The 72,089-nt window shown below is 43.8% G+C and overlaps 1 protein-coding gene across 1 annotated transcript; it reads left to right on the top strand.

Annotated features, from left to right (window-relative positions):
- Window positions 1-30,328: 30,328 nt before the first annotated feature.
- On the top strand, window positions 30,329-57,799 carry LOC146173869 (dehydrogenase/reductase SDR family member 9-like). The gene is made up of 5 exons (XM_084584115.1): window positions 30,329-30,533; window positions 48,229-48,435; window positions 51,856-52,038; window positions 55,056-55,188; window positions 57,301-57,799. Exons 1-5 carry the CDS (start codon window positions 30,329-30,331, stop codon window positions 57,629-57,631), a joined length of 1,059 nt encoding a protein of 352 aa, XP_084440241.1. The 3' UTR covers window positions 57,632-57,799.
- Window positions 57,800-72,089: the final 14,290 nt, after the last annotated feature.

The following is a 72,089-nucleotide window of genomic DNA, read 5'->3' on the forward strand; positions in this document are numbered from 1 at the left end:
TGGTCTAATGTTAAAGCCATTTGACCATTAATTACCCCTTATAGTCCACCAAAAGTCTGACATATGCCTCTTAAGAGAAGCTATTCCGTTTTCTCACAAATTTTGCATTTAAAAAAGAAGTCCTTATCCGAGACTGAATTTTCTTACAACCACTCTGTTTCGGAGAAAGATGTGGAGCTACCATCTAACACTACATGAATACGCTTGGGTGGACGATAGGAGTATTTACTCTCATAATATGCCAGTCTTGCTAGTGTTTTCTTATACTGAGCACTCTGCGTTATTTTTTAAGTTGTATGCCAATGTACTTCTTTATCTATACGGACACAAACGAGTCAAACTGGATAAAATAATATTGTCGCAACTTGTACAGACGGTGCTGGAAGTGCCCGCAAAGCACTATTTGTTCAAAAGATTCGCGAGAATATCTCTCCTGCGAAAGTAACCGCAAAACAGCTTTTGATCTATTTCATATATGAAGTCCTTCGGACCTAAACTAGCTACATAATGGCGTGGAATTGACCTAGACAGTCAATTTCTTTAGTAGTAGAGAACGAGAATGATAAAAAAAAGGAAACTAGCATTGAATTTATAGCGACTTTCTCCTTTTCGGTGCCACTAAGGCGCCCCAGTGCTCAAGGTTTCCCTCGGAATTCTCGGCCTTAGAAACGAGGACGCATTCAACAAAATATGACACTCGTTTTCATGACCTGGATCGTAAGTGCGCCATCGGAAGAAGAATCAGACACTCACCTAACTAATAGCCTTCAAGGCAGCAAGGTAGTTAATAGGTCGCACGCGTGAGTGACCTTGCACGATAAAGTGAACCAAGCCCAGGCGAGCTCTTGGTTCGATTCGAGCTACTTTTCAGAACGCACGCGCCTGGCATAATTAAGAAAGCGATGTTCAGGATACCTGCCAATGACTTCCTTAAGATATGCATCTGTATGCCTGTAGGCGTGCCTCTGAAGGACAAGGCCGGCTTATCCAGACAGACGATATAGACTTCAGTACAAGAAGCCCGTCTTCTGAACGGAAAGGTCTCCCCTTTTTGCTGCGCATAAGTTACTGTTATTAGCACTGTTGTAAGTACAAACATATAGAGGACGCTAAATGTGAATAGGCAAAGGTAGTCAATAATATGTTAAAGGAAACATGAGAAGGTGAAGAAAGAGAAAGCATCAGTTGAAGTTTTATTGTGCTAAAGGTCAGTAATACCGGCTGTAGGACGGAATGACCTTAGGCCATCTGCGAGCCGCAGCTACAGGGGCCTGTGCACAAGTACCCCAATTTTTAGAAATTTAAACAATCGAAATTTCAGTCTTCCGGAAAGCGCGACATCATGGACCGGGAAAGCTGATTATGGCTCTTAGAAGATAATACCGACGACAAGTTGGCATTTTGTCACCTGTTCCTGCTCCTAACAACACAGAACTGCAGGCCAGAGCTAACCATATACGCGGGTGACAAAACTATTTTTTAACAAACAGACATGCATTCTTGATACTAATGTTAACATATGGCTGCAAGATTGTTCTGGACAGCTTTACTTGATCTGAATGCGAAGTACACTAAGATATTGTTTTTCGGCTAGCAAAAGAATGCCTAAATAGAGGTCGTAACACAATTTCAGGGGACATACTAGAACTTGTCGCATGTCATAAGCTTTCTGGGAGATTCTTTTTAAGAGAGAAATGAATTGGTATCCCCGCAGTTACGAAGCCGGATCAAAGATGTATCGAGCTACATACTGAATTTCAAAGTACTGAAGCTTATGCCTTCCTGGATGAAAGAGCTTGTTCAAATATATCCTTGTCTATTTTCGGACCCACTATTTAAATTTGGAGCAGGAAACGTCGAAAAGTAGAAAATTCTTCAAAACAAGCAAAATAGTCCTACACCTCATTGAGAATGCATTTTATGCAACGCTGTTGCTATATTTAATAACAATAGAATGCTAACATTTTCAAATGCTATCAGAATGATTAACAGCTATTAAAAACAGTCTGCTTTCCACTTCTGCAAATACCAATATCCAGACCATCACTATTATATGCGGTAATAAACCTGCCAGAAGATGCGCACAAACTACGCCCTCAGAAACTGATGCATCAAATCTCTAACTATTTCAGCATTTTGCATTCCCTAAGAGGAAGGTTTTAAATTCAAAAGTTTAAAAGAAATATATATATATATATATATATATATATATACTTATTATCGCTCTAAGCCATGCAGTTGGAGTTCAGCTATAAATGCTTTCTCGTTGCATCTTTATATTCACTGCTTTTATTCCGCTTCTTTTCTAGCTGTATGTTTTGAAATGCTGTCGGAGCTTTCTTGTCTGGATTATATGTGACTTCTAAATATAGTTGTGTACTTGTTTATGTACTTAGGTTTGTGGTCTCTTTGAGCGAATATATATATATGTATATATATATATATATATATATATATATATATATATATATATATATATATATATATATATATATATATATATATATATATATATATGAAGGGGAAATGAAGGTGCTCGTCATGAATGAAAGAAGCCAACAGTCGGCGAGGATAAGGAAAGCATTGGGGATTGTACTTTAGGGCTTTGTTTTAATTTACTTCGGTAATCACATAAATTAGCAATGTTCCCTGTTTAGGGGAAAGATAATTAAACACAAAGCTGAAAAAAAAAAACACCGGGCCAATGGTGGGAACCCAACCCACGACCTTCGACTATCGCGTCCGATGCCCTTCCAACTGAGCTATATCGGCCGCTGTCCCACCTGCTACTTACTTGGGTATTAATGTTGCCTGTATACGAACCTTGAGAGTGTTCACCAGCGCCACCCTCAACCATAGCGGTGGACGGGGAACACCCTGTGTTACCGCCAGCGTGACGTAGAACAACGTGATCAATAGCGAGGGCGAAAGCTGTGCTAGGACCCTCTTACGCTACCTATGGCTTCAAGACTGCCAGAACCGAGACCCCCGTAAGCTACAAGCAGATAAATGAAGGGGAAATGAGGGTGCTCGTTATAATATATGAACGAAAGAAGCCCACAGTCGGCGAGACCAAGGAAAGCTTTGGGGGATTGTACTTTTTTTTTATATTTACTTCGGTAATCACATAAATTAGTAATGTAATCTGTTTAGGGGAAAAATAATTAAACAAAAAGCAGAAGGGAAAACAACGTGGCGATGATGGGAACCGAACCCACGACCTCCGAATATCGCGTTTTTGCTTTTTTGCGTTTTTGCGTTTTTTGCTCCTCAGTCTCGTCGGAGATGGTTCTGGTTTCACATCATGCGCGGGCAAAACAAGTAAGCACTATGGTCAAACCTACCTCGTAAAGAAGGGGACAAGAATGCGCAAGCTTTCTACGCAGTTTTATCGCAAATAAACCTCCAGTTGAGGCGGGAGAATTTTTCGAACGGGGGTTCGATAAAGTTGTAGAATACTGTATATATTGTTGATATGTCTCTGGTTGCGCCATATACTGACGACTGGCCTGACAAGAAGAGGGGGGGGGGGGTGATGTTTGTGTGTGATGTGTGTTCAGTAGCGCACATAAAACATTGTAGTGTTCTCAGAAATAAATTTTTCTTTTAGGTAGAATTCATCTCGGTGTTCTTTCCCTTAATCAGTTTCTTCGAAAAAGGCTTAACGCATGGTCTCACTGTGGCTGCATTAGCGGCTTGGGGAGAATCTGCTTTCAGGAGGCCCACATTATAGCCAGATCTCTCAGCTTCCATCGCTGCTTTGGGTGTTTCGCCTCGCAGCCTGGAGGTTCTTTTTGTTATTTCAGGGAAAGCTATTTTGACAACCTACGTGGATAACCAAGTAGCGAATGTGACGACCCGTACATTACGACTGTGTAAGCCACGTAACGTAGTGACATTCGCATCACAAACAAAAAAAGTTAACGTGTGACGTCACTATGATGTTATTTTTTATTGTTTCTTTATTCCACACTAAAGACAAGGCCACCGTATACAGAGGCGGAATGGAGGTTGGGGAAATCAGCTAAGGGTTGATACAGCTCAGTGCCTCATTTTCAAGCTCACTTGACGTGACAGCCCAAAATCAAGTGAAAGCAGTTATTTGTTGTCTTTTTCGTGCACCATCATCCTCCACGTAGGCGCATTCTGCGACTTATTTTTGCGGGTTTCTCTCTACATTAAAGGACCGTTAAAGTGAATGCTGCAGGAATACGGAAGGAAATCACATGGCGTGATTACATTGAAGGCATAAGTGAGTAATACCAATGAAATTTGTATTACATCGGAAGCCCCTAAAGATATGTTTTATTTATTCAGGATTGCGCACTTCGATTTATCTGTACAAAGAAATGTTGAATTTTAGAAAGGTGACAACATTTCATTGATCAGTTGTATTTTTCAAGCCATTTCGGTGGTGGTGGTAAAACTTTAATATCCAAAACCATTTTTGTGGTGGTGGTAAAACTCTAATCTCCTTCAGGTACAGGATAGGCGTCAACTTATCCGTCAACACGACGGCCTGGAGCGCTTTTAATCTCCTTCAGGTACAGGATAGGCGTCAACTTATCCGTCAACACGACGGCCTGGAGCGCTTTGACCCGGGCAGCGTGTTCGGTCAGTCGGATTGCACCTAGCTGACTCTCAGGGTGTGAGCTCCACAGTAGAGGCTCCCAAATTTCTCACGTCCATATCATATGTACCAGATCCGGCTTATCCTGACGTAATAAAATGAAGCGAACCTCGTGCATACAAATCAGATCCAGTTAGATTAGGAACAAATAATCTGCCATCAGTGTCAGGAAAACTTGAATATAACTAAAATGTGAGTGGTAAAATGCAAATTGTAAGATGCTATATAGGGAATTTAAGCGGGTTTTATTAGTACTTGCAAACAGATGATATTTATATTGCCAAATGAAACTCAACTAGATACAGTTCAGTTACCTTTAACTGGAGTATCGACTTGCTGTGCATGAGAAATGTTTTCCATTGGTTTGTCATGGGAGCAGCCCTGTTGCTCCCATTACAAACCTCAAGATCATGCGGCTCCAAAAACTTGGCTTTGAAGTTCCGCGCTGTTCAGCAAATATCGTTGTTTTTATTCGCAAAGGCGCTGTCGTGCTGTGTAATTAACGTCATCGTATTCAGGAAGCGTTATCTACACTGCTTCTTCATATAGCCTACGTAAATACTCTATACGCATACGCCATATGGGCGAGTGCGGCGGAGGCCCGCGAGCGTAGTGTCTGGTGATTCCACCTGGCGGTGTGGCAAAAAGGTGGCATAGCGGTTACAAAGTCACAAAAAACTAAGAAATAGAAGGCGGGCCTGACGGGCTGCCTATGCGATTGATCAAAAAGAAACCAGACTCGCCCATTGCCGAAAAGCTTACCAAGCACAGGGGTAAGCCAAGAAAGAAGGGGCAGCAGGGACGGTGGGTTGGGTCTATGGCTTACTCTAATGGGACTTGGTTGAAGAATAGTTAATCCTCTACACTTTTTTGTGTCATGTTGACGCTGAAAATGCTGATTTGAGCGACATCTTGGGTTTGTGCAAGAGGGAATGCGTATAGGCGTGCAAAATTCGTTATATATAAGCGCCTAATCGCCACTAACTGCGTAGTCGGCGACGTCCAGAAGGAAGCCTCACGGACAAACCGCTAAATATAGCTTTTTCTGCGTGGTCTCCAGTCTGGTCTCTTGAGATAACCACAATAAATGTCAAAATTGACAGTCAAATGTACATAAAATATGGTTTACATAAGAAACCGCCCATGATAACAACTTAAACACAATCAGCTCAAGTCGGGCCGTTAATTCAACCGTAGCCATTACGGATGCACTGTTACGGCTTTGCTGGATGCAGCACGTTTCTTGGGGAATGAAAATTAGTATTACCTCCAAGTTCAATGCAAAGTAACTATGAGAGAGGTCGTTTGAAAGAGCACTGAACAAGGGCTTAAAGGGAGCCTCAGTTCGGAAGCCGAGCCAACATTTTCACAAGAGGACTTGTCTTCATCTGTGCAGCGCGATCATGGTTAGCGCGGGTTTAAAGATGCTTTAGCTTTCTAAAAGTAAAAACAAGGCAGGAGGAGGGAGCGGGGGAGGAGAAAGAAGCTTGACAAGGAGTAAATATTTTCTCTCGTGAGAATCTTCCAGCCTGGATACGGTGATCCCGTGGCTTGAAAAAGAAAATCAAAATTGCCAGCAACAGGAAAGTTTGAATGGATGTGAATGATTAGTGAGCAACCGAAGCAGGTTCGAGTCTCACATGCCTTCCTTGAAAGGAGAGAGGCGTTCTAAAGAGCACGGACATAGAACGTATCTGCAGGGGAATAGTTATCAAGATCTTTCCGCAAGGAGAGGAGAAGGACAAAGATACAGGATAATAACTTATCAAGTGGACCATGTCTCCCAAGCCCGAGATTATATGAAGAAAAGTGTTCAAGGGGCATCCAAAGAAAGAAATGATAAGAAGAAAACATGTCTGGAAGAACGCGTTCAGTCTGTTATTGCAAGGGGGGGGGGGGGGGGGGGGTTAGAGATAGACGTGCTTTGACTGAATAAACTGGTTTGTTTAGTTTTCAGAGTTGAACGTCCCAAAGCTACTCAGGCTATATGAGACGCCGTAGTGGAGGACTCCGGAAAGTTTGCCCACCTGGGGTTCTTTAATGTGCACTGAATACGCACAACACATGGACGGCATTCCGTTTTGTCTGCGTCGAAACACAGCAGCTGGCAGTCGGGTTCTAACCCGGGTACTCCGGCACAGTAGTCAGGCGTCTTCACCACTGCAGCACCACGGCGGGGCGCTCTGTACAAATTGTTATAATTAACGCTATATGGGATTATTTTGCTGACTACTTGTGGCACAGAGGGAATATATTTAAGGATTGTAATGTTCCTTTCGATATATTTATTCTTGTTGGTTCTGATGTTGAAATTTATACATTAGGCATTCCTGCCTATTTTTTCTGTCCCGTGAAGATTTAAAGCATGACTGGGGAATAAATAATCAAATTTAATCAGATTTATCGTCTTTCTGATTGAAATCCGGGCAAACTAATTTCAGGAGGTTTTTGCCTGTGTCTGCCCGATGATAATTTAGTCAAATGATCATTGATGACCCTGTGCTCTCCTATGTATCGTTTACGACAAAGGGAGCATTCTAGAAGGTAGATAACGTTGCACGATGTGCAATTAAACTCTTATTTTACGCCACTGCATATGTCGCACACCGAAAATTCACTCCGTGTTCGGTATGGTGTTTTAATGGGGAAACCGTTATATAGCTTTTTTTTTTGTCCGCAAAAATGGGCTGTAAAGTGTGACGGCACAATTCGCCTCATATATGGACGAAATTGACGACGTTTAATGCTGTTGGGTAGTACATTAATCAGTGCGTAAAATATAGGACGGAAATTCACCAATTTTAGTTCATAATTAAATCAAATATATTAAATTGAATTTTTTATTCGCAGCGCTGCCTTGTGTGAATGTTTCGGGAAAAAATATAGTGTAGTAGAGTAAAACGGGTTCTTGGAGTGCAAAATGTACTGTAGTGGGAATGAAAACAAAGTCTGTAATAAAAGCAGCGGGGAAGGTCATGAAAAGATATCTACAGCGTACGAGAAATAGTAGTATGTAGTTTAATTATTTCAATTATTTATTCATTATTAACTAATTGAATTCTCAACAGTGTGATATTCCCGCTGCGTGACCACGCAGCAAAGTTGGACGAGTGCGTAACAGGACTATGACAGTATCACGTGACAATTGATGTGAATATGAGTATTACGTGACATTATCAGGTGACAGTCCAGTTACGTGAGAATGTCGCGTGGTTATGAGAATAACACTTGGCAGGAGCGATGGTGTACTGCTCAATCTCACTTGCAGGAGCACTGCAACGAACGCGTGCTAAGGAACGAAAATTTTTACTGTACGGCCTCAGCTTTAGTCCCCGTGATGTACCGCGTACAGCACGTACAGCAGCAATTTTCTGGATTTAGCGTTTCTCTAGTGCAATCCTGCAGTGCTCGTGGCGCTCTCAAAAGAGTGCTTTCCACTGTTTTAAACATATATTCTTGGTCATAATCTTTTGCGCACACCGTTCACTGCAGGAGGTTCTAAGGAATACCTACAAGTCCTTTGACTGGAAAAGTTTGATAGGGCGTCGAAGCTGCTCTTTGAACAGAAAAGCCGAACTGAATTCATTTATACGCATGAAAGTATGTGCGCATGTTATAGTTTCCTTAACATGCCTTCGCCAAGTAGTTCAATGTCCCAAATAAAGAGGTTTTTTTAGCCTCGCATAAGTAGATCTAGATGCCATAAGGCTTCGGCATGAATTTGTCTCCGGTAACAGAACCACACTAATCCCTCGTCTTGTCTCTCACAATTGTAGCTCCTTTTGCTCCTTGACGCACTAAAGCCATCGCTATCTCTTTTGCGACTTAAGTTAGCATACGTGTTGCAGGATGAACAGACTAACGAATTGACAATGACGGTGATTGTGGTCTTGGACGAATAGCATGGCAGGTTACAGGTTAGCGGTGTATATTTTGTAATGCATTTTCGATGGACCCGTCAGAGAATGCGCCCGTCTGTAGCTGCCGCCACGTTTCATTCCACTAATTTTAGCAAGGGGAGGACTTAAACAGAACGTTTGGTGCAAATACTGATTCATACTAGTTCGAAAAACCATTGCCGTAAACACACTCCTAGGTGGGATGTTTCTCAATGCATGGATAACATCTATGAGCTGTTTCTACGAACGCTTGTGTTGTGCACACGGGAATCTTTTAGTATAAAAAACTAAGCTTAACTGCCGTAAAACTTAACTAACGTAAAAGCTTAATGTTGAACATTTCCGGCCCATTTGCGTTCTGGTTTGGTAAGAATGGTTCCTTGGGTTCTAAGGAATGAAATATATGAACGTCAAAGATTAAATTTTTTTCTCAAAACAAACCTTTTGTGTCTCACCTTCCTCCTGTCTTTTGCGGCGCGATACAGGTGTCCGCAGAGGAAGTGCGACAGGTAATGCGCCTTTTTTTCCTGTGAACAAAATTATTATGAATATTATAGGCACCTACAAATTGGTCGAAAATTTGCTGATGAAGTATTTTTGATATTTCTAAGCTAAAAATATCTTGTCATTATTGAGCAATTTCCGTCGTTATTCAAGCATAGATAAGCACACGAAGAGTCTGATACCTTGAACCGCGCAAAGAAGCGGATGAACCGAAAAGTTTGCCACAAGATCAAGCGCTGAATTTTTCGCATCGCATTCTGTGCTTTAAGGATGCGTGCATCCGTTGCGGGCATAAAGTTCAGGACTGCGAATTTCCCACGGCATTGGAGCTGCTTTGCGTCATCTTGCTCGTTCGTGAAAAGTTTCGTTGTAACTCGAGCCAGCGAATCGGCTACGTTTAGCAGCATCGGCAGTTCTATGATTGACAACTGAGGTTTTCATTTCAGCATCAAATACCGATGGAAGGCCGATTATTAGTCCACCTTCCAACCGCAAATAAGCAAGTTGAGTTGGCAGGTGCCCCTGAATTTATGATTTCATGTGATCTTGTTAAAGTCGCAGAAATAGAATCAACGCCCGGTCCGTGCCAGCTGCCAGCTACCATTTGCCAGCTTACAACCCTGACGCCGAGTTTTCTAAGAAGCTGGAAGTTTAACGCAATTTGTTAAAACACATCAGATTTGTAAGGATTAAAACCAGCGGAAAGACGTAGACAAAGAGAGAAGCACACAACACAACGCTGGTTGTGTGCTTCTCTCTTTGTCTACGTCTTTCCGCTGGTTTTAATCCTTAGCAATATGTACCAACTGGTCCAGCTCTCCACTCTACTGTCACATCAGATTCGCCCGTTATTGCATCATGATATCATGGACCAGTGTGGATTTGTCCCAACTCAGGCAAGAGCTCCGCAAGAGTTCAAAACAACGAAGCGCTTTGGGGCCACTTTAATTACATTAGTTCCTATGTTTGCTTACAACCCACTAGAAGTAATTCATCCGTAGAAATTGCGAACCTCCTAACTGACCGAATCGCAAGCCTCTCTCATGATTATTGTGCAGTTAGTAAACGAACGCGCCGTAGTCGACAACAAGGCATGAAACTGGATCACCAAAGCGCTTGTAATTTTTCAATCAGTTATGATAACAAAGCAAGTTAGATCACGACTCTTTGCCGCATGTCTTTGATGATCCTTGGAAGCTTACTTGTACACGCGCAGAATGAAGTGTCAGTGTGCCGCCGCTGATTCAAATGCGTTGCTATGGCAGAAGCATCAGCTACAGTCCGACAATGATAGTCCGCTTCACGCTGGTGCTCCTCCAGTAGCTTATGCTGGGCCTCCCAGTCACCCACACGATGACTCCCGGCGTATGCCACCACTCTGAGAATGCTTCGGAAACATGCATATTATCGCGAATTTTAGCAGCACCCTGGTGCTGCAGTTTGCGGTTGTCCCGGACGATGTATACCCTATGTAGGCAGTTTTCGTAGCAGCCCGCAGGCTAGGAGGTTTGTTCTGCATCGAGGAGGCCTACGTCTGCCGTCCGCGTATACGTTGCACTGCGACAAAGACGGAGGCGATGCAGCAAATAGCATCGGTCTTTGGAGTGTGAAATACAGTGAAAAGGCAGAGGCGGCCTGAAATTTTGCCTTGCTGCCGTCACCTAACTCAACTGTCAGTCTATAATCTGTTTAATACATAGCAGTCAATGTAGCCAAGGCTACAGCGACTGTTCGTGCTGCGCTCCCGCATCAAAATGTAGTGCAATAAAAATTGTAATTATGCTGGAATTAAAATAGATGTCAATTAGTATCCATACTGGCGTAGGATAAAACAAGGGTTTTGCTTTGCAAAAAAAGTTTGCTTTTTCTTGCATATTCTCCGAAACAGAGCGCATAAGCCTCCTGCTTCTCTACGTGTATTTCTGTATCATGTTTTTTGAAATAAAAGCGAAACGAAGAGGAATCCGTGTGCTGTGCGATGTCAGTGCACATGCCGTTGCTATCACCAACTTTTCTTGGTACATTACGATTTAAAAAGCATTTTTTGCTCTTTGCTAAGTACTAGTGTGCCAAGATTTCAAAAGACTGCAAGCTAATGACTGTCAACGTCTACGCTAGCATAAGGGAGTGCTTCCCTTTAGAGGCTCCATGTGAACGTTCCGCAATTGCCGGCTAGATGACAGGGGTGAGTTCTCGGTCTGTTAGAGGTCCAAGAAATAAGCTTGTTTTAGGGAATAAAGTCCCACAAAAAAGACCCCGAAATGTGATAATACCCAGATCTCGCAATATGGAGCATGACAACTCGACGTTCAACGCCATTCGACTCAAGGTGCGTTGTTATATGGCGAACACCATATCCCTGCTTTGAACAGTAAACAATACTGTGCTTTTAAAAAAGAAGCCATTCCAGCTTGATGAAGAACGGGCAGCTATATATAGCTCATTTTTCGCCTTTCCAAACTTAGATTCTAAAAAAAAAAGAAATCTCTAAGATAAAATAACCAGGCTGAGAATCGAACATCGGCTGAGAATTAAACCATAAAAAAACAAACAAAAAGGCCAGCGCTTTTTGCCACTAAGCCACGACGCTATTTTCTTTTATTGTTTTTTTTTTTGACACAGTACACGCAACGTAAAGTAATATTTACTATGAACCTCTTGCATGTGGGGATTTTCTAATCAACCAGCCACGAACCGAGGCGGAGTGATAAATTTTGATGTTTTTTTTTTTTGTTTTGTTGCGGACTGCTTTTGTACTTTCGGCACTATTGAAAGCCATGTGCTAAACGGAGTGTAGCTTCAATTGGTGGTAATTTTTACAGATTTCAGGATTGGCTACTCATGTTGCTCAGACCTCCATTCCAAATAGACATAGATGGCGTCACAGTGCCGCGTTATTATAGAAATGCTGATTGCGAAAGGGTTTCAAAACTCTTATGAATGAAAAATAAGTCTGTTGTACATTCATGGAATGCCCTATTCCTTTTCCTATATTTCTATGCCCTTTTTGGTGTCCCATTATTATCCACAGATTGGAAGTTCTCCTTGCGTGCTATTATGTATTGTTTTAGGGTAGTGGTGATACGTTATTATGCTTTACCACAATAAATGCATTATTCTCCTATGAATCCGGGTGTGTTGTAAAAGGGTTTCTCTGGAAGGTACATTTTTCTTTTTTTACTTTTGAAGCACAGATCGTGCATAGGGAACTGTTGAGCTGTTGATAGAAGAAGCAGAGCTTCTAAAGTCACACGTCGGAAGCATTTTATTGTTTATATGAAGGCAAGCAATGAATCGCTTCGAACTGAAGCACCCTATAAGAAGCAATCGGGAATATTTCCAAGTGATGTTTCGCACCTAATAAACTTTGCTTATTATTGATCACATTACGTAGATTTCATTGTCTCCAAGATATGTCTACAACTAACTTTTTTTTACACAAAAGCTTAAATGCTAAATCTGCAATGCCCGTTTTTTAAATTTGTCTATTACATAAATTTTATATGCCCACTCTTTCCCTTTACATTTGTTCCACACTGGGAAGCACTTGTGTAAGTAACATTGTTATTGGTGCGATTTAGCTTTTCGTAGTTTAAGTAACTAGCTTGGTGGATTAACGTATTTCCAATGCAACGTAAGATGAGTGAACGATGTGAACGTATTTCCAGGGAAACCAAGGGCAGCGGCGCACTCGACCAATCAGGTTGAGCGGCAACTAGCACGCCGTAACAAACACACATACGTTTCGTTCCGGTTGGTGCTCTGCGGCGCACGGGCGCCACTCTTCGTTCTTGCCGTTGTCCATATCGCATTTTATTTCATTCATAAGCAACGTATTGATCGAGATAATTGCTAAAAAAAATAGGATTTCGCTTCGGGCCCAGGTGTCTAGAAAAATTAATTTGTATGTTGACGTGATTTGACTTCGTGAATCTACACACTGAAACTGCGCTGATGTTTGAAGGCACGTGTGGCACAGGAGTACTTTAATTTCTTTCGCAAATAATTTAAAATTACAGCGCTTTACTAAAATAAACCTGCGCCGACTTGCAGCGTTAATATCAGGCTTATGATTCACATTGTCTTCCAACGTTTGGGCGATTACCGGGAAACAGTTCCTTACTACTAAAATGAAAGTAATAATATTTGCGGGACCGAGGTTTAAAGCATTGGGTGGTGTTAGCCTTTGGTACCTTGATTAGTCCACCTTTCCTTGGGAAATATTTATTCACGTTTGATGGTTTTCAATTTTGGAGGCATTGGTGGTTCTCATATCAGCCAATGTTTTCTTGATCCTTTTGATGTCCTCTAATGCTAGTGACTATAAGTATTAACGATAGTTTGTGCACAAAGTGTATTTGTATTTTTCTTTTTACCGATTCATCTTCTGCTGCGTCGTTGTTTTTCCCTCTAGCTAAAAGACCTGCACAAAAACGTCATTTCTTTGCTAGACTCAGTGTTCTTTTAGCGCTCTGTATAGTTTGGCTTTAAGGACCAGACAGTTTTAGCAGTTTGTACAATGCTTCTATTGTAGTAAACGAAGAATTTCTACAACTTCACACTGAGTCGTTGCAAGGAAAAATAAGGCAGATCAAAAACATTATTTTGCCATCAGTAAATACCTGTTTTTCTGAGGTGCAGAACAAAATTTACCACTTAAAACTCAAAGTTTAAGACCCAATATTATCTGCAGTATTTCGATTTAAATATTTTAGACATGGATTATGCTTTTCGCTTAGTGAGCGTTACTTTACTGGCCTGTAGTATGTTGCTGAAGCCGTTTTCAGGTACTTTTTTTCTTACTATCTGTATAGCGTGTGAAAAACGGGTATAATGCGCAGCCTTTCGAAATTACTTGTTTGAACGAAATTAAAATAAGCGAAATAGTAGTTTAGCTTCCGGAAATGTATACACAAAGAGTCTTCAAAAATTAATGGCTCCTATTCAGAGCGACGTGCCCACCCTCGCCTCTCATCAAGTACTTCGCTGCTAGTGCATGATTTTAGATGATTCTAGTACACATTTTCGGACTATTATGTTTTTTTTTTTGCGCAAAAAACACGACACAAAAGAAGCGAGGTAGACAGGACAAGCGCTTCTTTTGTGTCGTGTTTTTTGCGCAAAAAAAAAAAAAAAAAACAATGCTTAGGCACCAACTAGCCTGCAAAAGCATACTCGCATTTTTGGAGTAGTCAGAGGTAGCTCTTTGATATAAAATACTTGCCTAATTACTGGCATGTTTGAAACATTATTGCAACAGCCCATTGTTGCGTCTATGCCACCAAAAAATGAGCTGTTCTGTTGGTGCCTTTCTCTTTCGGATGCCTCTAGCCATTCCGGAGCAAACAACAGCGGTGGCGTTCTTAAACTTTGACTGGCGGCTACGTGACCAACACAAGACCTGTCGCACCTTTGCCAAAGTTTTGTAGCAAAAGCTACACTGCGCTAGGTTTTCAAGCCGTTAGCGTGGCACCCTGGCACCGTGTGCCGTATGCCGGCCGTAGAGGAGGAAGAAGAAGACAGATAACTCCACTATAAGTTAAACCTTAGCGTAGTCAGGGGGCCGTAGCTTTCGCTACGTCATTAGGCATAACCATTGTTAAACCACAGCAAATTTTTTTCAATGCATGGAAATCAAGCACTCTAGCCTGCTAAATGCTTGCATACACGAGAATTGTTCGGTGATGTAGACAGATATCTTATGCTTTTATGTACCACCCTCCAGCTGCATTCCAAAACTACGAGAGAAAAGTATATTCGTCAGGAACCATACGTAGACCAGAAAGATGGTACTGCTCAGCATATACCTTCACGTCAATTCATTCTATTCTCTAAAAAGAGTCGTATTTGAACGAGATAATTATGCAGTGAGAGTCAACACGTGGTTCCTTTACAGCTTAAAAAATCAAATCCAAATCAGCTGATCGCATGCAATATTGACGGCTATAAGGATATTTAGCATTTTGAACAGCGCTACAAAACGATGATTGAGCACGGAACCACTGTACAGTCAAAGCGCTGACTATGAACTGTTGACAGTCATCAGCTGATAGTCACCACTGTCAGTCCTCGTTTTTCGTCCTGTTCGATATGGTGAAAGGCTACTAACTCGTACAGTTTTCGGTTCTTTCAGAAGAGGCAGAAAGCAACAAGCAGGCAGAGGCAGGCAACATTGAACGAAACAGATCAATTTTATTTTTAATGGTCCCTGGAGTAGATCCTAGAAACAAGACTTGATGACGCTGTGCAAAACAATGATCAGTCACATTTAGCCAGTCACACAAGACAACGTTCGACGTACATAGCACAAAACTCAACTTCAAGATTAGATGGCTTGAGGTTTAGAGTTAGCCTTAATAAAGAGGAGGTTTTTATTCGCACTTTAAACATACATCCATTGATATTTCTTAAATACACTGCAGTCGCCAAACCTACGGCAAGGCTGCCAATTCTCACGCGCAGGGAACAGATTATTTTAGTCCATATCTTATCGGCCTCACTGACAGGGAGAACAAATATTGCTAACGAAAAGCGAACAGAAAGAAAATGAAAAGTATCAACAACCTTCTTGAGGAAACATCGCAAGGATCTCGCGCGGCCATGACCAGTCGGCGCGCAGAGATAAGGCAGACAACTCAGTCGCCTGTTAAGCATAGCTTGCAGACAGGGATGTGTTGCAGTTTTTAATAAGCAAAGCCGAGAGATAAGCTGGTGAAAAAAAAACAACAACTGAACAAGGTCAGCACCCTGAGGTAGACGCAAATTGTCTCAACGCGTAGGCTTTTCTTTAAGTTTCCCTCAAAGGTCGCGAAACCTCTGTACGGTGCTTGCACATACTCATCCTTCATCTTCGTGGCTAAAATTTGATTCTGCACTAATCAATACAAAATATATATTTACGATTTCTTTGCTGTCAGTTGCAGTGTGATTGGTTCGTATGTACCTCATTACAAAAACCTAGCATTTTTCTCCACGTTGGTTTGCTGATATGTTTCATACGTGCCTTTTATATGTAGCCCGACATACCTCAAGAAAAAAATAAATATTTTTTTACCTGATTTATAGTTTTTGTACCACAAAAGAAATGAGATGGCCACAATCGAAGAGTATCAATCCCCTCTTTTATACTCTTCGAGATAACTAGGATATGTCTGGCACCAGAAGTTAGCGAAAAAGTCGGCATCTTAAGTAAGCCTGAAGACTTGTAACGTAACTGGGGCCAAACATTTCTAGTAGTTCCGGCTTTTGCTAGCAGAACTTATGTCAGTGCTGTCACCAGTGCCGCCGCACCTCCGTGATGCCATGGGCTGATGCTTGTGTATATATGACCATTTCCTTCTTCTCTGCAAGGCGTATTTTACCAACAAAGGGTATTATTCTGAACAACGCTCTCGTCTTCTTTGACAAAACAAATTGATGAAAAATCGCTACTCCAAGAAGTGGAAATAATGGAACGGTTGAATACCTTCCCGCTATAAATAAGGTATCGTCTGGATGCGAAACGTTTTGGTTAAATAAGAAGTCTTGCAAAGAAGCCGCCTTGTCAGATTTCCGCAAGCGGCCAATTGTTTTATTCTTGTTTCAGTGCGATGCACTCAACACGCAGAAAACATTATGCAGTAACTGATAAAGAGCTGCATTTACACAGAAATTCACATGCGATAATTGTTGCACGCTTATCGCTTGCTTTATGCACAATGCCCATAGCTACTCGGCGTAATCGATGCAACGAAAGATGACATGTGGCAATTATATTGTCACGTCTCGGTAGAACACCAAGGAGGACCTAGCGATAGATGGTTTGAATGGTAGACCAGAACAAGTCTTGCGTTCAAGCTTCTTTCACTTCCAGGCTCGCGCTTGTCGTCCCAGATGCCATCTTTTGCGTCGTCTTCTACATGCGTCATTTGCCCCCCTCCTCAGGAAGCATCGTCTCGATGAGGTCAGTCCGAGTTGTACGGCTTCATACGCACAACGTGGACGACGTCTGCTTGTTGCTGGCGTCGCTTTGATGTCGACACCTTGTCTGGCACCACCTCATAAGTGACGTCGGTTAAACGTCGCTGGACAACATAGGGCCCGAAGTATCGCCGCAATAATTTTTCGGAGAGTCCACGGCGGCGAATAGGAGTCCAGACCCACACTTTGTCGCCAGGTTTGTACATGACATGTCGGTGTCTCTGATTGTAGCGTCGTGCATCATGCTCTTGCTGATTTTTGATTCGCACACGCGCTAGTTGTCGAGCTTCCTCTGCACGTTGAGCGAATTCCTCGGCGTCCTGATCGAGATCATCGGTGTCAGCATTTGGGAGCAACATTGCATCCAGCATAGTTGTTACTGGTCGCCCGTGAAGGAGGCTGAATGGTGTCATACGAGTGGTGTCTTGGCGCGCCGTATTGTAGGCGAACGTGACGTAGGGAAGAATTTCGTCCCAATTCTTGTGGTTCACGTCGACGTACATGCAAAGCATGTCTGCGATGGTCTTATTGAGACGTTCCGTCAACCCATTGGTTTGGGGGTGATAGGCTGTAGTTTTACGATGACTGGTGCCACTGAGGCGGAGAACGGTCTCCAAAAGTTCGGCCGTAAATGCAGTTCCTCGGTCTGTTATAATGAGTGCCGGGGCGCCATGCCTCAGGACAATGTTCTCAACGAAGAACCGAGCTGCTTCAGCGGCGGTACCCCTTGGCAGAGCCTTGGTCTCCGCGTAGCGGGTTAGATAATCGGTGGCGACAATTATCCATTTATTCCCGGCTGTGGACGTCGGAAATGGTCCCAGGAGGTCCATGCCGATTTGTTTAAAAGGTGTCGTTGGCACTTGAAGAGGGTGGAGTAGGCCAGCTGGTTTTACAGGAGGTGATTTACGGCGCTGGCAGTCTATGCACGTACGTACATAGTGTTTCACTGTCGCCGGCAGTTTCGGCCAGTAGTATCCATGCTGTACTCTAGCCAAAGTGCGGGTGTAGCCTAGGTGACCGGCGGTTGGCTCGTCGTGACACGCTTGCAAAACTTCACTGCGGAGAACTGATGGGACGACGAGTAAATGACTGTTTCCCCCAGGGCGGAAGTTCTTCTTGTAAAGTACGTTGTTGCGAATAAAGAACGAAGGCATTACTCGGGCGAAAGTCTTAGGCACAACCGTAGTTCGCTTTTCCAAGAAATCAATAAGAGGGAGCAATTGCTGGTCCTCCCGTTGCTGTTGGGAAAGCGTTGCGTCATCTATGACACCTAAAAACGCAGTGCCTTCATCGGTCATAGTGGAAGGCTCGACCGGCGCTCGTGAAAGGCAATCCGCATCCGTGTGCTTCCTTCCAGATTTGTAAATAATGGCCATGTCAAATTCTTGTAATCGAAGGCTCCAACGCGCGAGTCTCCCTGAAGGGTCCTTTAGGTTCGTCAGCCAACAGAGAGAGTGATGGTCGCTAACGACTTCAAAGGGGCGAGCGTACAAATAAGGGCGGAACTTCATAACCGCCCATACCACTGCAAGGCATTCTTTTTCGGTTGTCGAGTAGTTCCCTTCCGCTTTAGATAGGGTCCTGCTGGCGTAAGCAATTACTTTTTCCACACCATCCTGGCGCTGCACCAGCACAGCACCTAAGCCCACGTTGCTGGCATCCGTATGAAGCAGTGTAGGGGCGTCGTCATCAAAGTGTGCCAGAACAGGTGGTGTCTGTAAACGCCTCCGCAGCTCATTAAAAGCTTGTTGCTGTTCTTCACCCCAGCTAAAGACAGCGTTGTCACGCGTCAACGAAGTTAATGGCCAGGCAATTCGTGAGAAGCCAGCAATAAACCGACGATAATAGGCGCAAAGACCCAGGAAGCGCCGTAATGTCTTTTTGTCCGTAGGTGTTGGGAACTTGGCGACTGCGGATAGCTTTTCAGGATCAGGCCGCACACCTTCTTGGCTAACGACGTGGCCTAAGAACTGCAGCTCCTCGTAACCGAAGTGGCACTTCTCGGGCTTTAGGGTGAGGCCTGCAGATCGTATGGCCTGAAACACAGCTAGCAAACGGCGTAGATGCTCTTCAAATGTGGCCGAAAACACAATCACGTCGTCAAGATACACCAGGCATGTTTGCCACTTAAGTCCCGAGAGCACAGTGTCCATCAGCCTCTGAAATGTTGCTGGTGCAGAGCACAAACCGAACGGAAGCACCTTGAACTCATACAATCCGTCGGGAGTGACGAATGCTGTCTTCTCCCGATCCCTCTCATCTACTTCTATCTGCCAATATCCACTTTTCAAGTCCATTGATGAGAAGTAACGTGCATTTCGTAGGCGATCAAGGGAATCGTCGATGCGAGGAAGAGGGTACACGTCTTTTTTAGTCACTTGGTTGAGCTTGCGGTAGTCTATGCAAAATCGTAAGCTGCCGTCCTTCTTTTTAACAAGCACCACGGGGGAAGCCCAGGGGCTCTGTGACGGCTGGATAACGTCGTCTCTAAGCATTTCGGCCACCTGGCGCTGAATGGCTTCGCGTTCTTTCGGAGCCACACGGTAAGGATTTTGTCGAATTGGGCGAATCGAGTCATCCGTAATGATTCGATGTTTTGTCAAGGGCGTTTGGCCGACCCGTGATTCGGAAGCAAAGCAGTCTCGAAATTGATCTATGAGATCCAAAAGGCGGTCCCGTTCTGAAGAAGACAAATTTGGACTCACATCGACGATGGTTACGGGCGTCTTGCACATTGGCTCTTCCTGTTGCAGTGAGAAGCAGTGCTGCGCATTTAGGATGCTGTCGAAAAAGGCCACAGTTGTGCCTTTCGGAATTTGCTGACGCTCGTCGCTGAAGTTTGTCAGCAGCACTTCGGTCTGTCCATCGGTCAAGTTGACTAGCCCCCGAGCTATAGAAACACCTCGGCTTAGTACCAGGGTGACTGCCCTTTCGGCGATTCCATCGCCGGTGTGCGCCACGTCGCACTTCACTTGAACAAGAGAGCATGATCGCGGAGGTAATGTCACCGTCTCCTTGGCGACGCGTAAGGGCATCAGTGGTACTTCCGCATAACCAAGGTCTCCATGATTCTTGGTGAAGGCAACGACGCTATCTCGAATGCTGATTACAGCCCCATGAAGGTGCAGAAAGTCCATGCCCAAGATGAGGTCTTTGCAACAGTCAGGGAGAATAACGAAACTGCCGACAAACACCGCGTTTCCTATTGCTATCCGGGCAGTGCACTTCCCTGTCGGTGCCAGTAGCTGACCCCCAGCACTTCTAATTACTGGCCCAGTCCATTCAGTTCTTACTTTACGCAGCGTATCAGCCAGTTTCTGGCTAATAATTGAAAAATCCGCTCCGGTATCCACTAGAGCATGTACCTCCAGCCCGTCAATAGAAACGGCGAGGTCAGCACTAACAATTTCATCCAGGTTGTTCGTCTTTTTCGGCATTTGCGGCGGAAGTGCAGCAAGGTCGGCGCTGTCAGCTTCGTCGTCGGGGCTGCTCATCTGGTGCGGCATTTTCGGCGGTAATGTAGGCGGCATTTTCGGCGGTAGTGCGGCGATGTCAATGTTAATGTTAACAGCGGCGTCAGAAGCACAGGTTGTCGGCGGTTGCGGCGGTGGTGAGGGGTTTGGCATTTTTCGACTGGTTGCAACCTCCCCTCGCGAGGTTGCGGCTGTTAGTTTCCCCGGTGAGGGCTCGGGGACCGCTGTCCGCTAGCGTCAGCAATGCTACGGCGCATTGGCGAAGGATAACGCTGTGGTGATGGGGAGGAGCGGCGGCGGAAGCCCCGGGACTTGTTTTCCCTGCTGACCGGAGGGTTGTCCTCGATTTGGGCAGTGTCGGCATTGAAGTGTTGGCGAGCAGAAGCAGGCGGAAAGGCTTGCCCCTCTTCGCGGTAGCGGCAGTACCGATACACGTGGCCAGGTTGTCCGCAGTAGAAACAGAGTGGCCGGTTATCATAACTGCGCCACCTGTCAGTTCGGCGTGGTTGAAAGCGCCTGGAAGGCGCCCACTGAGGTCCATGGAAGAGTCGCGTCTCCTGACGGCTCGATGAGCTCGATGGGGCGTAGTCTGGAGGCGGGCGACGAAGGACTGCGGCATAGCTCTCATGTTGCTGCTCCTGGTAAGGTGCAGGAACGTCGGCCGTGAAGCTGACCGGTTGTGGAGCGTGGTATGGCTCCGAAATAGCTGCCGCGTTGTCGACGGGGTGAGACTGGTTACATGGTGCAGACGGTGATAAGGCATACCGAATTTCATTCCTGACGGTTTCCACGAGGGCCTGTGATGACTGAGCCTTCGTAGCCGTAATTCGCTGGAGCTCCTCAAGGACAATTTCTCTAATGAGGTCTCGAAGAGCGGTCCTATCGGTTGCATTCAGCGCCGCCGCAGTCGTCGAAGCACAGTTAACGGGTCGGTTGTACTGGCGGCACCGGTCTTGTAGGGCTCGCTCTATAGCAGTAGCGTCCTTAACGAACTCTCTCACCGTTTTAGGTGGGTTGCGTACCAAGCCGGCAAACACCTGTTCTTTTACACCATGCATGAGATGCCGTAGCTTCCTTGGCTCACTCATATCAGGGTCGGCACGGCGAAAAAGGCGAGCCATGTCTTCCGCAAACATAGCCACGCTCTCATTTGGCTTCTGGATGCGCACTTCAAGCAGGCGCAGCGCATTGTCCCGTCGGTCAGTTCTCGCGAAAGTGTCGACCAGCTGGCAGCGGAAGTCATCCCATGTGGATAAGCTGGCCTCGTGGTTTTCAAACCACGTTCTAGCATTATCCTGAAGGGCAAAATAAACATTACAAAGCTTCTGGTCTGCGCTCCACTGGTTTATCTTGGCCACTCGCTCAAACTGGTCGAGCCAGTCCTCCACATCTTCAAACGCTTCCCCGCGAAAGCACTCTGGCACCTTGGTGTTCTGTAGAGTCACCGGCGTAGGGTTGGTATGTGCCATGGCTTGGGAGGTCTGAGGAACTTGGGCGTTTGAGGAGTCGTTCGGTAGGTGACTGTACTCCGGCGCTAGGCCTAGAAGGCGGCGGCTAGCACGATGGACAGGCGTGTCGACGTTTGGGATCCGCTGTGGACTGCCGGAAGGAGTCCTATGCATACCCAGCACCTCCACCAGTGTCACGTCTCGGTAGAACACCAAGGAGGACCTAGCGATAGATGGTTTGAATGGTAGACCAGAACAAGTCTTGCGTTCAAGCTTCTTTCACTTCCAGGCTCGCGCTTGTCGTCCCAGATGCCATCTTTTGCGTCGTCTTCTACATGCGTCAATATTTTCTGCTCTAATCAAATCAGCATGCTTGCCTAGATTAACATTCATTTTAGGCACTGAAAAAACAAGGTAATGTTAGCTGATGCGAGACCATCAGGAAAATAATTTATATCTGGCGCTTAGTTCGTACGAAATATTGAAAAAAATTAACTTATTGTAGGTCAATTTTCATGTTACACACAACTCCACAGCAACGATGAAAATTGCCTAGTGGGCTTTGCATTGCTTCTCGCGCTCAACGAGACATTGTTGAACGGCAGCCTTATCTATCTCTTTAGGAAAGTGCCACGGGCACGGCTTTGGCATTACCCTGAACGCTTGCATTTAATTGCTATGTGCGAACGTTTTGTGAGCGGTACTATTTTGAATCAACGGTCAATGTTGTTAGGAAGCATGTCACTTCACATACGTTTCGCAATATACAAACACAACCCGCTAATGAATCTAGAGCACGCTTTATTATTGCTGCTAGGCATGGTAGTGTATCCCTCCTGCCGCCTTCTGCCTCCATATTTTGTATACCCCCCCCCCCCCCCCCCCAAAGAATATTCAATCCGTTTGACGTTGCCGAACATTGATATCGAGAGTTAGCTCACGAAAGATGACTGTTGAGGGCACAGCTCAATGGAAACATTGCAGTGTAAGTTTAGCATCTTGAAATGTTTGGTTCGATCTCTTATTTCCTTTCATTTTTAGGCGGCTTTGTGATCGCGTGGTATGCATTAGGTCGCGTGGTAAGCCCACTGACTCGACTCTGGGCCAACTCCTGTTGTAACGGTAATGTCAAGTGTCGGTTGCGTGCGGCATCTCCCCAAACTCCCCGAATGTGCGTAACAGAGATAACACCTGATAAAGAATTGTGCTTACCTACAGCAATAAGTCATGCACTGCCTACTTCTGTACAGAGTGGAACTGTCTTTTCCCCGCTTCAGTGACATTTTTATAGAGTTAAATAAGAATGAAATTGGGCCGGGTATTTTGAATGGCCCGTCCGAACTCCCGATAACCAAGTAAAAGTGACTCCCGACAAGAACCACCCCTGTTGGTAGTGCGCAGCCCCGGATGCAGAGTCTGCTTAAAATAAAAACAAACAAAAACCAATGACACAACTCTCTCTCACCTGAGCGCATTACTATACCAACCGGATTTCTATAATAAATGACAAGTACCGATGGGAAGCAAAATGATTCGCGCAGCAGTTTCCACTGCAAACAAAAGGTAGTAATTTGAAAGGACAAAAGGATTGCATACGTTCCGGTAAGTTCCGGTAGAGTAAGTTGTTCTTCTATTGTCAGACGGACACCATTGTTACGCGTCTTGTTAGAGCCAACATAATATGGATGGCTTGGGCGTAAAACTACTTGCTGTAACGTTTCAACAAGCCATGGATATCTAATCTGATATGGTGGTCTTTATACAGCAGCAGCGGTAGCCCCGCGCTTTGTTGTGAAAGATCTTTAAGGACGCAAAGAGGATGAGGGCTGAAGAAGATTGCGAATGCCCGCCTCAGTTCGTCTGCATCCCTATAGTGCTGGCCGCCGCATATGCTTGCCACGTTACCAGCATTGCAGGCCTCGGCCGCTTGGGGCCTGACCACCGAACACATGAGGAGGAAGCACTCTCAAGCATCTTTAGTGTGTGTGTGTTTGTGGGGGGGGGGGGGGGGTGGGGTATGGGGAAGAAACTTGTGACTAGATTGATTTGCCCACGCCATGTGGGATAGAGAGGAACCGACCCCTTTGTTGCAGGTTAGGGCAGGAATCTGCAAGCAGAATGAGGTGAGGTGGGGGAAGACTAGGTTTGGGATTGGAGGCGCGCGAGAGTCTGAGCGCACTGTTGCTGTATTGTCAGCTGGGGAAACAGCCGAGGATTAAATGCAGTCAGAGGCGACCTGACGTCTGCCTTCCTTCGTCTATATCCTTCACAGCTCGGACACTTGGGATTCGCAATTGGATTGTAGCCATTAGCCTGGCCAGGACACCAGCAAAAGTATCCCAGTGAATTTAACAAGTTTTGTTAAACTGACGAAAATTAAGTTTTTTTCTCGCTCTCTCTATCATGTTGCCCTATAGTTGGTCCGAAGATCACATTAGCCATGCTGAGGCAATCTCAGAAGCTAATTTTGTGGCCATGCTCTGGCAGCTATGAGTGATGCTACAGGGCTTGACTTCATCGTTAGAGCACTTTCAGTATGATCGGTGCTATCAATCGATTGTCCACACACTTGTGCACAAGTGTAAAGTTACACCTACTCGTCCTTAACTTTGCAATTTTGCCTAGGTCTTGAAAAGATTCGCTTAAGCTATAGACACTTGGAAAAAATGTTCAAATGGAAACAAAGAAAACGTCATTTTTGTTGCCAGCCGCAAGTCTAGCTGCTCCTTCTGTGGAGCATCAAAGTGGATTTCCCCGGCTTGCAATGTCTCCTGGCTGTGTGCTTGCAATCGGCTCCCTATCACAACACACAAGAATATTCTCTCTAATGCTTACGTCGAAATGCGGCCGCCATGGCGGATATCGATCTCATCAATTGCGTTTCAATTCAATCCATAGCATTTTAATTGCGCGCATTGAGTTAAAAACCCGATTTTGCATCACGCTTGTTCTCAAGTTATTTCCGGAAAGCTTGAAATCATTAATCTGCTTTGCTGCGTTGATGTTTTTGAATATCACACATGCTGATGTGAACGACTTTGAATCTATTTCAGGCAATTATCATGTGCTAATGAGGTCATTATTGTTAGAGGAGAGTTTTGTATTCTCGGCTGTAGCTTAGGTGTAAGAAACAGCCTTCAATACGTAGCCGCTTTTACTTTCGGTAATATTCCTCGAATTCACTTTGTCCACGTTTTCCTTGAGCCAGTAGTTTTGGAGACATAGACAATGAGGCGTCAGCCTTTGGCGAGAAAGCAAAATAAAATCTACCTTAATATCACATTGTTTTTCTGGCAGCCGTAGGCAAATTAGTTAAAAAAATCCACTTTCATTAATGAGAGTCAGCCATTTGAGTAGTACTTATGCAGCAAAGCAAGGCAAAGCAACATTCTATTCGTACCAAGTATAGGCAACTTAGTGGCCCCTTCGGACGCGGCCTCAGGTTCGTCGAAAACCTCACCGCTTTGGGTATCGCTTGCTGCGACTCCGGTTTATACTCCAGCCTTGCCTCAAATTACGTCACAGTCGCTTAGTGGTGAATCTAGCACCTTTTTCTTCGTGCAAATGAACTAGCCCTTTGATGACCACAGTGGCTACCCAAAAGATTCTCCGCATAAGTATTTCCGGGTTATCCGGTCTGCTTTCAAATTATTGCTGGTGTAAAGACGGTAACCATTACGGCCTCTCTTTCTGGGCTTTCATTATTTGGTTTGCAGTCACTGGGCGACCGAGGTCGGAGGCGGTGACGAGGTTGCAAGCGCGTCAAAAATTTTCCACTCCACAAATCACTTCTGCCTGCAATATGCATGGAGCAGCGGCGAACCGGTTCCCGTATGTATCGAGAGCATAGACATCGTGGCTGTAACCTTGCAACATAATAGCGGAGGTCATGAGCGGCGATTTATGTCTTTTCTTTATAGTGGGCTATCTAAGTATTATGTTTTAGATTCGCCACTGATAAGGCACGAAGCGTAACGAATTGAGACTGCAGTGTCCAGGTGGTCCAACAAAGCAAGAAATGAGACAACAGAAAGTTAACAACTTCGTTGCAGCCGTGAATATTTTAAGGAAACACACGCCACTTACATGCAGCGTGGCGGTGTGCTCCGCCGAGGAGTGGATGAAGGGGCCGTGTAAAATAGCAAACGAAAGAAAGCCTAAGGAAACCAAGGAGCAAAAAACATGGAAAAGGCGGCCATATTTTTTAGCTCAAACGTATCATATAGACGACACTGCAATCCCATTTTATGTATGCCCACATTCCCATTTAAAATGGCTTGAGAGCCCCATTGCAGTCCTGCCGGAACACAGAGCATTTCGTCTAAAAATGAGAAGTATAGCAGGAGTAACTTGAATCGGCATGTTCTAGGAGCACCCCTCTCACTATAAGGTAGAGCTCTCTCAGGAGTAACTTGAATCGGGATATTCTAGGGAAACCACATTCACTATAACTTATAACTCTCCCATCCAAAAAGGAAACTATGACCACCGCAGGTCGTGGATTAGGTCCCTTTGGTAGCCGACATATGATTACTGTCGTTTACTTTCTAGTGAAATAATTTTCAACAATGAATTTTTACGCATATTTTACAGTTTACCAGCATCACAAATTGAAGGGAAATATGTTCTCTGAACTATGCTTGATTTCCTTCATTTGGTTGTCATAACAGTCCCCTTATTTCCATAACCTCGTCTGCACAAAGACGGTCCCGGCTATTTTCCACACATAGATTTATGAAACTGTGGCCCTCCTCTGCTGTTGACGTCGTTCGCACGCTTTATTCTGCACCTGTCATCTTTAAATAACCTCACTACACAAATGCCCCTAGGAACAATGTTCTAAAAGTCATTGACTGTGATTATTTGTTGTCGTTTCGGAAGACCCTTAATAACTAGGTTTTGGAATTTTTACCTATTGTTCTGCCCATATAGCTAGCAATCCAGGGCCTATCTTGGTGCTGAGCGGACCGATAGTATTTCTAATAAAGGAACAAATAAATACAGAACTACTGCTCTAATTACTCTGGATCGTAGAATCGTACAACCGGTCTGGCTCAAAACAAAGGTTCAAATCACCAATTACTGTCGGCGTCGATCGGATCAAGCGAATAGCTTACTCGAAAGCCTCAAGACAATCACTCGCAACTTTGCGCGCAATTGATGCCCTCTCCACTAAAATTGATGGTGTTGGCACACAGTTGAAGAAATGTCTCAGAACAGTTTGAGTGGTTTTCATGACATAATCAACAGCACCAGAGACAACTTGGAGGAGTGAGTTGCCCTGTGAATACTGGGGGACGCGTGTGCCTCGCCAGCCGAGGACGCGGGGCATCTGGAAGATGAAACCACTAAGCATCGGTAGCTAGCTAGCGCCGTAGCTAGATTGCGGTAAAGAAAGGCTGCTTTCTTCTAAAGAAATCTACCTCCTTCTATTATCACCTTCTAGTCCTACTCTTGTTATCTGCATGTAGGACACAGCTCCCAAAGCTCCTTCCCACATTTACAGGCGCGCGCACACACACACACACACACACACACACACACACACACACACACACACACACACACACACACACACACACACACACACACACACACACACACACACACACACACACACACACACACACACACACACACACACACACACACACACACACACACACACACACACACACACACACACACACACACACACACACACACACACACACACACACACACACACACACACACACACACACACACACACACACACACACACACACACACACACACACACACACACACACACACACACACACACACACACACACACACACACACACACACACACACACACACACACACACACACACACACACACACACACACACACACACGCACACACACAGACACACGCACGCACACACACACACGTACACACAGACACACGCGCACACACACACACACACACACGCATGCACGCACACACAGCACGCACGCACCCGCACACACACACACACACACATGCAAACAAAATGTTCTCGACAAAAGTAGCTCTCAAACCAATGACGTTGAAGATACTGTTAACGAGAAAACCCGTTGTTGAGAGTGTGAGCGAAAAATCTCGGGCATGGCGCTGACATAATGCCGCGCACTGACTGGACGTAGGGCTTACTGACATTACGTTTGGCAGGAGCTGCCATCTCGGGTCTCTCCTTTGATATGGCAGGGCGATATCAGAATCAGTCCGCCTTGACCCTTGCATTCACTTTGTCCCAAGGCCACGCAGGCACGTTCATACGGCTTCGTGAAAGCGAGCCTGCTAGCTCACGATATCACGTCATGCCCTTAAAAGTAGAGCTTAAGTGTCCCGAATAATGTTTGGAGCAAGTTCAGCACACAGGCATGCACACTTATTATAAGGGTGTCATACAGCCTTACGGCTTTTTGTGGCTTTGCAGAGAACACTATGGTAGGAAAAGGATAGAGATTGGCCTCATACATTTACATATATAACCTTAAGGCCGTTCTAACTGTCCACTGTGAATTTCTTGAGCATGTGCTATGTCTAATCAGAGCGATAACAGCCATGGCGCACTGCCTAAACTTCGAGGTATAGTGCGCCATAGCTACATTCTTAAGCTGGTGAGCCCATGTTAGTTGTAATAGACGTACAAAAATATTATTTTCTTAATGCCTAACAAATTAGCCCACAATTATTTCCGGTAAAGTTTAGTTACTTTACGTGTAGCGGAGTGAGACACTTATCGGTAAGGAATCTATTGTTCGCGGAGCTCTAGTTCTCGTTATTCGCAATCATGTGGGATGTTACAGCGACTTCAATAGGACGGTGCTGTTAGTAAGCAGACATTAAGCACACATTGCACAGCGTAGTGCTACACACACCATTTTTTTTGCTGCCTATTTTAAACTTCAGCTGTGATTAAGAGTATTTCAAGTTGTTAGAAAAGTTTGGAAAAAAACAGACTAAGAGAGCGTAGAACAGAATTAAAATATTACACACGTCAGACAGACTATCCTGTTCTTCGTTTAGCGCTTGCATATTGAGTCGCTTTAATAAGGTATTTTCTTGCTATCAGTTGCAAGCAATTTGCAAGCACTCCTTTCTTTTCAAGCAATGCCTTTATATAGAGCAGCCAACTCGTAAGCGACAAGAGTGGCAAAAAAACTGCGGACGTGATAGCGATTTGTTCGAGCTGTTGTGAACTTTGTACTATACCCCGCTACATACCGACTTGACTATATTCATAGTCTAGAGATCTTTTATCACTTCGGAAAGTCTAAAGATAAAGCAGCAGCAGCACGCTTTTTTACTCTAAGTAGCTCTTGCTTCATTACTTTGGTAGGAAGCTGAGTGGACATAAATCTTGTCGTAGAAGCTCGCGAGTTGCCATAGGGAAGCAAGAGGAGATAAAAGCAGGGAGGTAATCAGCTTTCGTTTACACTGTGGGTGACTAAGCTCCCGGCTTCGTTTTTTTTTTTTAAGTTTTTGTATCTTGAACTGCACTCTAGATTTGATGACAATGGTTTTGTTGCTTCTTCCCATGGGCTTTTGACTCTAAATATGCTCCACGATAAGCCTGCCAAAAAGATAAAATAAAACCTTTTCGATTGCCGGATAAGAACAGTTGAAGATAGATGGGGCTAAGATGCTCTTGTCACCCCAGGCGCCAACCCAGGCAAACTTGAAGGGTTCTAGACTTATTTCGGTTTTTCTTTCACTCTTCTTCTTCTACTCCTTTTGAAAACATTCTTGATCAGCGTCTTGACTTAGCAGGCGGTAGCACTCGGAGTGATCGCGTGACGCATGTCATCTCCTGCGGCAGGCGGCTAGCGGAGGCGGAGGTTTCTTTGTATCCCAAGTCTGAGTATAATAAAGTGCGCGCGCTGGGCCTTCGAACCCCCTTCCCCCGAGCCCTCACTTTCAAACGTCATGAAAAGGAACGCTGTCGCCTCGTACAAAGTCTAGATGGTGTTGATCCAGCAGGCTCATTTACTATCTTCGCCGCAAATCAACGACCGGCTCTATACACGCTCTCCTTCGGGCGAACCGCTACGTTCACGCTCCCCTCTTGTCTGGTAGGCGCACATTCGCTCGTGCACTCTCGTTATGCAGAGCACTCGTTCAAGCCAAGGTCGATTGTTTGCGTTACTCCTCCACTTTCGCTCTTTCAGATAAACGCTTGTGTTCCCGTCCCTCCCTCAGCTTCTTTGGCGGTGGACCTCTTACTGGCGCTGGTCCACCTTCTCAAAGGTTGCTACACTCTCGATAGCAACCTTGATGTTTTCCTATATGCCGAAGCCCAGCCAAATACTTTCGCTGTCGTAGGCACAACTCGCCGCGTCGCAGTACAGTTCGCAGCTCGGGAAGTGGCCCCAAACGACAAGCATACGCATCTTGTGGGAACCATGCAGTTCGCGCTGCTCATCTGCGCCGCTTTGCTGCTCCCGGTGCGGCTGTTGTGTCTCCGTGTTTCGGCGCTGAGTGAAGCGGCCGCTTTTCTGGGCACATGGATTTTGACGCTGGTGGCCAGCTACTGGCTAGCGTGCTTCATATGGAGCAAGGCTCTGAGGAAAGCTGTCTCGACCGAAGGCAAAGCAGTGCTTGTGACTGGTGAGTAGCCCTCTTTGACCCAGTGGTACGACTGCTATAAAAGAATGTGAGGAGAGAGAGATCAGTGATCTGCAACAGGCGCGTGACCCCACTGTGGGTCGCCATGACAGTCATCTGCCATCTTGATGCTCCCAGTGCATTGTATAATTTGAAGGAAAATAAGATTTCTCAATAACTTACAGGGTATCCTGATCAGCGTCTTAAGATAACAGTAAATATAGTTGCGACGCAAACCTCGCTAACGGGATGACTGATTGTTCTGTGCTCTTTCTATGCGGCACGGGAAGTTTTGAAAACACATGAACGCCTTGAACTCTTGAGCAGCGTTAATTTTGAAGCGGTAAAGTAGAACGTGTAAACAATACTACAAGCTTTAATATACTTCGTAAGCACATTATCTGCAATGAATAACACCGAAGCCAGCAAACGGAGGCCCAGTAGCAGCTTCTACATGCATTGTAAATGGTGTATTGAAGACGACTAAAAAGAATGTTACTGTTATATATGGCCCGCTTGCTAAAATGAAATGAGTGAGCCGCTAATAGGATTCTGGGCGCGTACCAAACTGCTTTGGGGTGAGTCCGAAAATTTCTATTGTTCCGTGCCGGGAGTGTATTTACATATGTCACAGTGCTTTGAAGTCACGGTAGCTGTGGTGCCCTCTCTGATAGCAACAGTGAAGAGTAAGTTCTTCGGCTACATGACGATGGTAGCTGCAGTGTAAATCTGAGTGATCCCGGGGCCAACACAGTTTAAACCGGGCGCAATGGGTTGCCACCACCTACTATCCCGTTTCGAACGGCAGCATAGTTCTTACGTAAAGCATAGACAGCCATCACGGGAGCTGTGTTCTGACACTATCCGACGCCTGATAATGGCCGCAGTCTTAGTCCATGATATTTTCTCCCTTCTCTGACACTGATTTATTTGCACCGGCTGAAGCCATGATACTTGGACAGGGATAAATGCTTTCTTGATAAACTCCCTGCCATCGCATTTCAGAGGAATCTCTGGATTTCATGCAGAGTTACTGATGGGGAAGTGAGTAATATTGCGGGTTCTATTGAATTTGCTTTGCGAATGGCGCGTCACAGTCATTTTCCTTCTGGCATGATTGTGCCCGATGGTGAACTTGTGCACTTTTAACGAGTACTTTGCTTACCATCGAATTCCCAAGCTGCGGAATTTAATGGCACGCCGACGAAGCAATCAGGGCAGTTGTGACAAATAACACCTCGATTATTTGCGCCCATGTAATCTCGCCAGCATTCTAGCGAATGAAATCTGAACACAGTACGCTTCTTGTAGTTTTGCGCGTTCCATACTCTCGGATGCTCGGATATAAATAAAAGGTATTTGTTTAACTTAGTTAACTTAGGAAGCGAGTTTTCACTGCTCCGCCACCGTGGCGCAGTGGTTCGAGCACTTAACTGCTGCACCCAAAAATGCGGGATGGAATGCCGGGTGCGGTGGCCGCTTTTCGTTGGCCCCCGAAAAGTAAGGCGCCGGTTTGCTGTGCGACGTCAGTGGTAGTGGTGGACCGGTTCGTCGAAATTTCAAGAGCCCTCCACTACGGCTTTTCGCATAGCCTGAATCGTTTCGGGACGTTAAACTTCATAAACCAAACTGAAAGCTCACTGAACTTATCGTACGGATTGTATCGACAGCGACTAATGAGTTACACGTCTGCCCATCTTGATGCCAATCCTTATACCTGTAGAACTGGCGGTAACAAAACCTGCCAAGGGCAGCCCTCGCTTGCCGGAAGACTTAGCAGAGCAGGCTGAAAATATGGCGATCAGTATGTCTGAAAAATGTCGCAATTACTTCACACCTTGTTAAAGCCGCCGATGACAGGTGTCTGCTCTTTCGACACGATAAGCTGCAAGTACAGCAGGCGGCGCTGCAGAAATGCAGACGTGCGGTGACTGTAAGGCACTGCGCCTGTGGAAATGCCATAATGTTATCGGTGTAGACCCCTGAAAAAAAAAAAAGCGCGCTGGTTAGGCTTATAAGAACGGAGTTAAAGACGGCACAATTGTTTAGAGCTTAAACGTTTGTGTCGTTTTTCAACCCTGTCCTTGTAAACCCAAGTAGGAGGCCTGCTTTTCTCTACAATGTTTCAAATAGCCCCATACAAAGCACTATTTAGAGTACGGTGATCAGAAAGCGAATTAAAAAAATTACAGGCACACCTAAAAATGCTTGCGTGTGGCACTACGAAGTTTAATAAGTCGTGTGAAATGTGCTCTTCACCTTCTTCGTACGCGCCAACCTCTCCTTCGGAGAAGCGTCGCTTGTATTTATTGTGCTAGCACCAAATTGAACCGCTATGTTGGGCTGCGCGTGGGCGTATGGTCACGGAAATATGCATTGCTCGGGGAGATGGTGGCAGCCAGGTGGAAGAAAAAGGCCTCTGATATGAAAAAGAGATCAAATAAACACAGACGGCAAAATACGCTTAGACAGGAATTTCATCTCGTGGTGGCGCGAACTGATCTCCTTCGCTGGCCACTGCACGACAGCACTATCGATGCCGCCGCTCTCTCGCGATGTGCACTGTGCGCTGTCGTCATCCAACTTCCAACCTTAAAGGGAAGCTGAAACGGTTTTCAAACTGCATGAAATTCGGTGGTGGCAAAGAGCTTTTGTTAATCACATGTGTCAATACTGTACCAAACTTCACGGAAATCGCCCGTCCACTTACGCAGCTTCTGAAAAAAGAAGTCTCCTTTTCCTGGGGCCACGAACAGTCGGCCGCCTTCGGCGCTCTTATTGGCCACCTCACCGGTCCGCCAGTGTTGGCTCACTTCAATCTGTCAGCGCCCACAGAAGTACTCACCGACGCCAGTGGTCATAGAATTGCTGCCGTTCTCGCACAACGTCAGCTTGGTTCCCCTCGCGTCATTGCCTATGCCAGCCGAATCCTCTCTGCTGCCGAACAGAATTATTCGATCTGAACGTGAGTGCTTAGCCCTTGTTTGGGGCATTACGAAGTTTCACCCTTACTTGCATGGGCGGCTATTCACAGTAGTCACTGAACACCACGCATTGTGTTGGCTTCCTACACTCAAAGACCCTACTGGCAGCCTTGGACGTTCGGCCTTGCGCCTTCAGGAGTACAATTTTTCAGTGGTCTATAAGTCTGGCCAGTTGCATCGAGATGCCGATTGCCTGTCCCGTCATCCAGTCGACACACCACGCCAACCTGAATGTAACAATGATGCTTGCGTGCTCTCTATTTCTGACTGTTCCAACATTCGCCGTGAGCAACGCCAGGACACTCAGCTTCGCGAAATTATCAATCGCATCAGCGCCGATCGCCATGACCCTTCCCTTCATTTGTTTTGTGCCACGTTATTCCGGCACAATATGCGATCTGATGGCCCCGACCTTCTACTAGTAGTCCCTCAGCACCTACGCACAGCCTTCACAGCTGAACAGCTTCACGAATAGCTTCACGACGTTCCCACAGCAGGTAATCTAGGCGTCTCTCGCACATACGACAGTGTGCGCCATCGGTTCATTTGGCCAGGCCTACACCGCGCAGTCCGCCGCTACGTGGCTGATTGTGATCGCTGGCAACGCCGGAAAAAGCCCTCAGTTTTACCAGCTGGACTTCACCAGCCGATCGACATCCCCATATACCCATTTTCTTGAGTGGGTCTGGATCTTTTAGGGCCTTTTCCACTGTCCGCATAGGGGAACAAATGGATTGCGGGGGCCACTGATTACACCACACGCTACGCGGTCACACGAGCAATACCAACCAGTTGTGCAGCTGATGTCGCTGCTTTCCTCCTCAACGACGTTACACTCGTCAATGGGGCTCCCCGCCAACAGCTTAGCAACCGTGTCAGTTGCTTTCTTGCGCGTATAGTCGACGAGATCCTAAGGTTGTGCAACGTTCGTCCTTCTTTCACGACTGCCTACCATCCACAGACGAACGGGTTTACCGAACGCCTTAACCGGACATTGACTGACATGCTGTCAATGTACGTTTCTGATGAGCACTGCGACTGGGACATAACGCTGCCGTTTGTGACATTTGCATACAATTCGTCGCATCACGACACTACCGGCTACTCTCCCTTCTATCTTCTATACGGCCGTGAACCTCTGCTTCCTTTTGACAGCCTGCTTCCTTCTGTCGCCACTGCCAGCTCATATGCTCGTGACGCCATAGCCTGAGCTGATGCTGCCCGCGTTGCTGCTCGCAACCGACTCGCAGCCTCCGAGCACGTCGCTATGATTTCTGTCATCGCAACACCCAGTATTCTTGCGGGTCTCTCGTGCTGCTTTAGACTCCAGCTCGCCGCGTTGGCCTCTCGGAAAAACTTTAGCCCCGTTATACAGGACCCTACCGTATTTTACGACAAGCGACTCCAGTGACATACGAAATTGCGCCCTTGCATCCCGCACGCTATACCTCTACACCACGCACCGAGACGGTCCATGTTTCACGCCTAAAGCTGTACTACACGGATCCTGGTTTGGACGCTAGTACGCACCGGGACGGTGCTTTTCAGCCGGCGGGGTAGTGTTACGTTAGACAATGCATGCGCTTATATACGCATAAAAAGGAAAAAAAAAAGAATCTCGGTAGTTTTTGGCGAAGGCGACGACGACGTTCGAGCAGTGTCGGCTGGTGCCCGCAGGAAAGGCCTGTTGTGTGAAAGCCTTGTTTCCCGTCTCCGCTCTCTGCAACCTCAAGCTGAACTACCCCCGTAACAATATTTTCTGAATTCTACCGATAAGAAAAACGGAAATCGATTGTTAAAAAGGCATCACGGTCACGCCCTCATCGCTGCCGGGAGCGGCAAGGGCGGCTCCGCGGATACTAGGGAACAGGCGGATGTGACGACAATCTCGGAATGCCGGCCGACCGGCTAGGCCGGCCGCGCATTTTACACGCTTGCTTCACTCCATCTCACGTTTTAGTTATTGACGGATCAGCGCACATTGCTGCTGGTGCCGTTTGTTTTCTCCAGTTGTGTTGTTCTATACTGAAGGTTCCGCGTGTTCAATGATTCCACGAGGTTAACCAGCAGATAAGCAGCTGTTGCGGAGTGGCGCGCCGCGCGCTTCGACGCCCTCCGACTAGTGAGCCTATTTTGCTCAGTTGTGAAATAAACAACGTTCGATGTTCGAAGAATATTTTCCTACTGTCATTAAAAAGCAAACATTCTTTTGAATGCGTGAAGCAACTAGTAGCTATCAGCACAGCTTTCCGTTGGGCCAACATCGGTAACCCAGACGACATGGGTTTTATAGCTTCCAAGGAGAAAATAAATTTTCGGCGCATGACTCTGTGTCATGAAAAAGAAACAAAAAAATATTGCCTTTGGAATGAGCTGTGTTTTGTACTGGTGATTTTCGTGCTGGTGACGATAATTGAATCTTGGCAGCGATTGCGATCACTTGAGATTCCAATTAAATCAGCGCATCTGAAGACCGGTTCCCTTCTGCCATTGTTCCTGCACCTAATTAGGCTAATACTGTCGTTGCACGGCTGGCGTTCCCTTTGTTACGCCTCAAGATACCAAACTTGGAACGCACGGCTCACTGTTGTTCCACAGCTCACCGCCATTCTCGGTTACGTCGACAATTACCAATTATGTACAGCAAACAAAATGCTTGATCGATAGACCGAAGCTGCATTTGCAATAGTCATTTATAACGCTTTGTCTGGAATGCCGTGCTACTCGTGCAGCAACAACGCGTTCCAGCATCGTCCAAAGGCAGCACTGCTTAACATGCCTCATCAGCCGCGTCTCCTGCAAGCTGTTCGTGGGGGCGTTAGTGCCAAGGCAGCGTGCTCAGATTTATTATCATACATAATAAGCATAGGGATAAGAGAATATCAAAAATACCCAATTATTGAAGATTGCTGACCCGTACCGAGATGCTGATAGGATAACTGCGATAAAAGCAATTTTCTGTACAGAACCGTGTAGCTGCAGGCGCCGGTGCGTCGCAGCTCATCTGATTATCTTGTATAAGGTGGCGCCGTAATAAATGTATCTTGATTTCGTTGTGAGACAAAGTGATTTGCAGTAGGCAGTTCTATGAGTAGCCCGTTTACTACAGCGCTGCTGAATCCCCAAGCGCCATCTGCTGTGGCGCCAATGCGAAATAATATAGGCCTAGCGACGACCAGGGAGTGCGTTAGGCCAGAGCGCCCGTCCGCCGCGCTCGCTGCCGGCACCGTTCCGCTAAGCTCGCTGAATTTGGCGTTGCAGGGGCTGTCAAGGTCTGATTTCACGATGCTGCTGAAGCCGGAACATTTTCAGCGTTACGCTGAACAACGCACCGCGCAATCTAAGCTGCAAAGACGGGATGGGCAGCCGCTGCAGCACGCGTGCGTTTGTCGTGGCGCCGTTGGGCGATAATCGAAGGTTGTATAAACGCGCCGTGGACTAGGGTTGCTCCCTATACAATGCCTATTCCAGTTGTTGCTATTTAAACGTGATTTAATGTTTAAAGGACGTGTGCGTGCGCGCGCGCGCGCGCGTGTGTGTGTGTGTGTGCGTGCGTGCGAAAATTGGATCAATTAGATAACGAAGGGTGACAAGGATAATGAACGGATTAAAAAAAAAAAAAACGTAAATACAGCTTCAAACCAAGAACGCAGTGGCGCATCGATTTCTTTGTTTACTGATGATGAGGTGAAATGCTAGCTATTTTCTGCGCATTTCGCTCTAATAGCCTCTAACTCTTAGATAGAGGAAAGCTGGCACACAGTGGAAGCCGACTGGCAGTTAATGGCACTGGGGGTCGCACAACGGTCTTCCCGAGCACGGGCGGATTCGGACTGTGCAACATCTGCGGACATCAATTATAGCTATGCAAATAACGTTGGCATTTAGTGCGTGCCTAATGACAGTAAATTTGCTGCGATAATAAGAGGACCAACGATAAAACTGAATTAGAAATTAGGCTCTTGCATAGTAACATTATTTTTTTTTTTACTGGCGATGGTACGCGATTCGTTTAAGAGCGGCTCCTTATCGGCACGGTTAAGGCGAATACACTAATAAATTACTCTTGCGTTTAAGGTCCAGAGTCATTCCACCTACGTCTTGGAACAAACCACTGCGAAATAATCTCTTCATACAATTTTGGTGTAATCTAAAAATTCCGTTCCGCACCTTAATGATGCTACTTGCGTGCCTTGCTGTCGGATTGCAGCCTTATGGGATTGCTCTCGTAGCTGCGGTGGCTACGGATCTTCTCCATGTATGGAATACAGGTGCAGTTTGTTTTGCGTATATTTCTGGCGAATGCACAGCTGAAATTAGGCCGCGCTGATCGGCTTTCGCAGCCTGAGTATTCCGCTGAAATGACATTCGCTGCACATCCCATGACAGGTTGCTCTGGTATTTTTTGCACTTTTATCCCTAAATATAAAAGCTGCTGGTTTTCATCGCCCACGGGTTTTCTGATATACCTTTGCCTTCTCATATCCTGCGGGTACCGAACAAGGACTGGGAGCTGGCTTTTCAATCATAACCAAGTTTTGTGGATTAAAGGGGAAGGTACATTTTATCCAGGACGTTTTACTACATCATATAGGATTTAAGCTCGACACGGATCATATGTAAATAGGACTTTTTATGCAAAAAAAAAAAAACAAATTATTTTCACTTAAACTTCAGTTTCGTCAGCAGCGACTGCGTTGTTGGCTCCCGTTCGCATCACGAATTCAACAGATCTGCGTTTAGTCAACATAAGCCATCAGCTTAGGGGGCATATGAACCATGCACGTCTCGCGACTCGAATGTTATGAAGTTGGTTCCTACTCCGTCCCAAATTTATAAACTTATTTTACAGCTCAATTACTTACTTTTAGCTTCAGGAACCATGACGAGGAATCAGTCGTCAATCCGCGCATTTTTGCTTGTTCTTGAATCTCGCTGTTCTGTTTGGATGCTTCGCTTACTGGCAAGGACGCCTGGTTTTCTGCGATACGAGACCTTGGACATTGTTGTTTTTAAGTGACTTAGTGAAGGAAGGAAAATGATCGAACTCGTATGGGCTTTGTCCGCGTCGCACTGAGTCCGTGGCCTCAGAGGAACGCAGGCCACGATCGTCACTTGCTCGCCGGCAAATGGCAGCCTCGACTACATCTCGCCGAGGTCTGACGGTATCGGCTCCATCGGCCGCTGTTCGCTGCGAGCGGTTTGGTCGAGATACGATCTACAGAAGAGCGAGACTGACTTTGTGGTGGCGGGGAACCGGCCTGTCGGCTTCCAGCGCGCTCATTTCGGGGACACCGCTGACGAGCCAGCCTTCGCCGAGCGCTCGATAACCTCACAGGACTGCCCAATGTTAGACTCCTTTGGACCCGATATCATTGGTGGCCATGTTAAGCGTTTAGGAGCAAACAGTTCGAGGACGAAGTCAGCAGAAGTCCGGACGTATTCTTGCACGGAAATGTTTTTAGTTTTTGTCGTCCATCGCTGTGCCCTTCGACGAAGGCGTGTTTTCACATTTTTGAGAAGCATCAATACCGGTGTTGCGTTCAATGCAAGTTTTCCTTGTTCGAAGGTGCCTAGGATAACCTTTAAGAAATTTCCGCTTATAGCAGGATATGGATTTAAGCTAGTTAGTTTACGTCAATGGTGAAATTCAGCCTAACAGAGAACCGCACATACGGAACAAAACAGGACACGAGGCTGACGAACAACTCTTGTTAGCTTCGTGTTCCGTTGTCTTCATTGTGTGTGTTTTTCTTTGGGCTGTAGCTCCACCCTCCCAGTTTTAAGGTTCCTTAATGCGAGATGATTGCTTCAGATCTATAATGTAAACAACATCGACTCTATAATCGTAGCGTTATCTGCTTTGTTAAGATCATTTGACTAGGTCACCGCTATGCTGACCTAATTTAGCAAGCACTAAATTAACAAACAAACAAATAACAATTACTAATCACTGAATAAATTATAAGAAAGTTAACAAAATGAACGAAATAAATAGTAAAAAAAAGTTATCTTCCGAAAGAGATTGGTTTTGATGGAATATTTAGGGAAATCCCCCAAAATGGCAGATTTGTAATAAGGGAGTAAAAACTCATTAAAGTCCACCCAAGCTCAGCCATACGGCTACAAAGGCAAGCTGTAGAGCAACTGCTCTGGAAAGATGGGTTCGGTCCCTGGACCAGTAGGAATTTTTCTTTAACTAGGAAGTTTCTGAGAATGCTCTGTAGCTTTCCTTTCTAACCATATGGCTGCGCCTGGGTGGATGTCAACGAGTAATACTCCCTTATTAGAAGAAAATGTTCTGAACACTTCCTTTTCATGCTTCATTCTACTGTTTCAGTTTTCGCTGCTTTAACATGCAGCGTTACAACATAGCCAACTTCGTTCATTCACAATAGTTACAATGTTTCTGCACTAAGAACTTCACCTGCGTTAGTTACATAAAATCTAACTCGCTAACTAATTTGCCATCTATAGATTACACGACTAGCTTGGGGTACTCTTTATTTATACCGAAGAGGTGCATTTTTATTTTGTTTTTTATTGTCATCTTTCCCCTTTTGTGGTTTCGATGAGTAGCAGTAGACCTTGAATGAATGCAGCTGAATACGTGAGTATTTTCCGGAAGGGAGCTAACTTTATTCAAATTTCCACAACCCGATCACGTCTTATTAGATGTCGGGAGATAACTAGAGGTGTTCAAAAAAAAGACCTTACGTCAAGCTTTTGATCATCTCATTACGTGACATAGATATTTGCCTTGAAACGTGAAGTCCGTATAGCACCAAGGCAGGTGCATGAAGTGATGCAGTTGTGCCTACGAAATAGATAAAGGAATGTGGCTTCAATCTCACCTTGTAAAGATTTCTACCGCTAAAGGACATTTTCGTCACATGGTTAGCGTACGCGGTGAAATTGGACAAAATTAGACTCTCAGCTTTGAGCGATCGCCGATCGCGTACGCTGATTGGCTGGTTAGAGCGCACCTTAAACAATTGTCCCGAAGGGAGTAGTCAACATGTAATGCCCTGTTCTATAACCTCGATTTCCGCTTTATACGACTGTCGGAAGTTAGTGACATAACACGATGTCGATATAAAATGGCTCACATCGTAGCAACGATGATGTTTTAAGTTATGATGCGTTAATTTAAAGGAGAGGGCATATCTCTATCTGAAGATTTGTCCATTGCCATGCGAACTATTTGAAAGTACCTCTGGGATAATACAGTTGAGGAGAGAAAAGAAGGCAAGAAAGTAAATGACAAGAATAAAAAAATTGTGATGTTTCAGTGGGACAATGCTCTGAAGATAAGGGCTCCAATAATTGAAGAACGGCGCAGTCGAAAACGGTCACAATGAATAGATTGCTCTAACAAACCTCCTGTTGTATCAACGTCAATTCCCGAAGCATATTGAACAAAGTAAGTGATTTAGAGAGCAATTGTCTTAGCCAATAATCCCCATGTTGTAGTCATGACGGTAACATGGTTGTATCCTGATATTTACTACTGGGAAGTAACACCGTGTGGTTAGAATATTTTTCGGAGCGACAGAGATGGCCGCGGTGGTGGCGTTGCGATAATATACAGAGCCCCTGAAGGTATAAAGGTTGCTAAATATAGACGGATTAGAAAGTGTTTTACTGAAGGTATTTCTTGAGAAATGTTTTACTCATTGGTGGACTTTACCGTCCCACGAATACTCATAACACATTTTTAGAAACGCCTAATGAATTTCTATGTCAAAGCGAAATCCGCTCGGCCAATTTATTGTTGTCTAGTGATTTATACTTTTCGTCAGTAAATTGGTTGCCTGACACTCCAGTGGCTCCTACTGGTGCCTCCCAACTATTTCTCGATGTAGTGCTCTTTCATAATTTTATCCAACTAGTCACAAAGCTCACCCACGTACAAAATGACTCAAGGTAATTCTGAATCTGTTTCCTGTTTCCGCCAGCCCTCTACGCCGAACGCATGTGTGACGGTTTTATAGGGAATATCCGACCATTAAACGCCAAGTCTAAATAAGGAACTGCACGCTACATCAAGGCTTCCGAAGAGAGATACAATTATCCTGACGCTCTCACGTGCAAGTGACGCTGATATTTTAGGTGTACTAAACGGTTCATTTTCTTCTTTTTTATGCTTGTAGGAATTACGAAGCACCTCTGTTGGGCACATGTGGTGCTTATTCAAAAAATTAGTTCACTGATGCATTAAGGATTTTGTGCCAAGAAAACGGATTATTTGTCGTAGCGATCCATGGATGACAAAATGTATTATTAATTCGTCTGGGGTGTAAACTGAATATTTTGAGACAGCAGTTCTCAAAACGCCCTTCGTCGGCCGCTGCCGAAAAGATTTCCGAGCTACGCCTTTCGTTGCGGAGAGCTATCAATAAGGCCAAACACCAATTCTGCACAGTACGTGTAAAAAAGGTTTTGTTGCTTCTCCAAGCAAGTTCTGGCGATATTTCGCACCGTGAAAGAAACAGATTCTTGACCTTTCTGCAGATAGTGTTAGAATGAACAACAAGCTAGAAACAGCGCAGGCACTCAACCAGTACTTTAGCTCGGCATTCACACACGACGACGGCTGCACGCCGCAATTTTTGTTTTATAATTTGCCACCAATCAGTGAAATTTGTATAACTGAGGAAGGTGCGTTAGTTATTCTGTTTAATTTAGACACAAAGAAGTCACCAAGGCATTGAAGAAATACCTAGCACATTTCAAGTACGGTACGCAGAATGGTGTGCCAAATACTCGACTTCATTATTTAGAAAATCACTAAAATGCTCCGAGTTCCAGAGCGTTTGGACACTCGTAAAAATCACCCGATTCCTAAGGAGAAAAAAAGACTACACCTTCCTACCGGCCGATTTCTCTTTTCTGCACTTCAGAAAAATAGCTTCAACACAACATAATCTACAAAAACACTCAAACAACTTTCTAAAGGAGAACCATGTTTTTGATAACCGCCAGCATGGGTTTCGTCGCGTATTGTCCATAGTGACACAAGTTATTGCTGCAGCACTAGATAGAGATAGTCACGTTGATATTGTTTTTCTTGATTTCGAGAAAGTGTTCGACCTCTTGTCCCATTCCAAACTATTACAAGGGTTTAAAACCTATACTAAAACATGAGTGCCTGTACTCATGGATTGAATCACAGACGTCAACGTGTGGTTGTTGGTGGTGTCCTTTTCGATGCGGTCCCAGTGAAATCTGGTACTCCGCAGGGCTCAGTGTTGGGTCCTGTTTTCTTGTTTGTATTGATTATCAATCTCTTTCAAAACGTACATGTTCAAATACGGCTATTCACAGACGATTGTATAAATTATCATGAAATTTCTAGCTCAGAATATCAAATCCTTCTAAGCGAATTCTATTTCCAATAAAAAAATGGTGCTCGTCGTGGCAAATGACTGCAAATCCCAATAGAACCGAGAGCAATGACAATAACACGTAAAAATAACCTTTTGTTATATACATATCGCATTCAACGAACCTCTCTTGGTTATCAACGCCTTTAAATACTAGGAAGGTATATAACCTCTGACGTTCGATGGAACGAGAGCACTGCTGTGACCGTGCATGGTCCGCGCTTGCGCGCACTATTGTCCGCCTGTGGGCATGGTATTGATATGTGTTGTTTGTGCAAGGGCTCTAAGTGAGCGTGTTCACATGAATCTTTTTGTGTGAGCATGCTTTGCTTTGTCGTGACCCGACAACTGCCATGTTGGCCCTGTCAAGGGAACGTCAAGAAAAATAAAAAGAAACGTCGCCCTGTGAGAAATAGCCGGAAGTGCTTTTGTTCAACTGTTCACCCTTCCCGTCGAGAGGCTCTATTGTCAAGTGAGGAATGCCTATTGTCCAAAGGAGACGATCGGAGTGACACGTCCGCTGACGTACAGGAGAAGAAAGGAGCATGAGGATTACGGCCATTAGAGGATTTCTCGTGAGTGCAGGAAAGAGTTGCAAATGCCGGAAAGGGACAATGCTGGGAGCAGTATGCGGCGCTCACGTGAACTTGGGTTTCTGAGAAGGAAATCCCCTTGCCGGAACCAGCATAGCGGATCTTTGCAGAAGAATAGAAATGTACCTCCTCGCCATTCCCAAGCTCTACCCGCCAACAAGTGACCACGCCCAACGAAACAATACTGGACCAGTCAGTGCATCAGACCATCAGTGCAGTGATGTGTTCGATTGGTTGCAGATATATGAGGGGTGCGCCCTGGAACTGATTGGTCAGCATCTTCAGAGAGGGGCTGGACATAGGGGATTTAAGGACGTTGCAGAGCACGAAACGACGCTCTGAGCCCTGGGTAAACGGCTCATCCAGACGCTTCTCGCTATGAACTCTTAAACCCTTTTTTCACGTAAATAAGTTTTCTCAAAGTGCCATTAAACCTGTTTGTATATATTTTACCAACTTCGAAGATTCAATCCTTCATCAACCCGGAGTCTCTGCACGCTACCAAGTGAAGGCCGGGTCGACTTAGTCCCAGCGTCACGACAGCACATAGTACGTTGAAACGAAAGCCCTAAGATAACTGCACTATATGAGAAGAACACTGGCACAATCTACGCAAGATAGTAAAGCTTTTAGCTTACAAACCATTTCTTCACCCAATATTCGAATATGCTGCGGCAGTGTGGGATCCTCGGACTGAAAATAACAAACTTAAAATGGAACCTATTCAACGCAAATCAGCCAGGTTTATTTTTAATTGTTACAGTTGGAACATTTCTTCAAAAGCCCCACTGCGAACCGCAGGACTTGAACAGCTGGCCATGCGTCGTAATCGCGAAAGATTAAAGTGTTCTACTTATTTCGCCATACCAAAATTAAAATGGAGGAAGTAATTTTAGTTTTGCTCATATCTCGCCGCCTTACACGTCCTATCATGCTGAAAAATTTGCAGCGCTTTTATGTGAAACTAATGTTTCTAAATATTCGTTCTTCCGCTATAATATCGTTGAGTAGCTTGAGTAGCAATTGCAAATCATTTTACATGCTCTTCATGAAGCATAGGGCTCTCATGCATACCTTTTTTGGGCCAAGGTCAATGTCTTCGTTCATTGCCAAGTTCAATCTTGCTGTCAATTCTCTGCCTTTGTAATCCATATTGAATACTGTTTCGTGTTCTGTTTTTACTATGTTCACTTGGTACTGTTGCAATGTACTTCTCGTTTTGGTAGTATGTCTGTACCTCATTCCTGGCAAAGGCGGGTAGTATTTTCTAAACAAACAAACAAACAAACAAACAAACAAACAAACAAACAAACAAACAAACAAACAAACAAACAAACAAACAAACAAACAAACAAACAAACATACAAACAAACAAACAAACAAACAAACAAACAAACAAACAAACAAACAAACAAACAAACAAACAATTGAACAAATAAATAAATAAATAAATAAATAAATAAATAAATAAATAAATAAATAAATAAATAAATAAATAAATAAATAAATAAATAAATAAATACTGCCAAACGGGAAAGGAACTTCGCGGATCAATTCATAAACTGTGCGAGTTTTTCAGCAGATTCAGAGCGATATTTCTTTCTTAATTAAGCCCACTTAAGCGCATATTGTGCTTTTTTTTTTTGGGAAGTGCCAATAACTGCGCTTTTGTCAATCATTCAGACAGTGTCTACATCTGAAAGAATTCGGCTTACGCAACTCTGCCTATGAAATTTTTCAGTCGACGTAGCTCATTGCATGTTTTAGCGCTGTTACATTTCTAAGATTCATAATCTACCAACTCGTATCAAAATAAGTTTTAACGGTTACCTTAAGCGTCATAAGACTCGAGTACACCGCGGAAGAGCCCCCACCTGTGCAAACGCCTCCCTTTCCCTTCACTTCACTGCTAATTTCACATTGCCGCGCCATTCCGGGCAAGCGTCCTTCTCTCTCCTGCACCGTGCATCCCCGCTCCCTATCCTTGGCATGCGCACTATCTAGGCAGCACTGCCAACCCCATTCAGTGCCAGAATGAGACATCACAAACAAATACGACATACCCTAGAGGGGTTGCGTAGAGAAATAACTGCTGATGGCTGGAGTCGGATGACCATCGCGAGAAAGACATCCTACGCTCGCGACCCAAAAAGCAGATGACCGCTCTTCTAGGCGGAAGCGGGTGAACAAAAAAAAAAAAAAAAAAAAAAACAAATCACTACCATGTTTTAACAGTGCTCCGAGTGAAACAGCAGCGGGCGCTGATCAGTTTGCATCGGCGGCAGCGCATTGAGAACACACTGCGTGCCAGCTCGCCAATAGTCTTGACGCATGTCTTAGCCAGACTGCTCATTTCAGTGATAAAAAATTAAATCCATGTGCGCTGCGTGCATTTGTTCGGCGGGAAATATTGCCGTCCTCTTAAATCTCGGTCAAGTTCCGCCAAAGCGCCCCCCTCCACGTTTCTGTTAATTTCGACGTGTGAGAAGGGGGGGGGGGGGGGGGCACAGAGGTGCTTGCTCGGAAGTCTGTGGTATATGCACATGGTTTAAAAAAGGTGTCCAGTCTACAATGCACATGAATCTTCCCGGAGAACAAATTGTATAACTAGGCTGCTGACGTTGAAGCAATATTTTTTAGTAATACTTGCCATAGGTAACTCAATGATTTAAACTGCCTACATCGTATATCTCCTCATATTTAAGCAAACCTGTGAAGACCTTCACAAAGTGTCCGGAAATATTCAGAAAGAAGCAGCCTGACCACTCGAATAACTTGGGCTAATCCTCCTTAACTTGGTTCAGACTGCCTCACTCCAGTTCAAGGAGACTGAGAGGCTGAGTCAGTATATTAGCTATTCTGCAAGGTATTTATCTACTCGGCCTCGCATACAATTAATTGATGTCTAGGTTCGCTGCTTATCCGGAGGCATCAGCCTGGGCAATAATGAGTAGACCAACTGAGTAGAAAAAATCTAGAAACTTTCGAGGTAAACGCAGATGGCTAAGCAAGATAATGAGGTCGAATAAAGACCAAATGCGAGGTGGTAATGCACCAGAAATGCTTAAGGCTTCGCTCAATATTATGCGAATGAGATGGCATTCCAGATTGAACTTCATTCTCAGTTTGTTGATGGTTATCTCGCAAGGGCGTATACTATACAGCGTACTGCTTTTTTCACGATTGTGATGGACATATGTTTGAGATTCAACGCCGTAACAACCAAAATGAAATAAAGACAATCAAAAAGAAATGAAGCTTTTAAACGCAGGACACACAAGGTTATTACCTCGCTGGGCTGGCATTGCGCTAACTTCGGCCCTACAAGCTAGCTTTCCTCAGCTTTCTTTATGAAACTGGCAATGAATAAAAATGTGTTACGGTAGCCCTCTGCCTATTTTCAGCAAACCTTAATTCTTGTGTCTCTGCTAATAATGACTAGTATTTATTAGGTAAATGCTTCTGCAGTGTTTATAGCCTAACTGCAATGTACTGGTTTTGCTGGAATTTATCTGGTTGTGCAGTGTTTATAGCCTAACTGCAATGTACTGGTTTCGCTGATTGGCATTTATCTGGCAATGGTTTGTTGGGTAGTCCGTTTCCTTTGAGTGAGTAAGCAGTATTCTTGCAGCGGCTGGACGGCTCATATGAGCCTATTGGCGAATAAACGTAGACAGATACCGTAATTATTTGACTGCGATATTTTGAAATTCGCAGTAATTATATGCTCAGCTGCGCCAGCTACGTATGGCAGAAACGACCTAATGGGTAGTCTGGTGAAACACGTGTAGCATTCTCACCGACTCCAGAGCTAGTAGAACGTTCTGAATGATTAGGCGCGATCCATTGGTCTTGCGAAATCTCTTTGCTATGCTTGCCTTGATGAGAAATAGCGAAATGTGTCACATTTCACGAACACAATTTGCGATTATATCCTTGCACCGACTTCTCGCAACAGAAGAGGATATCATGGACAGCTTTGGGGCCGTTATGACCCAAACTGTGTTCTTTGGCCTATAGTTGCATGAGCTCCCGGCCATGGCGGCCACTTTTCGATAGAGGCGAAAAGCAAAACGCCAGTGTGCTGTGCGATGTCAGTTCACGTTAAAGAGCCCCATGTGCGCGAAATTTCTGGAGGCCTCCACTACGGCGTCTCTAACATCCTGAGTTGCTTTGTGACCTTTAACCCCCTAAAACCTAAAACCAAACCATTACGTGAGCAAATAAGCCGAAAAAGGTTTTCTGGAAAAGTGTTAACGGGGCTGGCCCGGTGTTGGACATTGTGAGGAACAACGGGGAAGACCTTGAGCACAGATGAGGGCATGGCTGAAAATGATATCTCACTATAAATATATTTCCTGAGTGAACCAGAAAGCTAGTGCCGCTCAGCACAGACTTGAACGGCTCATAACAAAATCCGCTTTACGACCGGTCATAAAAGTCCTCTTGGTTGTCAGTGGACGTATTGGCGGGCCTCACATCGTGGAGATTGTTGGTACGCAGTAAGAGGTGGGTGGAAAAAGAAACAGAACAGAGTTAGTAGTCATCAGTACATAAAGCGTGCGGTTGCAAAACGTTGATCTGATCTGATCTCATCAGAAATCTGATCTGAAAGTCAGCATAAACCTGGCTCTTGATTGAAATGTGGCGCTTTCTGCACTGGCTTTGTATGTACGTCATACGTCAGACATCACGCTAAACATATCACTGAATTTGTTTACATTGTCACTCGCAGGCTGCGACATGGGCTTTGGTCACCACGCTGCAAAGCGTTTTGCTGACGACGGCTTCACCGTCTTCGCTGGCTGCCTGAACGCTCAGAGTGACGGCGCCAAAGACTTGGCCACACGGACAAACGTTCATGTTCTCCAGTTGGACATAACGAGCGATGACCAAGTCCACAAGGCTCTCGAGGAAGTAAAAAAAAACCTTGGAACTAACGGTGAGTCTCCGCTTCCAGTAAGGTTGTAAAAATTTAAGAAATATTCAGGCATAAAAAACAAAACAGATTAAAAGCAGGTTTTTGTGGAAATAAGAAAAAAAATTATTTGAAATGATCAAAATCTATATCTACAGTGAAAAAGCAAACACTCTTTTTCCAAGTGTTTGGCAGCTTGTGCTTATGTTTCACCATATTTCCTTGGTTCCAAAATGCATAAAGAACACTTCATTGTTCTAGAATGCTGCAGTAATATGCGTTTCGGCTTTCATAGCCGCATATGTGAGAAACTGGCCAAATTTCAGGTCTATGCACAACAAGTAATAGGATCAAAAAGCAGAGTGTAGAAGCTGTTGTCCATTCATTCTACTCCAGAGCTTGATATCTAGTTTGAATAGAAGCGCCACAGACTACAGCAGCAGCGATTCGGAACAGCGCGATTAAACGAATTTTAGTCCTTGTTTCTGTGCCTAACTTTCTCTAGTGCGTTGCTTTTTCAGCTGAAACTTTCATTTGAGCCTTCTTCTTTCTTGTGAAATCTGCTGTGCAGTTCAGTCTATCTTGTTTTATTTTTGCTTAGTCGGGTGGGATTAAGGTCTACCCATGTTCTTGCGTTTTGTTTTCTCTGTTTCATTCTGTTGATATTATTGTTAACGTTCAAATAGTTTTATAATCCTTTAGGCTTTCTTCTACAGTTCAAAGTGGATCGTATTTTTCTTTAGACCATACGTGTGCTTTTTCGCGTGTGAATTTTATTGTGCAATTCATCGTTTACCTCATTTTCCTCCAAATCAACCATGACAAAATACGGTTTGCACATATTTCTGCTTGTTAAAATCTACATTCTAATCCTTCCATGTCAACTGCTCTTTATTTCTTTGTGATATCTTCGTATTTAAGTGATATTCATCGTCCATAGTAACAATGGCTTACAAGAATTCTAGCCCCTTTCTGTGAGTTCTTAGTTTGCTGTAAGCAATGCATCTGCACTGCCATTTGTGTTGGTTTTCCCTTGAAGTTACTTCGACAGTTAAACGTTCACCACATTTTTTTATTGAGTTAATCACATGGCAGGGAGCATTGGCGGCGCGTTTTACTCGCTTCTTACGGATAGTTCTAATCAGGCAGTGATGAGTTTCAGTGTTTTTTTGCAGTTCATTTTGCGTCCATTCAAATTTTATCATTTGAGTGAAACAATATTTAACCTAACGGCATTTACAAAAGTTAAAGTGGAGAGCATGCTTTCGTTTATTTGTTTAAGTTATATTTCTATTGTGATTGCCTTGATATATTCATTACGGAGAGAATGTAATCATTTTGCAGCATCGAAAGAAATATTTTAGGAAATGGGCACCTCATAGGGTTTTGCCAGTAACCACCATGTTCTGCAGTGAAGTTGAAGTTGAAAGTTCAAAATCCAAACAAAGTTACAAGCGTATACAGCGAGTGGTCCCGATGTAAAAGACTGCCGGTGGCACCTCCCGTGAAAATAAATTTCGATAAGTAAATAAATAGGAAATACACAACGTATTAATAAACAACGCAGAGAATAAATAGATACGTACATAGTGTAATATATATATACAAACAATATAATGCAGAAGGCGGTACAATATATAAAACACTCACTGATGCCGCGATACATAGGATCAATAACATAGAAAAACCCAATAAGGACGAAAAGCTTTAATTTGACCTTGAACAAAGAAAGCGTCTTTGCTTGTTTGATGTCTAAGTTCAACGAATTGCAAACTTATATGGGAGAGAGAGAGAGAGACTCTTTAATGGAAAAACTGAGAATTTTGCCGGCGTTTAGATTTCGCTGGCATGCTACTCTGTGTGGGTAGGGGAATTCGGGAGGGAAAGATTAAAAAAAGAATCGTGAGGGAAATAACAGAATTGAAGGGGGAGATAAAACACGGCAATTAAATACGTGTTAAAGTGCTTCGTGGAGTAATGATATAAAATCAAGTAATGAAATGCATGATCCGGCAAATGTGCTTATAGAGTTCACAGCTTGCAAAATGCCTGAGGGAAACATGCAAGGTGAATTTAGAGTTTGTCAAGGAGTCCAATGTCTTTCAAATATGTAAAATAAAAAGTCCATCGCGAGTCTCTGTTATATGAATAAAAAATGAAGGCATTGTATCTCATAGTTGGTTCTGACCTTTGGTAGTAAAAAGTTATTACGCGGCGCAAAACATAGGACGATGTTGGTTATGATCGTGCCGGAAATAAATATGCCTAGCGGGTGCTGGTGATGAAGAATATTTGAAAGTAAAACATAAATATTTTAAATATAAATGGCCGAGATAGCTCGAATGTGTGCATCTGTGAACAAAATGCGTGAGGGGGACACTCTAGGGTTATAGGTTAGCTGCTATGTCTTTTTTATAAGGAATAACAATGAATTTATTGTTTTCAAACAAAATTTAATCTGAGCTGTCCTTTGGCTTTAGAAATAAATTTTGTTTCAAATTTATAAGGGACCTTTGGTGTACTGGACTGATTAGGTGTACAGTGGATAATTTGAAAACTTTTTATTGAAACGTTAGGAGCAGCCACATTTTTATATGCAAAAGGAAGCAAATCACAGATCATTTCACACCTCGAACGCTCTCATATTTAAAACAAAACAATGAAAACTAATATAACCCACATCTCTTCATGCCTCGCGCATCACACGGAAAGCGCTGTAATGAGGAGAAAATATGAATGCAGCATTTCGGCATAGTGAAGTGTTTCAGTAGATTAAGCAATTACCATTAAGTTTCTCAACTAGCCCTTAACTCTGCATCGAAAAAAGTAACAGCAAATAAAAATCGTGTTTCGCGATCGTGTCAGTTTTATTGCCTATTTAAAAGCAGCCATATATCAGTATTAAGGGTTAGCAGCAATTTCCTCAATATTTTATGGGCATCGTAATCGGTGATTTTTCTCCTGTTTCCAATTCCCGGGGAAAAAAAACGAGTGAAAAGATTTTCTAACGGTTTGTTGTTTATTTATGCCCTCCCATTTCTAGTTCCCAGACGATGCATATGCCTTGTTGAAGTCATTACATTTGGAGGTTCGTAAGAACAATAACAACAAATGTGTCACAAGTACACTGTCTGCAACGCTCTAAAAGAATATGTGGTACTGGAGGGAGAAAAATTGCGTCATGGATCAATTTCGCTAATCTCTCCAACAGTAAGACCTTAAAAAGCGTGGGCCACTTGGCTCATGGCGAAGTAGGGAATAACGCATGAATAACTGCGACAGATCCGAGTTGATAAACGGCAAAGAAAATCATTGGATATCGACGTATTTATTGTTTTGTCCGATTAAAATGTAGTAACACATTTTACTGCTATTTGTACCATACGTACACTACACGTTTCCCGTTCAACGTGCTTGACTTACATTTCCTACATTGGCTCGCAGTTCTATGGGCAGTGCTGGCCAACGCTGGTATCACAGGAATGGGCTTGGTCGAGTGGAACTCCATGGAAAGAGTCAAGCGCATCTTCGAAGTGAACGTATTTGGCCACGTGCGGGTAGCCAAAACATTCCTGCCTCTGCTGAAGAAATCCAAGGGACGTCTGGTCATAGTGACAAGCGGTCTGTGTAAGTATACTACAGCTCTACAAGGCACAAGGAGATTACGAGTTATACAGGATATTTTATTCTTGGATGTTAAGAAGGAACATCTGTATCTGCAGTTTACGTTCGTTATATACCTACCGGCGCGGTCAGATGGGCTTACTTTTTTATTCTTTTTGCTAGTCTCACAGTGCTTCATGTTTCTGTAATGCACACAGGTTAGAAATGCGTCGGCGCCTGGCAGCAAGATGAAAGAATATTGAGTTTTTCGATGCCTCCTGTGCACTTAAGCCACACACTTAAGAGTTAGCCAGTGATTTGTAGTGATGTGATGTGTAATTAATTACGTTTCCACAAACTCCAAACTGCTCTATAGAGAACTTTTACCACCTGTTATAATGGTTCTTTGATTAGACCGTTAGGGGGCAAATTTTGGGTATTGGGATTGAATTCCGTTTGCGCCGAAAGCATTTTGATAAACGATGGAAGAGAAAACTCGTTATGCTAAAACAGCGTTAGAAACACGGACAGATAGAAAGACAAACACACATTGCGCTGAACTGACAACTGAGGTTTTATTCATGAAGCCTGTCATTATATATACAGAGAGTGATAGAAAGTGGACAACCAGATTGGTCACATGACATAAAATGTCACCCTTTCTCTTCAAGAAAAGCCCTTTCCTTCGCATGAAGTATTGGGAAGTGCTGCTTACACGTTTATTTACCATCTACCATGTTTACTGCCTCAATAATTTCTCGTGCTGTTTGGTCTCGATTTCGGCCTATTACTTCCGTCCTTTGGAAACACAGTTTACACTTGCAGTCCTGGTAATGGCCAACAAGATTCCCGTCTCTTTTCAGCTCTAAATTGTTCTTTTGCGAGTGCTTGCCAAATGCGCTCCATCCCAATCTTATTTTTCTTATTTCCTTTTCATGGTCCGGATCTGCGGTTACTACCTGTCCTAAGTAGACATATTCGCCAACTACTTCCAGTACTTCGCTACCTAATGTAAACTGCTGTTCCTTCCCGAGGCTGTTAAACATTACCTTAGTCTTCTGCATATTGATTTTCAAGCCTACCTTTCTAATTTTTCTGTCTAGGTCATCAATCATTATTTCGCAGGGAAGTTCGCAGGGGTCAAGTGGATGCAGCTACCACAGAACCGGGTTAAGTGGACAAATATGGGAAAGGTCGTCACCCTGCAGTGGGTATAATCAGGCTGATGATGATGATGATGATGATGATGTTCTTTTGCTCCCGGATCCTATAATTCAAACACCGCTCTGTTTGACCAACTTATGTCATTTCGCATGTAAACGGAATTCTATACACAACTGCTTATTCGCATGCGACCGCTGGGGCTTAGGGTTTCTTTTTACACCCACTGACGTTCCTCCCAGGGAAGGTTATTATTTTGCACAACATTTCCAACCTGTCTGGTGCGGAAAAAACACTTTTGTTTGCACCTGAGCGCCAATTCTCTTCAAGTTATGCGGCAGCTTGTGGATATATGGAATCACGACTGTCTTTTGCTTTCTTCCACCTGCTGCCTGGCTGGCTGCTGTTTTATGGTGCGAGGTTTTTGAGCATGCCTTCTGCCATCGAGTTCAATATCTGATATGGATACCCTGCGTCTGTGAGCCTATCTACTTGTTGCTTAAAGATAGCATAGATCATTTTTCGGGAGCCTTTTTCCAGAGCGTTTTGAAAACATAGCTTTACAATTGCTTCTTTCACTAGCTTAAAATGTGCGGATCTAAATGGCAGCCAGCTTTTGTTACCTCTGGGCTGTTAAATCCAGCAGGTTTCATGTGGAAAGAACAAAAGTCTGACGTCGAGGAACGTAAAGAAGCCAACAACCATTTTTTTTATACGTAACTGTTAGTGGGTCGAAAGAGTCATTAAAAACAGCAAGTAGCTCTCCTACACCCTCAGCCGTAGTTACCTTCATGATGGTTAAAACGCACCAAGAAATCATCTACAAATCTGCACACACTAACGCCCTGCGCTTTAAGTTTAGGCATGATAGGATCCGGGAGCATAATGGCAATTTAGAGCAGAAAAGGGAAGGAAATCTTGTTGACCATTGCCAGGTCTGCAAGTGTGAACCGCGTTTCCATAGGACGGAAGTAATAGGCTGAAACCGGGACCAAATAGCAATATAAATTATTGAGGTAGTAAACATCGCAGATGGTAAAGAATCATGCGTAAGCTGCACTTCGCTAATAAGAAATTTTTTGGAAGGGAGAGGGTGACATTTTATGTCACGCGACGGATCTGGTTATCGCCTTTCTATCACTCTCTGGGAATATAATGACATGCTTCATGAATAAAACTTCAGTTGTCAATAAAGCGCAATGTGTATTTTTCTTTCTACCCGCCCGTGTTTCTAGAACTGATTTAACATAATGTCCAACCAACTCGCGCAACAAGCCACTTTGCTTAATTAAAAAAAAAAAAAAACTCCTGTTTTGTGCATGGCTTTTTATACTAGCGAATACTTTTATCGGCATGAGCCCTGTGCTCTCCTCAATAGCGTCTCTAAAAGCCACCACGCAACCACGGGACATAAAATCCAGGGTAACCCCCATCCAGGAATGCCTGGTGCTTAGGTAAACGCACAGCTTCCAAGCAACATTAATTTATCTTGGGCGGAATGGATGCCGCAAAGACTATTGATCAAGTTCATAACAGCTGGTTTGCTGTAAAAAAAGGTGAGAGGAAAAAAAAATATTTCATGAATGATTCACTATTGCATCTGTTTCCTAAGGCTGCGTTCAGGCTTTTGTGATGCGGTTTTGTGACGGTTCTTGGCCTAATTTGGGTTACTAGGGTACACTGACAGGCTTTAAAAGACTTGTATACCTGCTGAATGACCTAACTTGAACAGTAGGCTCTGTACATAAAAAAACTAAATGTAAGCAAGCCCACCCTCCCTCCACATCTTTATCCCTCATCCATTGTAGATAAAAGTGAAAATAAAACACGCATGATTACAGTTTCTCAGCTGACGATTTTTTTTTTCACTTGCTTTGCAGGCAGAGTAACGATACCAGGAACCACCGTGTACTGCATGAGTAAGCATGCCATGCTCTCGTTAGTGGATGGACTGCGAAGAGAATGCGAAGACGACGGCGTAGATGTTGCTGCCGTGGAACCCACTGCGTACAAGTACGTCCTACATTGGACCTCTTTGGAGTCAGCGCTTTGCACACGACTCAGTGGAATTCCTCGCTAACTTTATTCGATACACAGCGTATTCGTTTTGTGCCTCTGGCCCAAGGGAAAATCATATCACAAATTTGGCAAGTAGAGTGCAAATCGCTAGAATATTAAAAATTCAGGTAGTTGTGCTATTCTACAGAGATAGATACTCAAACTGTCATGTACATGACCCGCTAACTAGTGTGCTGATTTGAGTAAGTAGATACATGAGCTTGTTTTGGCTGAATGGAAGCGGAAGAAAACAAGTTTACAAATTTTGTCATGAAACGCTCTAGAAGAGGCGTGAAGACAATATTGTAAGTGTTTGCTTAGACCTGGTATCAACAATTCTTCGCTTCGTAGGGGACGATTGGAAACAAGCGCTTTATATTTGGCAGCATTGATTAATAGGTAAGTGTGAGAGTGTATACGAGCAAACTCTGCAGTTAAGTGACATAATATGTTCTGGTGAACTCAGAAAATTGATGTCATTTTAAGTTAAATATGACACACTGGAGATTATTTATCTTTGTGAAGAACAGATCATGGCCAGCATATTCATACACATAAACCGTGTAAAAGCAAAGGTGAAAAAATTGTGTTAAAAGAATGAAGCGATTCCTATTACACATAGTCCACAATGACTCAACACAAAAACGATGACGTATAATAGAACTACTAAAATTTCTAGCCTTTCAAGCTAGTCGATAAATTAAAAACAATCATATATATGGCCCAATCAGAAGGTATTCGTTGGGCGTAATGAAGAAAGAGGAGAAGGAGGAGGAGAAAGCCGTCATTTACGATGATATGATTTGGGAAGGGTGGTGCGTTTCGTTGGGGAGTTGAGTGGCCGACCCTATTCCGGAACGCCATTGGCTGCCGCCGCTGCCCGAGCTCTCTGGACCAGGACACGCTGGGCCTCCAGGTCCGAGTTGGACAGGGCCGTCTCTCGGTCCTCCCTAGCTGGCTGTTTTTGTAGCTTTCAGTTTTGTATTTTGCTGGCGGGCCCACACCATGTGGTATAAGTCAGCATACTGCCCGCAGAATAAGCACCTACCCGCGAATATCGGGTCCATGTGTTTTAGTATGGCGGGATTTAGAAAACACCCGGTTTGGAGCCGTCTAAGGTGGCACTCCTCAGATCTGCCGAGACCTTTGGCGGGTCCCAGAAGTGCCCTCCTGCAGAGGCGTAAATAATTTAAGTCAGGAAAGTTTCAGTTTGTCTGCGTTTCCGCCTATGCTCACGTGGTTGGCACGATAGAAGTTTTTAAATTTGCATAACTGAGAAACGTCACTTGAAGAATGGAGAACATGCAAATCAAAGATCACTGGACGCTGCATGTGCATCCTATAGAAAGAACCGATACGACAAATCGATGCTCAGGGAAACATATATCGGACGCAATATTGATGCTGTTTGATCTGCACGTTTGCTTCAGTATAACTGAGTGACAAATTCTCCATTCTGATTCTAGAGACCAGGCTTACTGTTGAATTCGAGTTCGTTATTTTGATGGTTTGATTCTTTTTATTTTCGTATTTGTTACTATTATTTAATATTAGTTTGGAATGCGGAGTGACATCCCGGCCTCAGCGGGGCTTTTCGATGGAGGCGAAAAGCAGGCCCCGTGTGTTGTGCAGTGTAGGTGGTCGAAATTTCGGGTGGTGGAAATTTCTAGATCCTTCAACTGCGGCCTCTTTGATAGCTTAAGTCTCTTTAGCAAGTAAAACCCAAAAACCATTCACCAAACCATTATTTTCGTCTCTATAATTGGCGCCCTCTTCGAAATGTTAATCTTAGCAAATCATGCTATGTGTACTTGTGTAATAGCATTTTTGTGTGTTTTTTTAGACGGTGTTCCGTAGTCTGGTTTCTGAATTGAAATATATATTTATGAATGCCCGATTCCAAGTCCCTAGGAGTTAAATCTGAATGCGATGCCTTGATTATTTTGTAGGTTGTCTTGGCGTTACTGTGCTTCCTACCATCATGGTTCGGCCGCCCATACTTTAACTACATCCTTTTCATTAGTCGTAGTATCGACGTTAAAGTAGCGCGTATTGTTTTGCCTGTAGGACCCACATGATTGAGAACATTGGAAGTCCTAAGTACATCGAGGCAGACTTCAAGAGCTTGCCCGAAGAAGCAAAGGAGTTGATTCCCGAGGACACTCTCTGTCGCTGGGCCAAATTCACGGGTGGCATGTTCGACCTCATCACCCGCGAGAATCCCATGGAAGTGGTCGACCAGATGAGCCTCGCCGTCAGGGACAGCAGACCGCGGCCGTGCTATAGGGCCATGACTGTGCAAGACAAGTTCTGCCTGCTCTTCGTCAAGCTGTTCCCGGAGGAAGTTCTTGATGTCTTCTTCACCATTTTTAGGGCAGCTGTGCAGTTCGTGAAGTAGAGCTAAGAGGTGACTATATGTGTGGAATTTCACTGAGCAGTAGCAGTTCATGATGCGTGGTGTTCCTGCTACGTTTCCAGTGCCATTGTGTGAATGACTACACAATTTCAACTTCTGGGCACGATCATCTTCGTGGAATGAACTTGCGGTCAGTCTTGGGAAGAAAAAATGTGCGCTCATGTATGTTTTCGCATACGACACTTCCTCGAGTTGCCACATGCGAATTGCTCTTTTATGGGAAGCACGGATCATTTTGCGATGCTTGCTGACGGTTTGTGTGAATTTCGTGCCCCTTAGTTTGTGAAGATAATATATAATCACCATTTCCTCATGCCAGCCATGATCTCTGCGGAAGGCTGGTCCAGGACAGATTAAGTGCTTGACTGTATTCTTTCGTAAGAAGAAAGGTCTATATAAAGCGGTAGACGCTGTGCGAAAGCCGGTCAAAAACACGCGGACACAAGACGCTTCCAATAAAATCTTCTCACCTTGACCTTTACTAGATTTAAAAAGAGGTTTGCGTGAAGTGATATTTGCAATCAATTCAAGATGTGTCGAACCATTTCCAATTGCTTAGGGCTCACGAAGACGGATATCATATCAGCAGCATACCAGCTGGATATTAGCTGCATATCAGATCGCGGGAACAGCAAGACTAATAGCAAGAGGGTAAGAATAATTATATGCATATATGCAAGGTATCCTCACGCTCGAAGGCCAAAATCATTCTCAGACTCGTTACTAATTAGATAAAGTCATCAAGATATAGTGCTAACGGATGGCGCATAAAGGTTCACCAGGAGCCCTATCGCATAAATATTTTAACGACCAAGAGCGCGAAAGAATTTGCGTTTGTTTTACTTGATTTCAGACTCGTCACAGTATGCTGGGTTTTGATACACGTTCCACGCATGACGACATAACAATATGGCGATTGAATGTACCTTTTTGCAAAACAACGGCATATGACGTGCACGACTCAATAAGCTTTAATAGTTTCATATCTGTGAAGTACGTTAGTTTGCTTAAACAAGAAATTATTATTTGAATTTATCAAGAGTTATATATGTCTCTCTGTCTTGAAGCGGAATATGGCATTAGACTGCCATGAATATTTCACGCTTTTCATGCTTATTAGGAGCTTTCTACGACATTCATCTGTCATCTCATAGTTGTGGTGAAAACCTAACATTGAAACTGGCGCTCTTCAGCTTTTATGAAAAGCTTAAAAGGAAGCGTTATGCAGCTAGTATACTATCGAAGTTCTGCGGTGTTACAACAGACAATCTTCATCCACCACAGCCATCATTGGATTGCTCAAGCAAACCCTAGATACGAAGAAATTCAAATATAATTTATTCAGTGGCTGTTCGACAGCAACAGGGTACGACCTCTTTGCATTAATATTCCACACGTCATTTGATAGGAGGAAACAGGAAGGCAAAATATTATTGTTTATGAACTCATCAGTATTACGCAAGGCTATCCTTCAAGCAACTCTTCCACACAATTCTTGCTCTATCATTGAACTTTTTCTGGTCTCTGTTTTTCTGCATGCCACTTCAGAGGGAAATGTATTGCAACAGCGAATTCTTTCTCGCAGTGGCTCATGCTCGTTTTATTTATAGCGTCATTGCTTTAGAAGAGGATGAGTGGTGATAAAGTTTTATTATTGCCGTGCTTTTACTCAGACTGCTGTGTTATAACTCATGCATTACGATATAATAAAGAAAACGAACCACCGATCCAGTTGACACAAAAACATTTATTGTGATAATAAATGACGTGCAATACATAGTACAAACTTTGAGTGCTGTGGACTGTACTGTATTGTTGGAGTATGCTCCCAAAGCGGCTGAGCAGCTCATTGAAACAGATTGTATGAAAGTGGCAATCAATCTCTCTATGACGTAAATATGTTTTCCGAAGTACACTAGTTTAATCCATTGCCTGTAAAGCTTAGACAGTTTGATTTCACAATACTATTATTGTGATCGCTGCATTTGTATTCAGAATAATTTCGTAGCACCCTTTGGTTTATAGAGACGTCGTTGAGCAAATAGGTTGCGTTAAATATAGCTCTTGATACAGCTCAACAGACGCGGATGTTAGAAGGGAGCACAAACAAAACACACCCGGGTGCTGACTTACAACTTACAGGTCGAGCGCAGAATCCCATATTTTTTCTGGGCGAGCTAGGCATTAACCAGAAACCGCAAGAGAAATCATGAGAAAGAAAAGACGATAAAACAAGCTTATCGTCAAATAAATAAATAAATAAATAAATAAATAAATAAATAAATAAATAAATAAATAAATAAATAAATAAATAAATAAATAAATAAATAAATAAATAAATAAATAAATAAATAAATGACGTTTCGCCTACTTGCAGAAATAAATCCGATTTCTTTGTCGGATAAAAGACCCGACGGTGCGCCGACGCATGAGTCTTTGCTAGATACGATGTTAAAAAACTCAATCACCTCTCTCGTCAGCTCGCCTGTGTCATGACAGATGACTTCACATCCATCTAATTTCGGCTGACAATGAGAACATTTTCTGCAATGAGCCGCTAAGTTGCATTGACACCGTTTTTATAACATACTTATGTCATTTAGACACCTGCCCGTTTGCCCAATGTACATTTTGCCACACTTCAAAGGAATAGAATAAACCAGTTTCTTATCACATGGAACGAAACGGTTTCTATGATTCCTATTACAGATAGCTGTAATAAGCATCCATATTAGCAAATTTGCGTTAAAGCATAAGAATGCATTAGCGGTAAACAGAAACACCCCAATAATGTAATGGAGGCGCAAAATCCAGCGGAGGAGATAATAGACATTAAAGCCATTGTAGAAATACACCAGTAATATAGAAAAAAAGAGCACCTGTACAGGCAAAATATATGGCACAAACGGAAATTATATATGTATATATATATATTTATGTTTGTGTGTGTGTGTGCGTGTGTGTGTTTGTGTGTGCGTAAATTTGTGGTAAAGTTGACTCCGCTTGGAAACACTGAGAGGCGTGATGCGCTGCGGAATTTCGGTCTATCGTCAGCGCACCACTAAAAGTGTAAACGTCCGGTGGTGTAAAAAGAATGACTTGCAGCTGCTAGAGGAATTGTTGTACTTGGGGTAAAAGATAAATATAAGCTTTCGATGGCAATTGCTGAATGGATGTAATGAAATGACTGTCTCCAATCTTTATTTTGCTCGAACAGCGAATAAAATTATGGGGAATAACGGTCTCAGATTTGTTCTGGCCATAACAATATTAGACAAATATCATGAAGCGTAATGTATTGATGAAGTCAAGGTTATGTTGGAGCGAATGTATGCCAGGGAAGCTAGTTCGAAAACTATTGTACGCTGGCTCTTCTGTCAATGATTATGGAGCTACAATTTGAGTTCTGAATAAATAATGCGATTCAGAAATATGAATAATACACTCCCTGGCACCGGGGGAGCCCAGCAAGCGGGAATGTTAGCACTGAGTATATGATATGATTGAGAAACTGGCAACAAGTTCCTCACTCAGGCCATCTCAACAGCTTTATCGCGCTTCATACCTTAGACCGACATTACATAAGTTGTTTTTATGCGTACAGCTTACGATCGTAATGACCTTCGCAGCGGCCTAGCGTTAAGCCATGATTCTGCTAATATAATTCCTGAATCGAGGAAACTGTCATCTACATTATTACTACACACCGTTGACTACCGTTCATGCGCTCCCTCTCGCATATAATGTGCAAACTGGAGAGCAATAATGTTTAAATAAATAAATAAATAAATAAATAAATAAATAAATAAATAAATAAATAAATAAATAAATAAATAAATAAATAAATAAATAAATAAATAAATAAATAAATAAATAAATAAATAAATAAATAAATAAATAAATAAATAAATAAATAAATAAATAAGTGCTTCGCTTACGCGAAATAACTTCTTCAGAGACATCCATTCAGAACCTTACGCAATGTGTTCTAAAAGAACACAACATTTTATATCGATACTAAAATAGAAGATTAGGAATACTACTGAAGCATTGAATACAAAATATGAAACAATTTTACGGGAGTTCTTCACAGCACGTATGCTTTGTCTTCCGGTGTTAGTGAAAAATGCCAAAATTCGTAATTTAATCTGCAGTAGGTGGTAAAAAACGTTTATAAAAGCGCAACCTCCATATGCATCTTAGTGTTCCTTGAATGCAGCTCGAGAACCTTCTGTTGAATGGACGACCTTTCCTCACATTAAATTAAAGAAACAACACTACCTGAATATACATCTTTGCATGGAAGCCTGAACGGAGAATTGTTACGTGTCATATGTGCTATTATAACCTGCCTTAGCAAAAATATCCTTCGAGCGATGCTGCAAAACTGAATAAAATATTGATAAGGTGTCCAAAAAGTAAGCACAGTTCTCACGCGTGGAGATAATAAAATTAATCTACATAGATAAATCGTGTCGGCTCTGCACCTCTATATGAGTGTTTTGGTTCTAAAAACGTCTATGCAAGCATAGCGTGGCTACTGAGTCGTACTTCGAAAGTTGTACTGCATTTGTGATGATACTGGGATGTTCTTCGTAGGGAAGCAAATAATTTTTCTAGATACCTGCACTTGCTGTCATGCAATTGACGAGACCATCTGCACTTAGATACTACGTTCAGGGTTGTCAACTTAGTGTAGTTTCTTGCATTGACCAAAAAGGCACAAATATTTCTGAACGAATGCCTTTAGTTTCGCATGCTTTCATACTGTTGTCGGTTGATAATCCACTTTAAAAATCCGCGTGGAGGAATATTGGTACAATAAGCAACATAGGGAGTGAATTATAATTGTGGTGGTAGACAGGCAAAGATGTTGGGCGTACTGTATGCGAATGACAGGAAGGTACTGCCGAAGCATGACAGACAAAAAAAGAAAGATTTTGAGGATTTAATAAAGCTTGGTGTTCATCATATGTATAACTACATGAAATGTAGATCACTTGAATTTCCACTAACCGTGTAATTAACTCTGTACCTTGCTAGGTTCGCGCACATTGTCTCAGCAAGCTTTTAGTCTCATCCTCCTATACCTAACATTCTGCCAACATCGCAGAACGCACATTCCTCTTCATGGCCTGCTCGATGCGCTCATGTAGCAACTCTAGTTTCTACAGCAACTTCTTGAGCGCTTCTAGAGCAACTTCCGTGGATACTGCCGAATCTGTCGCGACTGATTCCGCTGAGATGTCTTGCCATTTCTACAAAATATCGCCTTGGTTTAAAGTTTTCTTCACAGAGCAATTAAAGTTAAAAATTTACCAATTTGTGACCTCAACCAGGGCAATATTTACTGGCAACCCTGATGCCTGACGTCCCTGAATGCCAATTTCTGCATTTTACCTGCAGTTGCTTCTGGAAATAGTTTTGATCTTGCGTTTGGTCATTCAGCAGAAAGAGTAATGGTGGTTTGGTTTAGTTTGTGGGGCTTAACGTCCCAAAGCGACTAAGGCTATATGAGAGACGCCGTAGTGGAGGACTCTGGAAATTTCGACCACCTGGGGTTCTTTAACGTGCACTGACATCGCAATGAACACGGACGCCACTCCGTTTCGCCTCCATCGAAACGCAGCCGCCTAGGTGGGGTTCGAACCCGAGTACTCCGGCACAGTAGTCGGGCATCTTACCACTGCACCACCCCGGCGGGGAAAAATGCAAACGTCGAATAACAGCCGCCAGTTCAATGGATGCACACCTCGCAGGTTATGTAGCCGTATCCCTGTCGTCAGTGATTACAATGTCATGCCATCATAGGTTGGTCGAACTAACTTTCTTGTTTGATTTCACGATTTTATCTTCTTTGTTTAGATACTTCACGTTCATTTCGCAAAAAAAAAAAAAAAAAAAATTTTCTTAGGGGCGGGACTGGAAAAACGTTGGTGCGATTATGAACGCTAAATGCTCAGAAACTCGCTGAATGGGATTTTAAAGGGCGATCCAGACCACGCAGTGAACAGCAAACAAAACTGCCGCGCTACTACGAACAGGCGGATAGCTTCGCAGGCGGTTGCACGCACACTGCCGACCGGCATGACTGGATAATCCTGGATACCACTGTCCAACTCAACCTTCCACTATCGAGGCAGGTGCTGCACTGTAAAGTTGGACGAGTACAAACGAACTACTATGCCAAAGGTAAAACTTTTTTTTTTTTTAAAGACGTCCCCAGCCTACCGAAAGAAAAAGAACAATAACAAACAAGAACAATAGGACAATACTCACTTCTGCCAGCCTCAATGCCAGCATGCCTGGTTTTTTGAAGCACTTTGCGCACTTGTGGATGAAAGCGGACCCTCAACACTTCTTATGGATAAGCAACAGACTGCAGAGGAAAGGAGAAGGAATAAGGCACTTTGAATTTATTTTTTTTGCTTTTAATCGATTCTCCGTCATGACCCGGATTCCGCAATTTTGGCCGTCAACTGATTGAGCCTTTGACACCCATTTGTTATCTTGAGCTTGAATTACGTATCCTGATAATCCCTATTTGTTTTTGATATCGAATGGGGGGGAGGTCACTATTTTTTCTTATCGCTGTCTCACTATCTCTCTCAGCTCGTTCCTTGACGTCTCACCTACCATGATCTCACAATGGGTCTATGCGTTGTCGCTTTAAGGTAAGTCATCTTCCAAAGCGTTCCCGTGTCTGCTGCACAAGCTTTTGACTGAAATAATCGGTTGGTATACGAGCTTTGTTAATGAAAAAGGACAAAAGCTGTCATTTGTGGTCTAAGGTTACCAGCCATTTGCAATCCAACGTTTCTATTTTGTTTGGATTTATTCACAATACTGCCGTTTTTTTTTCAAGTACAAATAATATAGGTACAAAGGAAAATACAATAACTTAATGGGCAGCAAAACTGGACTTAAAAGTACATGCATGCGGAAATTAAAAAAAGAAAACAAATATTGCTGTACATGGTAAAAATAAAAATAAAACGCATAATCAGTAATGGCACATCCAACTTCACAATGCACTCAACATTACCTAAATGACAGTTGTACTGGTGACATTTTATTTACCAGGAGATAACAGGTACGGCTAATAAAGCGCTAACTTAACCTCCATTATATGCTCCACGTCTGAGACGAATGAAGACAGACATTATGTGCTAGTAATGCGATGATCTAAACGATTACATTCGATGGAGAGAGCATTGAAAGAATGCTTGCACGTGTCATTGTGACAGATCTACTCGGCGAGTGTGTGCGAGTGTTTGTGCCTAGATGGAGAAGGTTATGCACTTTTCCATATCTATTTTTGTATTGGTGACGTAATTATTGGAACAAATGCTTCAGGCGCATTTGTTTTGCTCTAGATTACAAAGTTCCAAGGCCGTATGACGCTACAAGCAAAGTCAGAGACTCGATCCGCTTGTGTTTGTTATAGATTACCCATAATACTGTACACTGAATAGATATTTTTTTGTTTATTACTGATTGGGGGAACCAGACTGTATTCGAGAAATTGTAAAATTCCAATTACGAAAGTAGTGTACGCTAGGCGTTTAGTAGATGCTAGTGTGATTATTAAGCATCTCCTTATAAAGAAAGCTTTTCTTAGAGCAGCAGATGTGATGTTAGCTATGGAAGAATCCCATCTAAGGTCAGATGACAGTGTGATAATGGTGGGCTTTTTATTATTATTGTGGGAAATAAAGTTTTGCCAAACCAAACCAAATTGTGTACAAAAAGCATGACAGGTGCTTCTTTCTTGTTACGGTTATGCAGACTGATTTTTGCGTGTTTATTGTCATTGCCATGTATTACACCATTCAGTTATTTTTTTTGTGGGAACTATTTAACGACGTCATGCGACCTTCGAGGCTGTTAATTTTTTCAAATAGTACAATCATCTGTAAAGAGCTTAATTCTACAATTAATGCTGTTACTGATGTTGGTAAAAAGCAGAAATAACAGAGTCCAAGGACTGATCCCTCAGGCACTCCCGACGTAACGGGTACTGTTTTAGATGACACGTGCTCGAAAACCACAAAAGGAAGAAGGTGTGGCAAAAAAGACTGGCTTAGTCTGCGGGGTTTGACGTACAAAAACGACTCAGGATATGAGAGACGCCATAGTAGAGGGCTCCGGAAATGTCGACCGCCTGTGCTTCTTTCACCTGCACTGACATCGCGCAGCACACGGGCGCTTAATGTTTCACCTTTACCTAAAAGCGGCCGCCGCGGCCGGGATTCAATTCCACATCCTTGGGGACAGTAGTCAAGTGCAACCCTACAGTGGGGGTGACAAAAATGTCTCTTATCCAGGCCAGTAATTCCCAGAGTACTATAGAGGTTTTAGTTTCTTTTTTAACCTAATGTGTGATACACAATTGAAAGCTTTTAAACAATCGAGCGTCACAATGTCCGTCTGGCTGGAGTCGTTTATGATAAGTGCTAGGTCGTGTATAACCACTTAGTTGCGTAGCGGTTGATATTCCGCGTCGGAATCCATGCTGATGAGGTGTCAGTAACTATTGCTCTCTAGAAGAGTAGTTTATGCTTCGACATGATATGTGCGGAAAGTTTTGCATTGATAATAACCTATACTTTGTGGTTGAAACTGTGCCCCCTGATTTGTCAGCAGGTGCAATTTTGGCTTTTTCTACTCTTTCCGGAACCTTGACGACGAAATAGATTTGCAAAAGATAACATCAAGGTATCTGCTACACCACCCTAAGTACCATTCTAAAACTCATTCGGAATATATCCAAGCCACTTGTTTTCTTAGAATCTAGGCTGAGAGTAGGATTAAATATACAGTAATCTGTAATTCAGAGACGTTAAATATTACTACTGGGCGAAGTACAAGGTTTTGGACAGATTCCGTCATCTTTAGTGGACACTGGGATGAAAAAGTAGTTGTACGTACATATTAGCAGTTTTAGCCTTATCGTCTGGTGACACTCCGTAGGGTGCCTTTTTAGGGTTACTAAAATTGTTCAAAAACCTTTGAGGAATATTTGCAGAGAAGTATGGGAACGTTACACTGAATTGTGGTTCTTTGCTTGCTTGGCAGGTTGATCGAGCATTTCAGCGTCCTTTCCTAGCATAACGTATTTAATTCACGTTCGCCTTTGATCTTTATTGGCCTGCATACTCTTATGTTCCGAGTAGCTGGTGTTTATGAACACACGAAGACTTGCAATTTTGCTGCGAACGCGCAGCAGTCTCTCGCTCAATGGGGCGCCAGCGAGGGCGCCAAGCTTTGTAGCGGCGCAGCTAGTCTTTATGGAGTGCCTCTGTTTTCTCATGTGCCTGGTAATGGCCTTTTTAAACAGGAATCTTCAAGAATTGGCGTCACCGCGTCTCGCCCGTGGACCTTGACGTTGCTAGATGTGTGTCGAAAGCATTTTGCTCGGGTAGGCTGCAACAATCAGCGCTGGCGTAAAACAGCCTTCCGATGACAATCTGCACAACGAAGGCAAAATGATTATTGCAACGCAAGACGGTAGTTCTTCCGTGTTGAGTCAATACTATTTCAATATCATTCTGCTTTCGTGATCTGGTTGTGGGATAACTACGTGCTCTAAGTTGACGCGTAGCTTCATGCTGTGAGTTGTGGTCGCCTAAAAATTCTTTTGACCTCTACTTAGTTGTGTGGAACGTTTTGGGAACCTTGGCACCTTACCCGCCTTTGCAATACATGTTTTGCTCTACTGTTAACGGCAATGCGCGCGGAACTAGTTGACTTTGAGGTAAAAACGAGAGTTATTTATATTGTTACGGAGAGTTCCCGAGGATAAGAGTCATACTCCACAGTCAGAAACACCAAGCGCACATACCAACACACCAGCTATAACTTCAGCGTCATTGTCGTCAACAGGGTCACAAATATCCTTGTCGTCTCTAGATGTTTCGACTACACACCGTAACAGTTTTCTACGCATTCGCTTAAAAGTGATTAGGCATGCGAACGTTGTGAAGTGTCGAGCAGCATTTTTAAGCCAACCTATCTTATTGGTTGAAGTCTAAGGGTCTATTGATACCATGGAGTTTCTTACACTAACTAGAAGGGAAGCTGAGGGCGCTGCACTTCAGCCACCATGGGCGCGCTAAGAATAATGGGCCGGTGTGCTACTTGGTGCGGGACAGTCGGTAAGAATAATGGGCCGGTGTGCTACTTGGTGCGGGACAGTCGGTTTTTCTCGGGTGCATAGAGTGGCGTTACTATGATGTTTCTTTTTCAACATCACCATCATTTCGAGATGCGTACATAGACCGCAAAAGCCATAGTAGCGAGGGCGCAAAAGCAGACGCCGCCAATAAAAGGTTTCTGTTTCCCGAAATGCCACTGAAAACTTGCTTATATGATTGAACAACCATAAATATTGCCAAAATGTTGTTTCTTTTCAAATTGTGTATTAGGTGTAAAATAGGTGGCAAGCTATCCAAGAGATGGGAGTTCCAATTCACCTCATCTGTCTCCTCAGGAACCTGTATGAAGGGCAAGAGGCCAGAGTCAGAACTGGGCATGGTCTTACTGATTGGTTTCCGATCCAGAAAGGAGTGAGGCAAGGCTGCATACTGTCGCCCTGCCTATTTAACCTATATGCAGAGTGCATCATGAGGAAGGTCGGTCTGGACGAGTCTTCAGCTGGAGTGAAGATTGCTGGAAAACGTATCAACAACCTTAGATATGCGGATGATACCACTTTAATGGCAGAAAGTGAAGTGGAACTCAAGAGACTTCTGATACGCGTACAAGAAGAGAGTGAGAAGTTTGGGCTTAAACTGAACATTAAAAAAGACAAAAATCATGGCGTCTTGTCCTATCAAGTCCTGGAGCATCAATGGACAAGAAGTGGAAGCTGTGACAGATTTTCTGTTCTTGGGCTCCAAGATTACCTCGGAAGGAGACTGCAGCCATGAAATTAGGAGACGCCTGCTTCTGGAAAGAGAGCAATGGTTAGCCTTGACCGCCTAGTAAAGATCAGAGACATTAGTCTGCCAACCAAGATCCGTATGACTCGTGCTATGGTCTTTCCAGTTGTGATGTATGGATGCATTAGTTGGACTGTGAAGAAGGCGGACCGCCGAAGAATTGACGCGTTTGAATTGTAGTGCTGGAGAAGACTCTTGAGAGTTCCTTGGACGGCCAGATGATCAAATCAGTCGATATTGTCGACCATAAACCCTGACTGCTCATTGGAGGGTCAAATTCTAAAGTTAAAGCTCAGCTACTTTGGTCATCTGATGAGAAGAGAGGAGTCGCTGGAGAAAGATTCGATGTTGGGAAAGTTTGAGGGTCGCCGCAGATGTGGTAGGCAGCGAACGCGATGGTTAGAAGGCATCCTCGAGGCACTGCAGATGAAGTAATGTGATCTTAGGAAGATAGTGAGAGACCGGAAAGCGTGGCGTGACATGGTCCATAGGGTCACGAAGAGTCGGACACGACTAAACGACTGAACTGAACTGAACTGAGGTGTAAAATATTGTTATTTGTTTAGCTCAAAACTAAGCCAATAGAAGAAAGAGCTGTCGCTTATATTGGATAAATCTCACACTTACATGCTGTTTCTCTCTCTTTTTGCAATTTATAGTCACAATATTGAATGTCAGGACATTATTTACTGTATAAAAACGTTTATCTTTGCATTAGTTTTGTCCAATAGTTGTAGTTCTGCACTCGGTAGCTTTCCGGCCCATGATGATTTGAGCGCCCATGGTGGCTGAACTGGTCGTCTTAAAACTCCATGTAAACTCCCATAGATGGCAGCACAGCTTTTCCTCTCGGTAAGAGTAAGAGACTCTATGATTGATACTGTCAGCTCATACAGCAGTAAATATTTTGTAGCCAGCAGCCAGTGTACTTGTCAGTAAGTAATCGATTGGTCATTTCTTGCGCAGCTACTGATGGAAACTGAGGGCTTGGGCTAAGGTTTTTTCTGATAGGAGTGGCTGTCAGAGTACTACATTAGAGTAGTAAATTCTGGTTCTGGCGAGGCGATGCGCTGCCGGCTCTGGCAGCCGATATCCCCTGGCCTCCTTCCATCTTTGGATGCAGCGTGAATGGCTTATGAAGGCAAGGTTAAGAGAAAACGGCGGCCTTCCATATTTCGCTATATTAACCCGGCTGCATTAAGCAGCATGCACCACCAAAAACGTGGCTTTGTCGGCAGTGGCGTTCGTCGGAAATTTGAGAACCTGAAAAATGAAGTCATCAAATTAGAGGACGATGAAAATGAAGTAAGAATTGTTGAAGAAGTTTTGCAAGGGGGCACACTACATATTATAAGTAATTCTACAGACCATCGTAGGGCAATGTTGTGATGTTAGGAATCGATAGCCATTTCGACGAAGAGTGAAGAGCGAAATAAACAGGGTCTTGAGAGAGACTTCCCGCTTTGTCATTTGTCTCTCTCACTTTTCTGTCTTTTTTTTTTTTTGCTCTTCAGGCTTCGTCAAAAGGAGCAAACTAAACAAACCAGCCTAAGAAACAACCTTGCTGAACTTCCCTACGAATCGCGCGCAAGCCGTTTGCATGTGCGGCGGGAGGCACTACAAAGAGGCGACAAAGGTTTGCTCATAGAATCTTTCATAACTCGTTCGTAGCGTTCATAGCTCATATAGGCAATCAGAGAAGCTCGTTCATTGTCAAGTAGTGTAATTCGTATATGGGTACTGCAGTGGCCCAGTATGTCGCATATTCCTATCCGTGTATGAGCCCTCTAGTGGCGTAGTGTACCGTGCAGCATATTTTTGTGTTTGTCTACTGCAGTATCATAGTACGTCATGCAGTGTATTTCGTGTATGAGCTTGAGACGGTGCAGTGTGTGGTGCATTAAAACCTGGCCGATGACTAGTAATTGGTAATTTACTGACTCAAAAAAAAGAAGAAATATTCAGCAGAGAAGAGAAACCTCTCTCAAAAAGAAGCTGAAGCGACTTCCCTGGTTTTGAACGATTCGTGACAAAGTTGAATATTTTTCACCGTGTATAATCTGAAGAAAATTCACCATGGATCCTAAAGCTCACAAGCTTGCTTTGCTAGCTGCGTGAGCAAAGCAACAGTAAAAAGATCGCTATCAATCTTCGGCGTCAGGTAATATTTTAGGACAACCCTGCGAGTGCACATACATACGTCGTTGCTTTTTTCGTATTTATGAAACACATACATCGTGTCGCGAGCCGACTGAAGAAAAATCGTCTCTTTTAGGTTGCTGCCGCACTTGAGTGCGAACACCGAAATGGAATGCCAGAAGTGAGCATCACTCGCCATTTAGATGCAAGGCGGTGACCATATTTGTAAAACGTGCTTGAACATTCATTAACGTGCATTGGTTGTGAACAAAGTTCGAAACTACCCTTTTTCTCTATAGTGCCGTGAGGCGCTTTAATGCTTACGCACCCTGCAAGTGCGTGGGGCAACCCAATGATACGTGCCGCACAAGTATTCGCGCTGCTCAACCAGGCTCCGAAATCTCCCCTCCCCCAACCCTTTCCATTTCCTTGTATGTAATCGCCGTTCCATAAAGTTATTACCACTTATTGCGTCGTAAGTATGAAACGTCTAGTAGTGTGCTCTCGTTTGTAATAATTTCAGTGCCAGTAAACAGCGAGCTAGCGATCATGTGTGCGACGCGCTCCGAAACTCAGCCGCTGTGTTTGTGTGCAAGGCTGCTGAAGTTTGAAGGGAAGAATTAAAATTTGACCTGCTTATATACGCTTGGGGCAGTTAGCAGCGACAGCACTCCTGTGCCAGACCTAGTCGTTTTCGCTATACGTAACTCGCCACACAATGCTGGTCGGAGAGACTGAATGAAGCGTGTGCCGATGCTTCGGCACATGCGTCCCTACATCGGCATCGCGTCTAAAGTCATCGTGTTTAAAAACGCATACTGCACGCGAAGCGCTGAGATTACCGATCCCCTGTATAAAAATGTGCGCCTGTCAGAAATGGTCGGGCATGTAGGCAAGCACATCATGGATGCCACCCGAAGGCTATTTCAACAAGAGTTGCTGCATTGTCAGTAAACGCCGGCGTGAAGTTCTGCCGATTTTTATTGCGATAGCAATACTGCGTCATGTTTCCAGTCGTCGCGCAGTCCCGGCGGAGGCTACGTTTGAGAAGAAGAAGAAGAAGAAGAGGAAGCGTGATAGGGGAATAATGTAGCAGGCAAAAGAAGCTTCCGTCGCTGCTATCGCAATTCATCTAGGGTTAACCAGAGTTAAACCACAACTAATTCCTTATTTATTTATTTATTTATTTATTTATTTATTGGTACTGTGATCTTTTTCGAGACTTTATTAGGTTGGGCGTAGAATATACGAGTTAACAACAGACCAAAACAGTGAGCATAAATTCATGCCGTCAGAAAAATCTGCCAATTCAAAACAAAATAAGACATGAAACGAAAATTCAAAACGAAATACAAAGT

The sequence above is a fragment of the Amblyomma maculatum genome, chromosome 11 (genome assembly GCF_055883805.1).
Source record: "Amblyomma maculatum isolate TAMU_Amacu chromosome 11, ASM5588380v1, whole genome shotgun sequence".
NCBI lineage: Eukaryota > Metazoa > Arthropoda > Arachnida > Ixodida > Ixodidae > Amblyomma > Amblyomma maculatum.

Coding starts and splice junctions, on each gene's coding strand:
- LOC146173869 (XM_084584115.1), top strand. CDS start 30,329: ATGCAGTTCGCGCTGCTCATCTGCGCCGCTTTGCTGCTCCCGGTGCGG. Junction 52,039..55,055: donor CATAGTGACAAGCGGTCTGT/GTAAGTATACTA, acceptor CTTGCTTTGCAG/GCAGAGTAACGATACCAGGA. Junction 55,189..57,300: donor GTGGAACCCACTGCGTACAA/GTACGTCCTACA, acceptor TTTTGCCTGTAG/GACCCACATGATTGAGAACA.